Below are 72,089 nucleotides of genomic sequence, written 5' to 3'. Positions count from 1 at the left end.
CTAGTTAGGGATGCGCGCATAGCAAGTACAGTTGTCGGGCCTAAGAAGAAAGTTGATTATTATTTTAAAGTATTATAAGTATAAGTTTTTGAACAAGTAAAATAAGTTTCACATAAGTATAAAAGTATTAAAGGATAAGTTTTAAACAAGTGGAATAAAAGAATAAGTTTAGAACAAATGAAATAAGTTTCATTTTGTTTTAAATCAGTAAGTTTAGTTTTCTTTTATGCTAGCATGTTATTTGGATTAGCTTACTGTTCTTTGCTATTAGAAGAGCATGAGTAACTTTACATGTTTAGCATTTCAGCCTGTTTGATTCCTTTACTATTGGATGAACATGAGTAGTCTTCTGTAAGCATTCAGTTAGTTCATGTTATAGATACATATACATGCATATTGAGATTTTTGTGAGTTAGATAGCGCTTACTAAGTATTTTTCTTATAGATTGCATTTCCTCTTACTGCAGATAAAGGAAGGCGACAAGGAGGTACAGATGGTGTGTGATGTCAGGACTATGGGAGATGCTTGGGCATTTTTAAGTTTCACATTTTAGTGATTAATAAATATTTGAGATTGTATATTACATTTCTTGTCATTGGAGATTATTTTGTTTTAGATTGTATGCTGAGATGAGTTTGACACTTATTTTACTGTGTGGTTGTTTGATATATGTTCCAGCCGCCTGTGGCTGACGTATACTATGTATGTATCTCAATTTATGGTCACCGGTACAGGAGAGATGTTGTCGAAATTTTTCGGTAGAGACTCCTCGTGGTTTTGATCAAACCGGTTAAGTAGAGTTAGTAGTTAAGTAACGGTCATCCTTAGAGAGTAGTATAGTAAGAAGGGTGGTCGTTACAGTTGGTATCATAGCAGTTCCTTGTAACGACCCACCCTTCTTACTACTACTCTCTAAGGGCGACCGTTACTTAACTACTAACTCTACTTAACCGGTATGATTAAAAATCACATGGAAACCCTACCGAAAAATTTCGGCAGAGTCTCCCCTGTACCAGTGACCATATTCGACAATACATGCAATATATACTCAGCCATAAGCGGCTGGAACACATATCAATCAACCACACAATATAATAAATCACAATAAAACCCAGGAAACTACCCTAGCAATAGCAACGACTACAGCACTCCACAAATAATAAAAGAGACTAATTAGACATGCGGAAATAAACTCAACTACAATTCCAAATTTAATATAACATTAAAAGAGAACTAAAAGGAAGTCTTGACAATTTTGCCAGCTACTTCTGGATCTCTCCACAGTCCAGACATCACACACCTTCATCACCACCACCATCCTGTCGCCTCCCTTTCATATCTTAGCTTTTCCTTTATCTGCAGTAGGAGGAAAGAAAACAAAACTATAAGAGAAAACGCTTAGTAAGTACTAATCTATCTCACAAAAACATCGAAGTACATAAAAGTAATGCAATAATACTGAAACTGTAATGCTAAAGCAAAGCCGCATGTACTCATGGTATACAGAAATAAAACTGAATACTAAACATGCTCACTAACTGACAGGAAAGTAATGAAACTACTACTATAGGCTTATAATTAAAGAACTAAACTTTTATTGATTCTAAGCATAGACTTGTTTCATTTTCTTATATCCTTAAACTAGAAATTAATCTTTTAATTTCTCTTTCACTTTCTTCTTCTTGTTCTTCTTACTTTTCTTTGGGCTCAGGCTTAGTACCATCTTTATTTTGTGCGCTCTCTAATAGTGATTGAGGTAGCAGCCTCTAGTTCTATGAGGTAAAGACCTTGGTCTTACCAGGGTCAAGACCTTGGAATTGGTCACCTGGATTTGTTTAACGACAACCTTGGAAGTCGGGTACTAGCCTCTTACTTTAGTTTACTTGTTATCTCTTTTTAACTAGACCTTGGTCTCTTTCTTTTTTCTCAGTTTTCTCATAATCCTTTATTAGAGTTTATTGGAATCCTTTAGATATACCTAACAAGTGTAGGATTACAATTAACTAAGCATGCTATATAAAAACAATACAAGGGAAACAAATCTAAACTCTCTCTAAGCATGTTATAAAACAAAGCAACAGAAAAGCAAATCTGAACCTTCTAAACATGCTGTAAAACAAAGGAAAAGAAAGCACATCTGAACTTACTAATCATACTCTAGAATAGAGCAAAAGAGAGCTAGTTTGAACTTTTAAAACATGTTGTGATAAGAGCAAAGAAAGCTAATCTAATCTTACCAATCATGCTAGTATACTAAGTTATGCATGCTCATTAAGTGGCAAGGAAAACTAAACCGTGCAGGGATGTTCATGTTCATGGAGGTAGCAAGCAAAACCAGCACTGCATACTAATAATTAAGGGCTGTTTATGCCCATTTGCACGGCCAAAAGGAAAGCAAACTTGCCGGAATTTATGGGCAGCAGGTATACATACACGGATACATCATTTAAGTGCTAAAGGCATGCTTAAAACACAACTACAGGCTGGAATTAGGGGCTGTTCAAACATCAAAGAATTCGTAAACAGAAATACTATGGTAAAATGTCTATGCAGCAACTGATAGTAAGAAGGAAAACAAAATTTTCAATTCTGCATTTAATTTTCTTTGCATAAGACCAGATTCAACTCACTGTAAAGCTAAAACAAGCATAAATATCATTTCACAGCTTAACTCTTCTGGTAAGGCAACCCCAAACCCCTATTCTGTTTCATCCGAATGGCACAGAACAAGAAATGGTATGAACTTGTTTAAGATCCCTAACATCCTCCTCTCCTGCAACCCAAAGCCTGCAGCCACCCAACACAGATTCCTCTCGGAACTGAGGCATAGCAAATGGAACCGAACAAGCAATACATGGCAGCAAACCCTAATTCCACTACCTTCACAGAAAAATTCAGAACCAAAATGAATAGGAAATTCCGAAACAATCCTACAGCAGGTGAGTAGTACTTATCGCCGTTTCTGGGACTTACAACCGAAGGGGAGAGGCGGCTAGGGTTCCGGGTGGAGCTTGAAACTCGGCGGCTCCTTTGTGCATCCGAGATCCCTTCGTCGGGATGACCACCCACGGTCGAAGGCCAACCAGAAAAAGGGCTTTGCCGGCGCCGGAGACCAAAACCTAGCTTGCTGCGTTTCCGCCCGAGCCCATAAGCACCGACGCACGCGTGAGGGGAAGAGGAAGAGAGGTTAGGGTTCGGGTAAAATTTCCTCTCCTTAACTTATCCTTTAATACCTAGGCTTATCTCTGTCCTTTACTATATCTTAATTATATTTTGGTTCCCATCTTTTCACGAAATAACCGCAGCCCAGTTGGTTGGTTGGGTCCGGCTGAGGTTCGGCTCGAGTCGAGGTCATGGATTCGAACCTTGGCTTGCACAATTTTTTTTTGAGCTAAACTTCTTTCGTTTAATAAAAATATCAAACAACTTCCAAAAATTGTGCAAAAATACTCTAAAAATCTCTAGAATATTTTAAAAGCATTTCCAAATATTTTTATGGACATTTGGAACTCGAAATAGGGAAAATTGGGTTGTTACATTCCTATTCTCCAGCATCACACATCAACACCAACCTTGGCGTCTTCAAGTAAGAAAGTATTTAAATTCTTTTATTAGTATGTTTTTCCTTATTAATTGTAGCATAGAGAAACCCTTAGAAATATTTGTTTATAAGTGCTAAAGTGAGATAAAAGTTTTTGAGCACTGAGCAAAGTAACAATTAAGGACAAGTACCCTCTTCCCAGAATAGATGATCTATTTGATCAGTTAAAGGGGGCAATAGTGTTCTCTAAAACAGACCTGCGCTTTGGGTACCATCAGTTGGAAGTGAAAGGAAGTGATACCCCCAGAACAGTTTCTAGGACCAGATATGGACACTACGAATTTGGAGGCATTCCATTTGGTGTGACTAATGCACCTATGGTCTCCAGAGACTTTATAACAGGCCTTCCAAGGACCACTAATGGGTATGATGCGATATGAATGATAGAGGACCGAGAAGTTAAGAGACTAAGGAACAAAGAGTACCATTAATGAAAGTCATTTAGAACCAGAAGCACGAGGAAGTTATTTAGGAGCGTGAGGACATTATGAGACAGAAATATCCGGAATTATTCTAAGTTCGAGGATGAACTTTTTATAAGGTATGGGGGATTGTAACGACCCAAATTTCCTCATTTGGAGTTCTAATAGTGGTTAAAAATATTTAGAAATACTTTAGAAATATTCTCGAGATTTTTAGAAATTTTTATAGTATTTTTATGCAATTTTTGGAGGTCTTTTGGTATTTTTACTAAACGAAAGAAGTTTCGACAAAAAAATATCCAAGTTGAAATTCAAACCCGAGACCTCCGGCCGAACCAATCTTTAAGCGAGTTCGGCTGACCAAGTGTGCAAGCAGTCATTGCTGATTAAAATAGGAATGAAATGTATTTATGTAGTAGAAGTTAATAACAGGAAATAATAAGAAGGAAAAAGGGTTGCAGTCGAGATTTGAACCCACGAGCCAAGCCTTAACCTATGCACGGCTGACCAAGTGTTCATGCGGCCGGTTCTGTTTAGAAAAGGGTAGCAAATTTATTTAAAGAAGTTAACAGAATATTGAATTATAAGAGGAGAACAGGGAATTGGACTGTGGTTTCGGGTTGTTTGAAGCATAGCTGATGAATTCTGTTGCTTTATGTTGTGAACATGGTTGCAAGGATTTTAGTTTCAACAGATTTTTAGTTTAATAGAAGCATCCTTTCCTTATGCTTGTTTTGTTGGAAATGTTTTAGAATGTGCAGATTCCTGTCTACTTAGTTTGTTCTAGTGTATCATGTATCAATTTGTGATAGCAGCAGTAACATGTTCTTATGCTTTGTTCGGTTGGTTTCTGAAGTTTGCTGCCATAGGAAACTTAAATAAAAATTTATCAGATTTGGGTATGAACAGGTTTTAGTTTGAGAATTATGTGTAGCACTTTGGTTTGAATAGCTTTGTGTAGCATGAAGTATGGTTATACTTTGGGACTTTTTCCTTACCGTAGCATTGAGCATGAAGAATAGATGCATTGGTTTTGGTTTCCAGTAGCATGTTGTGGTTTGTCTTTTGGCTTCTGGATTTTGTGGTAAAGAATTGTGATTTGTTAGGGATTTCTTTTAGAATAGCCCTAAGTTTTGTTGTTACCTTTGCAATTCCGTTGAAGCATGGTTAAAAGATTATGATTACCTTATAAAAGCTTAGCTGTGAATAAGTTTTGTATAGGTATTGTTTTAGTTTTCCAGTAAGCTTAAATTGGTTGTATAGCCTTGCAAATCTTGGTTCGTGGTTTGAGATAGCATGGATATCTGGAAGTGTTCGGATTGTAGTTTTGAGCCATTGTTTGAGTAGTGTATAGTTTCAATTCTAGAATTTGCTTATGTTAAATCTGAGCATGAGGTTTAGATATGCTTCTTCCATTCAAGTATATGGATTTGAGGTTCTTTATTCTAGCATGAGGTTTAGATATGTTTTCTTGTTACACTCATTCTAGGATACAGATTTGAATTTCTCTATTCTAACATGAGGTTTAGATAGGTTTCCTTGCTACCATTTATTCCAGCAAGCTTCACATAAGTTTAGAGTCATCTAGTTTAGTTCTCTTAATTCGAAGCATGTAGTATAGGTTTTAATTCCAACAAGTTTTAGAAAGAATCACAACTACACTGGATTAAGCTAACTTGAGTCAACTATTAAGCATCATAAACCCAACCCTAACCATTTAACCTCCAATTAGAGTATACTAGAAGCATAATCAACCTAACACTCAGTTACTTCATTATCAATCGATCAACCCATCCACAAAGAATCACAACTACACTGGATTAAGCTAACTTGAGTCAACTATTAAGCATCATAAACCCAACCTACATAGTCCATCCACATGATTAGTTTAGGTTTAATCATATCATCCAACAAATCCAATATTCCTCAATCAACACAATCATTTTCTCCTCCAATTCACATTCATAATTAGTAATCCATACACAACCAAACTTAACAACATCATCAATTAACAAATCAAATCAAAGCAGAATTGAAATTCAACTCTAAAACTCACCCAAATTGGATTTCTCCTCGGTCAACTCATGGCTGGAGGAGTTTCGTGTTAGTAATTAGCCCTAAGAGTGAATCATGAGATGATTATGCCTTTTGGTTACTAATTGAGTTAGAGTCAAATGAACCCACTCATTGGATTGAGTCCAATCTGAATTAGACACATTGGATTAATGGGTTAGACTCAATGGGTTAGACTTATTGGGTTATTGGATTAATAGTTAATCCAATATAATAAATCCAACCCATTAAGAGGAATACAAAGAGACAAAAAAACCCTTGGTATTCATTAGATGAATATAAATAGGTTTTTGGATTTTATTTTTCATTAGATGAAAAAAATGTGACTCTTGAGATTCCATCTTCTTCCTCCTCCTTCCATGGTCGATTCTTGATGTTTGGCCGAACCATGCTTCTTGATATCACAAGTAGATGGTTCTTCTCCGAAGGCTTCGTTCGTGCGACGAATGAAGGATATGTTCGTGTGGATACCGTAGAGGCGTAGACTCTTAAATGCGCTGAGATCTGGATCCAAAGAAAAGGTTGCTATCGGGGATTACGAAGGGCACGCAACAAAGGTATAATCCTATCATGTAGCTTAGCATAGATTATTTCCATGAAAATTGTTTCTTTCCTTCGCATGGATCCACTGGATAAGAGGATCTAGTATTTTTCCGCTCATGATAGAAATGGATCACTAATATGGTTATGATAATTTAAAAAAAATAAATGATAATGTGAAATTTTCTTACATGTTTTTTTGTTGGCATAATAATTTCCAAGACCATTTAGGTAACTTAAAAATATTATAATTATCAATTTATCTTTATACAAAATAAACATTTCTTTACACACTTTAAATAACTTCCTACGTTGAAAGTATAAAATCTTAAGTTATCCTTATCACATAAAAGTAACATATGTTTCTAACCATATAAATAGTAGATCCAATTGGACATAAAAATTATTCAATTAAATTTAAAAGCTAATCAAGTTTGTGTTTCACATCCATCTTAATATTAGAGACATAATAATGGACACAAGGAAAATTAGCTTAGCTATCCTCTTTATCTTATCCATTTTTATTATTCCGACAACATCTAGAGAGCTTGCTCCTACACCATCTTCGACAGGAATTGATTTTTTTGAATTACTATGTAAGTTATTAATATTATTTTCATACATTGTTTGAAAGCATAAATCTCAAGGTATCGAAGTGAAATATGCTATGAAACTAAGTGACATTACATATTTAGATAATCGCCTTATCTTTATTGTTCCTAAATTTAAATCTCAAAGTTTTTATACAAAATATTAATTTTTGTGTGTATGATTATCAAATTACAAATACTAGAGGACTCATTTCTATTTACAAATATGCAGTTAAAGAACTTGCTGAAATTGCAGAAAAAGGACAAGGCATATTTTTTCCAAGGAATCAATTAATTGGAAATCGTGACATAAAATGTTGGCTTTGCTTGGATCCCCCTAGACAGTATGATTAGTCATATCTATAAGAAATAAATATATCTTTAATAAACTACTTTTAAAAATATCTAATTGAGGTATGTGCATGAATCATATTTAAGTGATCTAAGATAATATACTTCAAATTATTTTTTAAAAAATTAATAGAAATATTGAGCCTATCAAAAATGAATATACATTCTATTAAAGCATTTAAATTAAAAATTAATTTATCATTTGAAAAAATGAATGTAATTTTTATTAGTAATCTTAAGAATATACTAAACTATAATATAGTTTATATTAATGTTAACTAAAATAAAGCTATAATAAAAGATGCAATGAACAAGTAAATATGAAACTATTCAATTAACAAATTATAGCAATGCTTATAAGTGTCAAGATTGTTAGGATCGTTCGTACGGCTAGAGAGGGGGGGTGTGAATAGCCGCCCCAAATCGCTCGTTTCTTCCTACAATTCGTTAGCGCAGCGGAAAAATAAACTAGAAACGAAAGGAAGAATATCAAACCTTAACACAGCTATGTACGAGGTTCGGAGATGATGCTCCTACTCCTCGGCGTATCCGTAAGGTGGACGAAGCCTACCAATCCGTCGGTCGATGAGTCCCCGGAAACTCGGCTAATAGATACTCCTTGTGGGTGGAGAAACCTCACCACAATCTTTGCAACAGCAATAGGAGTACAAAAAGGAACAAGAAAACAAGAACAGAAATGTAAACAACACTTGCTTGCCTTCTTGAAGTCAGCAGGAACCCTGGTGAAGCAGCAGCTTCTCGGATCCAAGCCTAGCTAGAAAACCAGCAACAGGAAGAAGCTCACGCGAAGCTTTAGCACCCAACGAGCTCAACAAAGCTCAGCAGGAAGAAGAAGCAGAAGCTTCAGGCAGGAGAGAACTTCCAGAAGGAAGAAGAAGTAGCTGCAGAAGCCCTTGACCCCTTTATACCTGCGAAGAAGACAGCGAAGAAACTAGCCGTTGCGTCGCAACGGCTAGAACCCTGATCGGTCTGTGGACCGATCAGGCAACATCCTGATCGGTCTGCAGACCGATCAGGAAAGAAGCCTCGCTTCTGTTCCGTCCCTGATCGGTCCATGGACCGATCAGGAAACCTCCTGATCGGTCCACAGACCGATCAGGAAACCTTCTGATCGGTCCGTAGACCGATCAGGCTTCTTGCTAGTTTGCCACTGATCTTCTTCTGATCGGTCTCCAGACCGATCAGATAACCATCAGTAGCATACTGATCGGTCACTGATCGGTCACCAGACCGATCAGATGAGCCATGTATCATTGGATCGGTCTGCAGCCCGATCCAAACTTCTCAGCCCTAAACCTAAGGCTTCCACACCAACATCCGGTCAACCTTGACCTGTTGGTACATCATCCCTAGCATCTGGTCACTCCCTTGACCTGCTAGCACTCCCTACTAAGTGTCCGGTCAATCCTTTTGACCCACTTAGACTTTTCCCACCAGATGTCCGATCACCCTTGATCCATCTGGATTTTTGCCTTGCCCGGCTTCACTCACCAGGACTTTCCACACTGCCTAACATCCCAGTTAGGACTTTCCCACTGCCTGGCTTCACTCACCAGGACTTTCCAACTGCCTAACATCCCAGTTAGGACTTTCCCCTGCCTGGCTTTACTCACCAGGACTTTCCACTGCCTGGCTTTACTCACCAGGACTTTCCAACTGCCTAACATCCCAGTTAGGACTTTCCACTGCCTGGCTTCACTCACCAGGACTTTCCAACTGCCTAACATCCCAGTTAGGACTTTCCCTCGTGCCAAGCTCCCTGCTTGGACTTCTCCAGTGCCAAGTCTCCATACTTGGACTTTTCACGAATCAGGTCAACCAGGTCAACCTTGACCTAAGGTTGGACCTACAATCTCCCAAACACCTATTCTTGTCAAACATCAAGAATACAACTCTCTTCTCGTCAAACATCGACATGCAACTCAACTAGGTCAACCTTGACCTAAGATTGCACCGACAATCTTCCCAAGTCAAACATCAAAATACAACTCGAGTCAAGTCACCTCGAGTCGGGTCAACCAGGTCAACCTTGACCTAAGGTTGCACCAACAATCTCCCCCTTTTTGATGTTTGACAAAACCCATAATCAAGTTAGGTTAACCCGATAACCTAACTTAGGTTTTCCAACCATCTTCCAATGTCCAATGTTCTTTCCTTGAACATTCTCTAGACATTCTCCCCTTAGGTTAACCCGATAACCTAACTTGGGTTCTCCAATAATTCTCCCCCTTTTGACACACATCAAAAAGAATTCCAATGTTCTTCCTCGAACATTCCTTGACATTCTTCCCCTAGCTTAGGTTAACCCGATAACCTAACTTGGGTTCTCCAATAATTCTCCAATGAACACTCTCCCCTTTTTGACACACATCAAAAAGGAAAAAAAAAAAGAGAGTATCAAGGTCAAGAGTTTCTTCCTAATGAAAGTCCCATACCTTTCATTGAAACTCTTAATTTCCCCCTTGATACTAAACTCAACAATCAACTTAGTGATAATCCCATATCACTAATCCTCAAAAGTCTTAAGGAGTAAAAACTCCCCCTAAGAGTCAACTCCCCTTGACAATTAGGTAAAACTCCCCCTAAAGGTCAACTCCCCCTTGACCATTGCACCAACAATGTCTTGGAGAGTTTCAAACCTTTAGAAACCCGAAACTCAACTCCCACAGCTGAAATTTCAGACCACAGTCGAAATTCAGCAAATTCAGCATTTGGCACGCCCTGATCGGTCACCGGACCGATCAGGCCTTCCCTGGATCAGTCACAGTGACCGATCCACACAGACCTGGACCGATCAGACTCCCTTCTGATCGGTCCACAACTCTGATATTAGAAGTTTCTGATTTTTCTCCTTCCGAAATTCAGAAACCTCTAGAAAATCACAGAAAATTCGAAAAATTATGAAAATTTGAGGATACATTCCTCATACCACATACTATCATGGAAAAATAGTTTTATCTGAAAATAACTTCCATTTTCAAATCTTGATACAAAGTTCAAAAACTTTGAAATAGTTCAAGTTTACCTCAACTTTGTATCAATTCGCTCAATGATAAATACTATCACTAGAAAAGCTTCATCAAGGTTTTTCAAATCAATTTTGAAATGATTTTAAACCCTTTAATTTGGGACCACAATCTTTGGGCTATATGTACATGACTTGTACATAAGCTTTCCCTATGATCCCCAATTTCTTGAATTAGGCTCATCTAGGTACAAGAACTATGCACCTTGATCCTAACTCATGATCCTAATATCTCACACACATCTAAAGTGTATCAAACACATCCAAGTCAATTTTGATGTGAGATATGGGTTTAGGTCATCTTAGGCTAAGTTCTCATGCATTTTCTAAACACCAATTTGATCTCAATATCAAATTGTGTTTGTCCTCAAATCAATTTCATTGATTATAATGCAAGAGATGATGACATGGCATAAAATGATATCATAAGTAAAAACATGTGCCAATGTCATGATGTCATGGCATAAAGTTTGAAAACTTAAATAAAGCATGACATATAAATAACCTAATCATTATCATGACATTTCAAATGATCATAAATTAAATATGATGTCATGACATGGCATATGGCAAACAATCATGGTAAGTTAGCACAAATGAAATACCTAGATTATCTATCTAAGTATCCTTAATCACTTAGCTAATTTAACATCTAATCCTAGATTGCCCTTATATCCCTAAGAGAAACCAAAATCCCAATTATGGTATTTCTCTAGGTTTTCCTCAAATTGTGCCACTTAAGATTAAAAATGATATTTCCACCATTAGGCACATTTAGCTCTTCAAGGAGTAACTAGTAATTCTATTTCATTTTCAAAGGTTAACAAAACCTTGAAAATGCTCCTTGAGTGTCAATTTCCTTAAAGTTGGGCTAACTACCCTTCTAAGCGGAGTTGACACTCTCTAACCCATCTATGAGGTAGAGAGGATGCTCCTAGGAACCCAATATCTATGTGAGCTCATTGAGTTCACTAAATATTCACTAGGGATGACTTCCCTAGCAACCCTCCTAATGACCCTCTTAGGCTTTGAAGCCTTGGTCATTTGGGACTCATCAAGATCAACTCTAGGGGTGACTCCCCTTGTGACCTTGGTGGTGGTCTTCCTAGCCCTAGGCTTTGTTCCATAATCGAATGGAACACTATGATAAGTGGGCTTGACCACTTGGGACTTAGGTTTGTGACCCAAACCTTTCTTGTCCTTGGACTTGGGTTTTTGACTCTTAAACCCTAGAGATGACTTCTCCATGTTTTTAAGAGCCTTTTCTAAATTATCAAATCTTGACCTCAAGACTTGATTTTCCCTCTCTAATACCTCAAGTGTTAATTTGTCATTTTCTCTTGAGATATTCCTAGGCATGTGTCTAGTCTTCTTGGGATTTCTACCTAGGTTTTCCTTAGCCTTAGATGAGTTAATCCTAGAGTTGGCCTTCCTAGTATTATCCTTATCTAAGTTAACATGTTTAGCACCTAAATACATGTATTGATTTCTAAGGTTAACATGCTTATCATTCTTGACAATTGCAATAAGACTACTAGCATGTATCTTATTAGAAGTGCAAGAATGAACCTTAGAGGATACCTTAGGGTTTGCCTTCGCTCCCCCTTTACACGTGCTTGGTCTTTTGTCCTTGTGAGATTGCCTCCCCCTTGGACATTGACTCCTATAGTGTCCTCGTTGCTTGCATTGGAAGCACACCACATGCTCCTTGCCCTTGCGTTTTGGGACTCCGACTTCCTTGATCTTTGGCGCCGGTGGAGTCTTCTTAGTCTTCTTTGGACATTTACTCTTGTAATGTCCAAATTCCCTACACTCAAAACACATTATATGCAATTTGCTAGAAATTAAATGGCTTGAGTTACCTAGAGGTGAGGATGGATGAACGCTCTCTCCTTCATCCCTTCCGGAGGTAGAAGCTTCTTCTTGCTCCGAACTTGAAGAAGAACACTCCTCCTCTTCTTCTTTAGATGTTGAGTGTCCCTCAACTTCTAAATCCACATCTCCATGAAGTGAGCTACTTGGCTCACTTGACTCCTCTTCATGGCTTGAAGTGGAGTTCCCCTCATGGAACTTAGCCAAGTTGTTCCACAACTCCTTGGCATTGTTGTATCCACCTATCCTACACAAAACATCATTAGGTAAAGAAAATTCAGAAATCTTCAATACCTCATCGTTGACTAGGGATTGGTGGACTTGTTCCTTGGTCCACTCCTTCTTCTCTAGGGTTTCTCCTTTCTTGTCCGTCGGAGGCTTGAAACCTAATTGGACGCAACTTCAATTCTCAAGATTAGTCATAAGAAAATATTTCATTCTTACCTTCCAAAACGCGAAGTCGTCGCGATCGTAGAAGGGTGGAATGGTGATGTCGTCTCCGAGTTGATCCATCTCTAGCTCGTGCTCCCCCGGGTATTGATCCAACGAAGAGCGACCTCGTTCTGATACCACTTGTTAGGATCGTTCGTACGGCTAGAGAGGGGGGGGTGTGAATAGCCGCCCCAAATCGCTCGTTTCTTCCTACAATTCGTTAGCGCAGTGGAAAAATAAACTAGAAACGAAAGGAAGAATATCAAACCTTAACACAGCTATGTACGAGGTTCGGAGATGATGCTCCTACTCCTCGGCGTGTCCGTAAGGTGGACGAAGCCTACCAATCCGTCGGTGGATGAGTCCCCGGAAACCCGGCTAATAGATACTCCTTATGGGTGGAGAAACCTCACCACAATCTTTGCAACAGCAATAGGAGTACAAAAAGGAACAAGAAAACAAGAACAAAAATGTAAACAACACTTGCTTGCCTTCTTGAAGTCAGCAGGAACCCTGGTGAAGCAGCAGCTTCTCGGATCCAAGCCTAGCTAGAAAACCAGCAACAGGAAGAAGCTCACGCGAAGCTTTAGCACCCAACGAGCTCAACAAAGCTCAGCAGGACGAAGAAGCAGAAGCTTCAGGCAGGAGAGAACTTCCAGAAGGAAGAAGAAGTAGCTGCAGAAGCCCTTGACCCCTTTATACCTGCGAAGAAGACAGCGAAGAAACTAGCCGTTGCGTCGCAACGGCTAGAACCCTGATCGGTCTGTGGACCGATCAGGCAACATCCTGATCGGTCTACAGACCGAGAAAAAGCTCAGGACCTCCTGATCGGTCCATGGACCGATCAGGAAACTCTGATCGGTCCACGGACCGATCAGAAACTCCCGATCGGTCCGTAGACCGATCGGGCTTCTGCTAGTTTGCCATCGATCTTCTTGATCGGTCTCGGGCCGATCGAGATAACCATCGATAGCATCTGATCGATCACCGATTGGTCACCGCCGATCGGATGAGCCATGATCATTGGATCGATGCGGCCCGATCCAAACTTTCGACCCTAAACCTAAGGCTTCCACACCAACATCCGGTCAACCTTGACTGTTGGTACATCATCCCTAACATCTGGTCACTCCCTTGACATGCTAGCACTCCCGCTAGTGTCCGGTCAATCCTTTTGACCCACTTATACTTTTCCCACCGGATGTCCGATCACCCTTGATCCATCCGGATTTTCTGCCCGGCTTCACTCACGGGACTTTCCATCGCCTAACATCCAGTTAGGACTTTCCCTGGCTTCACTCACGGGACTTTCCAACCGCCTAACATCCCGTTAGGACTTTCCCAGTCAGCTCCCAGGACTTTCCAACCGCCTAACATCCAGTTAGGACTTTCCCCTGCCTGGCTTTACTCACCAGGACTTTCTAACTGCCTAACATCCCAGTTAGGACTTTCCACTGCCTGGCTTCACTCACCAGGACTTTACAACTGCCTAACATCCCAGTTAGGACTTTCCCTCGTGCCAAGCTCCCTGCTTGGACTTCTCCAGTGCCAAGTCTCCATACTTGGACTTTTCACGAATCAGGTCAACCAGGTAAACCTTGACCTAAGGTTGCACCTACAATCTCCCAAACACCTATTCTTGTCAAACATCAAGAATACAACTCTCTTCTCGTCAAACATCGACATGCAACTCAACTAGGTCAACCTTGACCTAAGGTTGCACCGACAATCTTCCCAAGTCAAACATCAAAATACAACTCGAGTCAAGTCACCTCGAGTCGGGTCAACCAGGTCAACCTTGACCTAAGGTTGCACCAACAAAGATTTGGTAACTATAGTCCCCACGAGGTTCCCATTTGGCTAAAGGGGGGCAGACTAGGTACGGGGCAAAGGACCAGTTCTCCGAGGGTGCATATCCTTTTGAAATAAAAAAATTCCTTCCACACCCAAACCACTTGGCGGTAGGCTATAAATTAACCCGGTAATTTACCTCCCATTATATAACTTAGGGACCGGTTGTAAGGGGCTCATAGGGTAAGCGTAATCACCTTTTATAATAAAAATATTTGTTACATGTAATTTAGTGTAAAAATAGCATCATTTTTTTTACTAAAATTATTAATTTTAATATAAAATATGCTTTAAATTGTAATTATTCAACTTTTTGACTATAAAAATCCTAAAATTTAGTTGATAATTTAAATAATTAGATAAAATGAAAAAAAATATATTGATGATAATAAATAAAAAAATTATCAATACTATGAAATATTTAAATGAAAACATAAGTTTTTTAAAAAAATTACAATAGATCAAAAAAAATATTTTTATTATTATCCATATATATTTAAATGAAAACATAAGTTTAACACTATTTTGCCTATAAAAAATATACAAATCACTAAATATTTTAAAGTTTCAAAGAAAGGTTTTCTCGAAAAATCACAAAGTTACATGAACATCATCAAAATTTTAAAAAATGATACAAAGTTGAAAGATGACTATAAGTTTCATTAAATTCAACATTAAATGCCTTAGTTTTGAATCAATACAAGAAAAACCTTTACTTTTAAATACAAACTAAAAGAAAATTTTAAATTTTGATATTTGATATAAATATAACCTATGAACTTCTCCTGAGCTAATCAATGATTACTATTTTGATACTTTTGATACAATAAAAAAATTATAAATTCTAGTTTATTAGCTTACCATCTCACTTGAAATTTAAGAGTCTCAATACAAATATTAAGTTCAGCCCTGTATTTTGAGTGAGACATAAATAATTTATCAAAACTTTATTATGTGATGATGCAAATCTAACCTTGCAAAGCAAAGCAACAACCATAATATAAAGATATTGGTTGAAATTCAACATGGTCTGCTTTTCTAAAATACTATATGGAAGAGTTAATTATTTTGGAAAAAAAATTAAATTTGAGCTGAATAGATTCACCATTTGCTCCATACGAACCTATATCCTAAAAATAAACTTTTATTTCATAGCTTCTATTAAATACTCCAAGATAGGAATTTTGTTTCTTAGATTCCTTGTAAACAATCCATTTTTAATAGAAATTAACCCTTTATCTCTCAAGATCATGTCCCACATGGATTTCTAGTCCTTTATCCCAATTTTTGATTGCTTGATACTAGTTTCAGAGCCACAGGTTTACGAGGTCTATTACACATATTTCTGATTTTATGGTTTGTTTTTTTCGATGCGACTTTTGAGTTCTAGGACTAGGCAACTGTACGACATCTCCAAGATATAGGAAATGAAATTATATTTCTGGTGATTAACATATCTTTTTGTGTTGACTACATTTTATACGTCATGGATAGACACTCTCCAATTTAGTTGGATTGTGTATCTATTTCTATACCTGTCTAGTAGGTATTCATTAACTTGGTGTAGCATGATGATATTTAGTCAATCAGCTCTATTTTCAATTGTGGTCATTGTTGACTATGGAAGTGACTAGTTGACACGTTGAAGACTCTACCTTGATGAAGAGAATGTTGATTCTCTTGTAGCACCGACTGATATCGAGTTGGAAAGTGAGGGTCGAATCTATCAACAACCTAGTGGAGATTAGAGATTATAGTCACAGAGAATTAATCCTACCCTACCACCGGTGGTACCAACTCTTGCTACAACCATCTAGGTGAAAGATAGAGTTGTATACAATTATTGGCTTGGTTAGTGAAGGATCAATTAATTAATGTTGTCTCGATCAATAGAGGACCAATTTAGCCTATTTCATGGAGTTTCTGACCTTTGAGTAGCTTGTGACTAGTTAGATAACCTAGAAGGAACACTTGAGTACATAACTTGTAGAAAGGACTGAATTATATATATACCATTGTTAGCTTGACTAGTCAATAGAGGATCGAGGTATCTTATTCCATGAGGACTTTTACGATGGACTGTATATACATGGTTTGGATAACTTAGTAGATATATTCAGGTAGATGACCCCCAATGATATGGAAAAGTGTAGAGGTAGTTGCTTAATACTTATGTGATACAAATGTCACGCCTCGAGAGTAAGGTAGTCCGACGAAAATCAGACAACACATCCCCTGTAACAATAACAATCTGAAGTATATATACATACATCCACAAGAATACTCATCAGCTATATACTTTAGCCCACACGGCTGGATATAAACACACTAGTAGTTTATAAGTAGCCCACACGGTTTGAAATAATCACAACCAATGCAGTTAATAGTCAGCCCACATGGCTGAAACATAGCACAGCGGAAATCACAAAATAACGAACATGAAACGAACAAAACAAGTAACTGCGAGCCGGCTCAGCTGGAGACATCATCACCAAACCAAATGCAAGATTCCACAAAATAAAACTTCATATAAAAGAATACAGAAATACAAGAACAAGTGCAAAACCAATAATGCGAATGGAAGCACTAACGGTAGGAGAAGCTCGATGTGACATAGGACTGGCAGACATGATCTCCAGGCGACTCCATAAACCCTTTATCTACTACCTGGCAAAATAAACCAGTTTATGGGGTAGTGAGTGGTGGGACTCAGCGGATAATAGACAGATAGTGTGTGAGCATAATAAAGAACTAGAGATACAAGGTATACAGTCTCGTAAGGAAAATAACAGATACTACAGTGATATCATAATATGTGTCCATAATTGAAACCATATCCTAGGCTAGTAAAAGAAAGTCAGGTGTAGCAAAGACCTACTACAGTTCTGCTCATAACTACATGGGTAACATGTGAGGTATATACATATTAACAATAAGTAAGCCAGTGCCTAAACACATACCATAGGTATATATCTAAACCTATGTAAGCATATCAGCATAAGTAAGCAACAGCATTAGCGGGTATAATAATAAGAACGTACGCACGGATGGTCACTCCCGCCCACCCCTCTACATCATAACCCCTGTATGGTCGAGAGGTCAGGTCAGTGGAAGACTATACACCATTCCATCTACCACTACTCTCGATTGACCGAGGGGACAGTTGCATAGTAGCTAACTTGCTACGTTTGCGACGGGGATCCCTGCTGCTTGCTACTCCAACTATCACTACCCATGAGTAAGTGAGTGGGAGCACGATAGGACAAGCGGCACACTCCAACTACCACTACCCATGAGTGGCCGAGCGTGTGGCCCTGGCCAACGACCCTCTCAACCACAAGGGAGAAATGGTCGCCGCCATGCATGCAATGGCATGATGCGTAAAATGTAGCAGTCGTCATATATATATAAACAGAAATCAGGTATGCTATATGAAGCCAGCATGCTTAGTAAGGTGTGTAAATAAACAACATTCAAGCTAGTAAGCACGGTATCTAGTATCTGCTAATTATCATAGTTGACAAGAGATACTGTATAGATATAGAAACGAGTAGCTCAAAGATCGGGTGGATAAACATCAAGCATAAGAAAAATACGGGTGGAGTTAGGATAAATACAGTAACTATCTGAATATTTAGCTCATGCACTAAGATCAATGTACTAAAGAGATAAAGCGAGAAGCACCTGCCTTTATATGTCGATCATGGTAAAAAATCTCACGTCGATACACTTATCTCGAATCAACGTCCTGCAAATAATATGATCTATGGTTTAGCTAATCACATATACAACAACTAGCTAACCCCCAAAACTCAATCCTAATTCGATTAGGTAACTATGTTTCCATTCCATTTGGTAATCCAATATGTAAAATACCGAAAATAGGCGAATATGAATAAAGGAATTTTCCAGAATTTTTGGTAATTTTTCGGGAATTTTTCAGAGCTCGTACGGACGAGTTAACGGGGATAAAAACGGGACCCGGAAAAGCCTGTTTAGGCTACCCCGTTTAAGCGAGGAAATGTTTATATTTACATTTCCTTTTCTTTTTATTTTCTTTATTTCCTCTTCTTATTCCTCATCTCGCCGAACCCGAGCCATCCCCGCAACTCTTCTCCTTCTTCCCTACCCTAACCGTGGCGGTTCTTCTCTGCTTCGCGATTTAAGCCGCGCCCGACTCCACTTCCTCTTCTCGGTTTCCTCCTCTCCTCTTACATCCTCTCCTCTGCCGACACCGAGCATCAGCCACAAGAACTCCGGCGGTTTAGCTCTTTGCCCTAGCCGACCCCTTCATTTGCCGGCGATCTTCCCTAAGCCGAGCATCACGCCGGCAGCCGACCTATTGCCTTTCCCCTGGAGTCCCAGCGCCGACCACCACAGTGCCGTGGCCCTTTTCCCTCTTCCCATCTTCGTCAGTGTGTCTCTGTTTGATAGTGCCGAAGACAATACCGAGCTGTGTTTTAGCCGGATCTTGGAGGTAAGTATGGTTGGTATTGGGATTATGGTGATTTAATTCTGTACTGTGGTTGAATCCCGAATCTGATTTGTGATCTCCACTATTGACCTCAATTTTGGTCCGAGCAGGGTACTAGAATTCCAGAAGAGGATAAATTGCTGTGGGGTTTTTCTTGGATCCGACAGTCACTGCTTCCAGCAAAATTCTTTGATTTCCAACAGCAAGAACAGCTGTGGAAATTGAGGTAAGATGTAGTGCAGTGGTTTCTTTTGTTGTAGCATGCATTGAATTGAAGGAAAGGTTAAGAAATGGAATTTGATTCGAATTTATTATGTTAGGCTGGATGTATATATATATATATATAGAGAGAGAGAGAGAGACCTTGATCAAATTGTATAGTGGAACGAATTAGGGTTTAGGAAGCTAACCCTAGTTGGTTAAGGTTTATGGATTAAGGTTTTGCCCTAATTTAGTGTTAGAGATTTTTATTTGGCTATTTATATGGGTTGTAGCTAAATAAAAATGTATATATATTGGTGACACAGGACTTTGACGCGAGACGGGTATCTCGGAGTCAGATTTGGACTTTTCTTATCGGAGGCGGGTACTTTTGACTTTTTGTCTTTGATATGCTTAGTAATGAAATTAACATGTTGCATTAATTGTGTTTCTTATCTGTTTCGGTTAATCACTACCCAAATCTTGGTACATGCTTGATTTATTGATTGGTTTGCATCTCATGTATATTTTACCTGTTTATACATGCTTATAGGGGTAGTGATATACCATGCTTTACCATGTTCAGGACCTAGGTTTTATACCTTCTGTGTACCTTTGGATTGTTTTGATTCGTTGACCTATGATGCATTTTTATATACATGTGGATTAGGTCAGGATATTTTGTGGTTAGTGTCATGCACCATTTGCATGATTGCATGCTGTGCGATAGTCCGCTCCATTATTATTGAGCACATCGTCAGTTACATGGATCTGCACACACCACCACTCATGGGTTAGTGGTCGATTCAGGCTGAGTGTGTTACAGCAGGGACTCTGTTAGGCACCGTTGGTCCGCTCATGGGTAGTGTGACACAACGTGTTATCCGGCAGGGATTCCTCCCCGTCATCGTGTACCGGGAGTTGAGAGCATTGTGCTCCCCCATTTATGATTTGGGGTAGGAGGATAGGTGTACTCCGACAGCATCCCGTCCACTCGGTCACTCATCAGGAGTAGTGACGACAGAGTGCACGGTTGTCACAGCCCTACCCACTCGGCCTCACTATTGTGTGTGAGATGATCGACTGGCGTCAGGGGTGACCAGGACGCATCATTGGCATCATATGCATGATGCATTTATTGCTTGAGTTTGTGCTTGCTGCATTTATATGATGCATATTGTTTGGATACCTATGTTTGACATGCATACAGGATTCCTATACCACTCGGACTGTTTGTCCTTATACTCAGGTCCTGGTTAGTACAGTTTCCTCTCCTGTTTACTTCAGATGCATAGTTTTATCTTTCTTATATCAGGAGACTGTACGCATGATTAGTGTTAGGTGTTATTTCTTTACTTTGCATATCAATTGTACCTGCTGAGTGTTGGACTCATCCCGCCTCCATTGTTGTTATTTTCAGGTTGATGCTGTCTGGAGGGAGTTCCAGTCGCTAGTCCTCACTGCACGTAGTGCTAGATCCCTGCAGACCTCGAAGATTTATTTACCATTTGGTTTGGTTTTTATTTGCTTATGTGTGTACTTGGTTATTTGGATACTTGGACATTGTATGTTTTTCTTTTGATATTGATGGATGTTCTATTCGATATGTTTTTACTACATGCCTGTCTGGACGGCAGAAGAGGTGAGTTTCGTCTGATTTGAGCTTTACGAGTGTAGTTGAGTAGGGTGGATTTCGAGTCAGAGTACTATAGTTTGTGAATATCTATATAAACTGCGTGGTGATTGTTTTTATTTATTGTTATTATTCCAGCCGCCTGTGGCTGAGGTATGTGAGGATGTAGAAAAGTTTCAGATTGTCCACCGTACAGGGGAGATGCTGCCGAAATTTTCTCGGACAGGGACTCCTCTGGGGCGTGACACAATACTTCATCGTAGATAAAATCTTGGTGAATTAATTCAACTAGGGAAATCAACTTATAAATGAAGCTCTAATTTCATAACTAAATAGATTAAGCAACCCTAACCATTTAACCTCCAATTAGAGTATACTAGAAACATAATCAATCTAAAACTCAGTTACTTCATTATCAATCGATCAACCCATCCACAAAGAATCACAACTACACTGGATTAAGCTAACTTGAGTCAACTATTAAGCATCATAAACCCAACCTACATAGTCCATCCACATGATTAGTTTAGGTTTAATCATATCATCCAACAAATTCAATAATCCTCAATCAACACAATAATTTTCTCCTCCAATTCACATTTATATTTAGTAATCCATATACAACCAAACTTAACAACATCATCAATTAACAAATCAAATCAAAGAAGAATTGAAATTCAACTCTAAAACTCACCCAAATTGGATTTCTCCTCTGTCAACTCATGGCTGGAGGAGTTTCGTGTTAGTAATTAGTTCTAAGAGCGAATCATGAGATGATTAGGCCTTTTGGTTACTAATTGAGTTAGAGTCAAATGAACCCACTCACTGGATTGAGTCCAATCTGAATTAGACACATTGGATTAATGAGTTAGACTCAATGGGTTAGACTTATTGGGTTATTGGATTAATAGTTAATCCAATATAATAAATCCAACCCATTAAGACGAATACAAAGAGACAAAAAAAACCCTTGGTATTCATTAGATGAATATAAATAGGTTTTTGGATTTTATTTTTCATTAGATTAAAAAAATGTGACTCTTGAGATTCCATCTTCTTCCATGGTCGATTCTTGATGTTTAGCCGAACCATTCTTCTTGCTATCACAAGAAGATGGTTCTTCTCCGAAGGCTTCGTTCGTCCGACGAATGAAGGATATGTTCATGTGGATACCGTAGAGGCGCGGACGCTTTAACGCGCTGAGATCTGGATCCAAAGAAAAGGGTGCTATCAGGGATTGCGAAGGGCACGCAACAAATGTATAATCCTATCATGTAGCTTAGCATAGATTATTTCCATGAAAATTGTTTCTTTCCTTTGCATGGATCCGCTGGATAAGAGGATCTAGTATTTTTCCGCTCATGATAGAAATGGATCACTAATATGGTTATGATAATTTTAAAAATAAATAAATGATAATGTGAAATTTTCTTACATGTTTTTTTGTTGGCATAATAATTTCCAAGACCATTTAGGTAACTTAAAAATATTATAATTATCAATTTATCTTTATACAAAATAAACATTTCTTTACACACTTTAAATAACTTCCTACGTTGAAAGTATAAAATCTTAAGTTATCCTTATCACATAAAAGTAACATATGTTTCTAACCATATAAATAGTAGATCCAATTGGACATAAAAATTATTCAATTAAATTTAAAAGCTAATCAAGTTTGTGTTTCACATCCATCTTAATATTAGAGACATAATAATGGACACAAGGAAAATTAGCTTAGCTATCCTCTTTATCTTATCCATTTTTATTATTCCGACAACATCTAGAGAGCTTGCTCCTACACCATCTTCGACAGGAATTGATTTTTTTGAATTACTATGTAAGTTATTTATATTATTTTCATACATTGTTTGAAAGCATAAATCTCAAGGTATCGAAGTGAAATATGCTATGAAACTAAGTGACATTACATATTTAGATAATCGCCTTATCTTTATTGTTCCTAAATTTAAATCTCAAAGTTTTTATACAAAATATTAATTTTTGTGTGTATGATTATCAAATTACAAATACTAGAGGACTCATTTCTATTTACTAATATGCAGTTAAAGAACTTGCTGAAATTGCAGAAAAAGGACAAGGCATATTTTTTCCAAGGAATCAATTAATTGGAAATCGTGACATAAAATGTTGGCTTTGCTTGGATCCCCCTAGACAGTATGATTAGTCATATCTATAAGAAATAAATATATCTTTAATAAACTACTTTTAAAAATATCTAATTGAGGTATGTGCATGAATCATATTTAAGTGATCTAAGATAATATACTTCAAATTATTTTTTAAAAAATTAATAGAAATATTGAGCCTATCAAAAATGAATATACATTCTATTAAAGCATTTAAATTAAAAATTAATTTATCATTTGAAAAAATGAATGTAATTTTTATTAGTAATCTTAAGAATATACTAAACTATAATATAGTTTATATTAATATTAACTAAAATAAAGCTATAATAAAAGATGCAATGAACAAGTAAATATGAAACTATTCAATTAACAAATTATAGCAATGCTTATAAGTGTCAAGATTTGGTAACTATAGTCCCCACGAGGTTCCCATTTGGCTAAAGGGGGGCAGACTAGGTACGGGGCAAAGGAGCAATTCTCCGAGGATGCATATACTTTTGAAAAAAAAAAAACCCCCTTCCACCCCCAAACCACTTGGCGGTAGGCTATAAATTAACCCGGTGATTTACCTCCCATTATATAACTTAGCGACCGGTTGTAAGGGGCTCATAGGGTAAGCGTAATCACCTTTTATAATAAAAATATTTGTTACATGTAATTTAGTGTAAAAATAGCATCATTTTTTTTTAATAAAATTATTAATTTTAATATAAAATATGCATTAAATTGTAATTATTCAACTTTTTTACTATAAAAATCCTAAAATTTAGTTGATAATTTAAATAATTAGATATAATGAAAAAAATATATTGATGATAATAAATAAAAATATTATCAATACTATGAAATATTTAAATGAAAACATAAGTTTTTTTTATAAAATTACAATTGATCAAAAAAATGTTTTTATTATTATCCATATATATTTAAATGAAAACATAAGTTTAACCCTATGTTGCTTGAAAAAAATATACAAATCACTAAATATTTTAAAGTTTCAAAGAAAGGTTTTCTGGAAAAATCACAAAGTTAGATGAACATCATCAAAATTTTAAAAAATGATACAAAGTTGAAAGATGACTATAAGTTTCATTAAATTCAACATTAAATGCCTTAGTTTTGAATCAATACAAGAAAAAACTTTACTTTTAAATACAAACTAAAAGAAAATTTTAAATTTTGATATTTGATATAAATATAACCTATCAATACATTGAACTTCTCCTAAGCTAATCAATGATTACTATTTTGATACTTTTGATTCAATAAAAAAATTATAAATTCTAGTTTATTAGCTTACCATCTCACTTGAAATTTAAGAGTCTCAATACAAATATTAAGTTCAGCCATGTATTTTGAGTGAAACATAAATAATGTATCAAAACTTTGTTATGTGATGATGCAAATCTAACCTTGCAAAGCAAAGCAACAACCATAATATAAAGATATTGGTTGAAATTCAACATGGCTTGCTTTTCTAAAATACTATATGGAAGAGTTAATTATTTGGGGAAAAAAATTAAATTTGACCTGAATAGATTCACCATTTACTCCATACAAACCCATATCCTAAAAATAAACTTTTATTTCATAGCTTCTATTAAATACTCCGAGATAGGAATTTTGCTTCTTAGATTCCTTGTAAACAATCCATTTTTAATAGAAATTAACCCTTTATCTCTCAAGATCATGTCCCACATGGATTTCTAGTCCTTTATCCCAATTTTTGATTGCGTGATACTAGTTTCAGAGCCACAGGTTTACGAGGTCTATTACACATGTTTCTGATTTTATGGTTTGTTTTTTTCGATGCGACTTTTGAGTTCTAGGACTAGGCAACTGTAGGACATCTCCAAGATATAGGAAATGAAATTATATTTCAGGTGATTATCTTATCTTTTTGTGTTGACTATCTTTTATACGTCATGGATAGACACTCTCCAATTTAGTTGGATTGTGTATCTATTTCTATACCTATCTAGTAGGTATTCATTAACTTGGTGTAGCATGATGATACTTAGTCAATCAGCTCTATTTTCAATTGTGGTCATTGTTGACTATGGAAGTGACTAGTTGACACGTTGAAGACTTTACCTTGATGAAGAGAATGTTGATTCTCTAATAGCACCGACTGATATCGAGTTGGAAAGTGAGGGTCGAATCTATCAACAACCTAGTGGAGATTAGAGATTATAGTCTCAGAGAATTAATCCTACCCTACCACCGGTGGTACCAACTCTTGCTACAACCATCAAGGTGAAAGCTAGAGTTGTATACAATTATTGGCTTTGTTAGTAAAGGATCAATTGATTCATGTTGTCTCAATCAATAGAGGACCAATTTAGCCTATTTCATGGAGTTTCTGACCTTTGAGTAGCTTGTGACTAGTTAGATAACCTAGAAAGAACACTTGAGTACATAACTTGTACAGACGTAGAAAGGACTGAATTATATATATACCATTGTTAGCTTGACTAGTCAATAGAGGATCGAGGTATCGTATTCCATGAGGACTTTTACGATGGACTGTATATACATGGTTTGGATAACTTAGTAGATATATTCAGGTAGATGACCCCCAATGAGGGACCGGTTGTAAGGGGCTCATAGGGTAAGCGTAATCACCTTTTATAATAAAAATATTTGTTACATGTAATTTAGTGTAAAAATAGCATCATTTTTTTTTACTAAAATTATTAATTTTAATATAAAATATGCTTTAAATTGTAATTATTCAACTTTTTTACTATAAAAATCCTAAAATTTAGTTGATAATTTAAATAATTAGATATAATGAAAAAATATATTGATGATAATAAATAAAAAAAATTATGAAATATTTAAATGAAAACATAAGTTTTTTAAAAAAATTACAATTGATCAAAAAAATGTTTTTATTATTATCCATATATATTTAAATGAAAACATAAGTTTAACCCTATGTTGCTTGAAAAAAATATACAAACCACTAAATATTTTAAAGTTTCAAAGAAACGTTTTCTCGAAAAATCACAAAGTTATATGAACATCATAAAAATTTTAAAAAAATGATGCAAAGTTGAAAGATGACTATAAGTTTCATTAAATTCAACATTAAATGCCTTAGTTTTGAATCAATACAAGAAAAAACTTTACTTTTAAATATAAACTAAAAGAAAATTTTAAATTTTGATATTTGATCTAAATATAACCTATCAATACATTGAACTTCTCCTGAGCTAATCAATGATTACAGTTTTGATACTTTTGATTCAATAAAAAAATTATAAATTCTAGTTTATTAGCTTACCATCTCACTTGAAATTTAAGAGTCTCAATACAAATATTAAGTTCGGCCATGTATTTTGAGTGAGACATAAATAATGTATCAAAACTTTGTTATGTGATGATGCAAATCTAACCTTGCAAAGCAATGCAACAACCATAATATAAAGATATAGGTTGAAATTCAACATGGTCTGCTTTTCTAAAATACTATATGGAAGGTTTAATTATTTGGGGAAAAAATTAAATTTGACCTGAATAGATTCACCATTTACTCCATACGAACCCATATCCTAAAAATAAACTTTTATTTCATAGCTTCTTTTAAATACTCCAAGATAGGAATTTTGTTTCTTAGATTCCTTGTAAACAATCCATTTTTAATAGAAATTAACCCTTTATCTCTCAAGATCATGTCCCACATGGATTTCTAGTCCTTTATCCCAATTTTTGATTGCATGATACTAGTTTTAGAGCCACAGGTTTACGAGGTCTATTGCACATGTTTCTGATTTTATGGTTTGTTTTTTTCGATGCGACTTTTGAGTTCTAGGACTAGGCAACTGTGGGGCATCCCCCAAGATATAGGAAATGAAATTATATTTCTGGTGATTATCTTATCTTTTTGTGTTGACTACCTTTTATATGTCATGGATAGACACTCTCCAATTTAGTTGGATTATGTATCTATTTCTATGCCTGTCTAGTAGGTATTCATTAACTTGGTGTAGCATGATGATACTTAGTCAATCAGCCCTATTTTCAATTGTGGTCATTGTTGACTATGGAAGTGACTAGTTGACACGTTGAAGACTCTACCTTGATGAAGAGAATGTTGATTCTCTAGTAGCACCGACTGATATCGAGTTGGAAAGTGAGGGTCGAATCTATCAACAACCTAGTGGAGATTAGAGATTATAGTCTCAGAGAATTAATCCTACCCTACCACCGGTGGTACCAACTCTTGCTACAACCATCTAGGTGAAAGATAGAGTTGTATACAATTATTGGCTTGGTTAGTAAAGGATCAATTGATTCATGTTGTCTCGATCAATTGAGGACCAATTTAGCCTATTTCATGGAGTTTATGAACTTTGAGTAGCTTGTGTCTAGTTAGATAACCTAGAAGGAACACTTGAGTACATAACTTGTACAGACGTAGAAAGGACTAAATTATATATATACCATTGTTAGCTTGACTAGTCAATAGAGGATCGAGATATCTTATTCCATGAGGACTTTTACGATGGACTGTATATACATGGTTTGGATAACTTAGTAGATATATTCAGGTAGATGACCCCCAATGATATGGAAAAGTGTAGAGGTAGTTGCTTAATACTTATGTGATACAAATGTCACGCCTCGAGAGTATGGTAGTCCGACGAAAATCAGACAGCACATCCCCTGTAACAATAACAATCTGAAGTATATATACATACATCCACAAGCATACTCATCAGCTATATACTTTAGCCCACACGGCTGGATATAAACACACTAGCAGTTTATAAGTAGCCCACACGGCTTGAAATAATCACAACCGATGCAGTTAATAGTTAGCCCACATGGATGAAACATAGCACAGCGGAAATCACAAAATAACGAACATGAAACGAACAAAACAAGTAACTGCGAGCCGGCTCGGCTGGACACATCATCACCAAACCAAATGCAAGATTCCACAAAACAAAACTCCATATAAAATAATACAGAAATACAAGAACAAGTGCAAAACCAATAATGTGAAAGGAAGAACTAACGGTAGGAGAAGCTCGATGTGACATAGGACTGGCAGACATGATCTCCAGGCGACTCCATAAACCCTTTATCTACTACCTGGTGAAATAAACCAGTTTATGGGGTAGTGAGTGGTGGGACTCAGCGGGTAATAGACAGATAGTTTATGAACATAATAAAGAACTAGAGATACAAGGTGTACAGTCAAGTAAGGAAATGTAACGATCCGCCTTCCACTAACTAGGCTATAAGGCCGGACAATCACATTATGCTGTGCTAAACTATTCCCTGACCATCATTCAATCTAGGTGCGGAAGCTGTACTAAATAAAATTTTGCTAAACTATTGTCATTTCTTTATTCCATATGTGCTAAGGGGTGTAATCTAAAGTATACCTATCATATACTACATCCCCTATGGTCAAGGAACTGAATTAAACATTTTCCAACCGTTATCAGACCTCCCAATTGATCCACCGATCGATTGGAATGGTCGAATCGATCCGGTGATCGATCCAGCATGCTACTGTATGCGGAACTTGGGTTGGATCGATCCAGTGATCGATTCAGCACACTATTGTGCTCGGGCAATATTCTGGATCGATCGGCTGATCAATCCAGGCTTACCAATCGATCCAGTGATCGATTCCGGAGCTCTCTGTTGGTGATGAAACTAGGCTGGATCGATCGGCTGATCGATCCAGACCCGGTCTGTTCGCGATTCAAGCTGCCAATCGATCCATTGATCAATTGAGGACCCCCAATCGATCCTCCGATCGATTGGGGTTTCTGATTTTGCAGCTAAGCTCTGATTTCAGCACTTGTTCGTGCCAAAATTTCTTATATCAATTCTAAACTACATGCAAAACATTCTAACATCACACAAATAGTGTTCTAAGCATGATAGGGTGCATGATTAACTAATTCATAGCAATTAACATACTAAGATGCAAAATAATAAAATGCTAAAAGGTTTTTGTGCTTAAAACAAGCTTGCTGAAATTCCCTAAGATCTTTATTCCAAGTTCCATCCACACACATCTTCATCACATTGCCCTCCAGCCTCCGCTAGTCCATCTTTCCTTTACCTTTATCTGCAGTATAAGGAAAAAGTATCTGTAAGCTTTCGCTTAGTAAGAAACCATCTACCTCACAAAACATGCAATCGATGCAATATGCTTTTCAAACATGCTATTTGAATATGTACTGATTAAACTAAAACATGGCATGCTATCATACAATACATGGAAACCAAAAGCTAGTCATGGCATACTATCATCTAAAGCATGCGCAACAAAAGCTGAACATAGAGCTATCATACGTAATCATAAGAGTGAGCTGATCTAAAGCATAAACTGAGCTAATTCTAGCAAATGCTAAAGCTGTACTGATTTCACCTAACTATTTTGTGAGAGTTTAAAACTACATATATAATAGATGAAAATACTAATCATGCTGCTGTTTGGGCCCGGCAACTGTATATGCTATGCGCGCATCCCTAACTAGACCCGGGTTTACAAATCCCGAATTTAGTAGGGCTACTAGGTTATCTGAACCTAGGGACGACTGTGGGAGCCCAACCCAATGGATATATAATCCAGTACAGTGTCATTGAGAAAGTAAAATACTGAACATAAGCTAATAAATTCTTGTCTTGCTTTTACTAGGTTGTCTAAACCCAGAACTAGGTTATCTAAACCTAGAGGCGACTGTGGGAGCCCTCCCATTGGACATCTAGTCCTGTAAAAGCTGTAGCAAGACTATATGAGCTATGAAATGCTTCTATTGCATTTAACTAAGCTATTAAAATGTCTAAGTTGCATTTTAACTGTGCTAGTAATTTAATCGAACACTTGGTATGCGCTAATTCGCATCCTTTGTGCCGAAAAGCTATATACTACTAACTAAAACATGGAATTCACTCGGAAGCTACTTATACTGCAGGTGAGGGGTTTCTTACCTCCTGTTAGGATTTTCTTACGATTCTTGTCGCTAGATTTCCGGAGGAGACGATCTACTTGACGATCTTCTCTCGTCTATGCGTTCTTCTCGCGAAGAGGAGCGTCCTCGTATCCTTCGTGTTGCCGGGTGGTGCTCCTAGAACCCTTGGCTTGGTGCGCCGAGAGAAGGAGAGGAGAAGGGGGAGGGGTCGGCGGAAACTAGGGTGAGGAGGAGGAAAGCTACGAAAAAAAAAACTCTTCACTTAATTCCTCCCTATTTATATTAAGTGGTAGATTCACCCAACTCAAATATAAATCTAATTGATTCCCTTTTCTTTCAGCACGACCCTGCTGGGTTCACTTGGTTACTAAGGTTCACCATAAGTCATAGGACCCATAGGTCTCGGGTTCAATTCCCGCGTAAGCTATTTTCGTTTCCTATTTATTTTTACTACTTCCGCTATTCTAAAAATTCCATAAAAATATCCTAAAATACTAGGATATTTCTAATAATTATTTTGAAAATTTTCGGGCGTTACAGGAAAATAGCATATACTACAGTGATATCATAATATATGTCCATAATTGAAACCATATCCTAGGCTAATAAAAGAAAGTCAGGAGTAGCAAAGACCTGCTACAGTTCTGATCATAACTACATGGGTAACATGTGAGGTATATACATATTAACAATAAGTAAGCTAGTGCCTAAACACATACCATAGGTAATATATCTAAACCTATGTAAGCATATCAGCATAAGTAAGCAACAACATTAGCGGGTATAATAATAACAGCGTACGCACGGATGGTCACTCCCGCCCACCCCTCTGCACCATGACCCCTGCATGGTCGAAAGGTCAGGTCAGTGGCAGACTATACACCACTCCATCTACCACTACTCTCGATTGACCGAGGGGATAGTTGTATAGTAGCTAACTAGCTACGTCTGGGGGGGGGGGGGGTTCCTGCTGCTCGTAACTCCAGCTATCACTACCCATGAGTACATGAGTAAGCAAGTGGGAGAGGAGCACGACAGGACAAGCGGCACGCTCCAGCTACCACTTGTTGGTTGCTATGCAGAATATCATATCGGTTCCCCGGTAAAAAAATTATGTACAAGTCCTGAACCTTTACTAATGATATGGGTTAGGATTTATGGGTCTTCAGATGAGGAAAGAAAAGGAAGAAAGAGTCAAAGGAGGTAGGCCAATAACGGTCGAAACATACTTTCAGAACAAAGGTAGGCCAATATCGGTCGATACATGCCTGCCGTATGAAGGTAAGCCAATATTGGTCGGGACATACCTCCAGAACAAAGATAGACCAATATCGGGCGATACATGCCTGCCGAACGAAGGTAGGCCAATATCGGTCGATACATGCCTGCTGTATGAAGGCAGGCCAATAACGGCCGAGACATACTTTCGGAACAAAGGTAGGCCAATATCGGTCGATACATGCCTGCCGAACGAAGGTAGGCCAATATTGGTCGATACATGCCTGCCGTATGAAGGTAAGCCAATAACGACCGAAACATACTCCAGAGCAAAGATAGACCAATATCGGCCGATACATGCCTGCCGAACGAAGGTAGGCCAATATCGGTCGATACATGCCTGCCGTATGAAGGTAGGCCAATAACGACCGAGACATACTCCAGAGCAAAGATAGGCCAATATCGGTCAAGAGGGTTCTTTCGAGCAAAGAACCCACACAGTTCCTTCAATGAATACCTTAGAAACATGTTGAATAAAATATTATTTTTTGACACAACAAAGATACAAATAGAAGTCACATGAAGAAGAATCATACATGAATATATCGAATAGAATAATTCATGATAGAGAATATATATTTTGGCAGGAAATATGCTTTCAGCTTGTCTTGCAGGCGCTAAACGACAAAGAAGGTACATCTGGGGTACAAAAAAGATTCCTTAAAAATTATCTTCCGCAAGTGCGTAGCTGACGTCATCTCATAACGAACTCTAACAAACCGGGGTCCACTTCATGGCTACAGAGGTTACATGAAGTGGTATAAAAGGGGGAATCCTCTCCGTTGGCTAGGTAAGTTCACATCATTGTGTACTTTCACAACCCTAATTTTCTGGCTACTGTTCATCTTCTTTCTTCTTCCTTCCTTGACATCAAGAGAGATCACTAACTTGAGCGTCGGAGGGCCTAGCCAGGGATTCCCACCCCGGTCTTAGGTCACTGACGATAGCCTTGGTTGGTCTCTTGTGCGCAGGGAGCCTCGGGAGCTTGGGAGTTCGACTTTCTCCTATCTGGACGGGGATTTCTTCCAACTTATCAGATTTCCTTCGGTGACTATGGTTTTCTTCCGATCCGCTTTGGGTTTCTCGGGTTGAGGTTCTACCGGCATTATTCTTCATCAGTACGGTGGGTTTCCTTCTTCCGGATCTCCTTCACGGTCAGCTTCTCAGACAGGATCAAATTTGGCGCCGTCTGTGGGAACTTCACCTGAATCTGAGACTACGTGATGGAAGAAGCTGGGAAGTCGAACCTACTTACTATCAGTCGCGAGGATTTGGATCTCCTCATTAATTCTCATGTTCAGAAAGTCCTACAACAACAGCAACAACAACTGCAAGCTCATACTGGGGCCACTCTACCGACGGCTCATCATCCGGCGATATCAACTACTGAACCTCGGAAAGGAAAGGAGATAGAAGAAGAAGAACATTTATATTTTCCTCCAGCTACTGTTTCTCCAACCAGGCGTCCACGAGCCTTCCTTCACACTCCCTTAGATCCAGGGGGTAAGAAACCTGTGTTCCAAGAGTCCTCTGGCGAGGTACCGGACAGAGAAAAGCGTAAGATCAAGATGATAACTAGTGATAGTTCACCAGAGAAGGTCATCTCCCCATTCTCACAAAGTGTATTAGATGACCCACTCCCTAAACGATATCAAAATCTTCAAATTGGAGAATATACCGGGACTACAGATCCAGAAGATCACTTGTTGAAATTTGAGAATGTAGCCTTGTTGCAACAATTCTCCGACGGAGTGAAGTATCGGATGTTTCTCACTACTCTGGGGGGAGCAGCACAACGCTGGTTCAAAAGGTTACCTGAGAAGTTTATCTGAAAATTCAAGGATTTCAAGAAAGTCTTTCTACATCATTTCTCCAGCAACAAAAGGTATCATAAGACCCCATGGAGTCTATTTTCAATTAAGCAAACGTCTAAAGAATCCATCCGGGCATATATCAAAAGGTTCAATCAGGTAGCTATAGATGTACCTAATGCTACTACTGAAATATTAGTAAGTTCTTTCTCTCAGGGTTTAAATGATAATGATTTCTTTAAAGATTTGGTAAGAAATCCTCCTGTTAATTTTGATTCCTTAATTAAACGGGCTACTGAGTTCATCAATGTAGAAGAAGCCCAAGCTGCTCGTAGGAAAGAAGGTGTTCCCTCTTCCCCTACTCATACTAAGGAGAAGGCTTCGACCCCCGTGCCCCCACCAAGAGGGCCTAGAATGACTCATCCACCTCATCGACAACCGGATTATCGTCCGCAAGCTGTACAACATGTAGAGGTGCAGCCAGAGGCACTAAGAAGATGGTGCACTTATCATAAAACTAGCAGTCATCATACTGACGACTATTTTGTTTTGAGGAATAGACGAGTTAATAAAGAGCGATATCAGAGGTAGAACTATTACCGACAGCAGTACCCCAGGCAGCAGAGTCCGCCCAAACCGGAGTACCACCCGGAGGGAAACCGTCAAGAAGCAATACCAGTCCCGGCGGGTACCAGCCAAGTATCAGAAAAAGCACCTTCGGAAATCACAATGACCCGTCAGGAAGAGAATAGAAACAATGCGGCTCAGGGCAATATTAACATGATTACGGGCGGACCCACTGATGGGGATTCTAACAGAGCCAGGAAAGCACATGCCCGAAGATTGGAGATTAATGCAGTAGGGTGCAGCATGGAAAGAGCGGCCGGTCCTGAAATAAGCTTCGGGCCCAAAGATCTGGAGGGGGTAGAGATACCTCATGACGACGCATTGATCATCAAAGCTGTGATAGCTAACTACGCCATCGCTCGTACCTTCATAGACACGGGCAGCTCTGTCAACATTATATTCAAGAAGGCTTTTGATCAGCTGCAAATTGATCCAAGCGAGCTTCAACCGATTGCTACTCCTCTGTATGGATTCATAGGCAATGAGGTACAACCTTTAGGTCAAATGAAGTTGGCCATTTCTCTAGGGGAGGAACCTTTGATGAGAACCAGGAGATCCTATTTTATGGTGGTAGATGCTCCATCTTCTTATAATGTGATATTGGGTCGGCCTGCCCTGAATGAGTTCAGGGCGGTCGTTTCTACTTTCTGTCAGAAGATTAAGTTTCCTGGAGGATTAGGTCGGAGAAGTACGGGGCGATCAAAAGACAACCCGGAAATGTTATGTAGAAATCATTCGGACTAAGGCTAACACCGCCCGGAAGATTCAAAGAATGGAAGTTAATGCCATTCGGGAAAAGCAACCCGTCCTGGTTTATGAAGAAAAGGAAGAAGTTCAGATCCAGACCGAGCGGCCAGAAGCTACCACCTATGTTGCAGCCGACCTTGATCCTGATCTTAAAGCTGAGTTGGTGCAATGTTTGAAGAAGAATAATGATGTGTTTGCCTGGACTCCCAAAGAAGTTTCGGGCATTTCTCCTGCTGTCATGGAACATTCCTTGCATGTCTTCCCGGATGCCCGCCCAGTCATGCAAAGAAAGAGGAGTTTTAGTGCATAACAGAATCAGATTATCAAGGAAGAAATAGCCAAGTTTATGGAGGCCGGATACATCAAGGAAGTTCAATTCCCAAGCTGGCTGGCCAATGTGGTATTAGTCTCTAAACCCGGGAATAAATGGCGAGTGTGCATTGACTTTCGGGATCTCAACAAAGCTTGCCCAAAGGACTATTATCCACTACCCAGAATCGATTAGCTGGTTGACTCCACTGCCGGATGCGAATATATCTCTATGTGGATGCGTATCAAGGTTATCATCAAGTCCCCTTGGCCAAAGAAGATCAAGAAAAGGTTAGTTTTATAACATCTGAAGCCACTTATTGTTATAATGTTATGCCCTTTGGACTAAAAAATGCAGGAGCAACCTATCAGAGGCTTATGAATAAGGTCTTTCAGAAGCAGATTGCTACTAATCTGTGCAGGGATGTGGAAGAAACTTGCAAGACATTAAGACAGTATGGGCTCAAGATAAATCCAAACAAATGCTTGTTCGGTGCGAAAGGAGGAAAATTCTTGGGATATATGGTGTCCGAGAGGGGGATAGAAGCCAACCCGAGCAAAGTCAAGGCACTACAGAACATGGAGTCACCTCGCAACATGAGGGAAGCTCAGAGATTGACAGGCCGAATCACAGCCTTGTCTAGATTTATTTCTAGATCAGCCGATCGTAATTTCCATTTCTTTAAAATACTCAGAAAGGCTAATAAGTTTCAATGGAATGAAGAATGTGATAAGGCTTTCCAAGAATTGAAAGAGTATTTGGCTACCCTCCCTGTATTGGCTAAACCTATAGCAGGAGAAACTCTGTGGGTGTATTTGTCGGCTAATGAAAACGCCGTGGGTTCTGTATTAGTCAGGCAGGAAGGAAAAGAGCAACAACCTGTATATTTTTCTAGTCATTTATTAAAGGGAGCCGAGTGTAGATACACTACACTAGAAAAATTAGCTTATACTCTAATATTGACCGCTCGAAGGTTGCGCCCATATTTCTTAGCACATGAGATTATTGTCTTAACCAATAGCACTCTTGGACGGGTATTACTCAACCCCGAGGCATCAGGACGCTTAATTAAATGGACAACCGAGCTTGGGGAATATGACATTCAATATCAACCCCGCTCAGCCATCAAGGCGCAAGCTCTAGCAGATTTCATCATAGAGGTTCAAGGCCCAGAAGAAGAAGATACCTGGAAGGTTTATGTGGATGGCTCTGCAACTAGACAGGGCAGTGGAATTGGTATTCTCCTTATATCCCCGAAAGAAGATAGACTTCAAATTTCCATCAGGTTGAACTATAGAGCTACCAACAATGAGGCAGAATATGAAGCTTTAATAGCTTGCTTATAAGCTGCTCGGCATGTAGGGGCAGCTCGAGTCCTTATATATTCTAATTCTCAGCTAGCAGCTCAACAATTATCAAGTAATTTTGAAATCAATAATGACAGGCTTAAGTTATATGCTGAAGCATTCGATAAGTTGAAGTCTCAATTCTAAGACGTAAACATACAAAAAATTCCTCGATCTGAGAATCAGGTGGCAGATGAATTAGCTAAATTAGCCTCTGCTGTAGTGCCATGGAGTTTTGACCGACCAGTGGAACAGACTCTGTTAATTTCCTGTATTGAGAGACAAACCGATATAGAAATTCAGGGTGATTGGCGAACTCAAATCATATTATATTTCAGCATGGTCTTCTTCCGAAAGATACAGAACAAGCCAGGGTATTCAAGAAACGAGCTGCTCAATATACTATGGTGGGGGAGCAGTTATATAAAAGGGCTTTTTCCAGACCCTTTCTCAAGTGTGTGGGCACAGAAGATACACAATTTATTTTACAAGAGGTGCATCAAGGTTCTTGTGGTAGTCATATAGGAGGAAGATCTTTGGCTCGTAAAATCCTCTTAGCGGGATATTTCTGGCCTACTCTACATGAAGATGCCGCTAAACTGGTAAGAACTTGTATTTCTTGTCAAAAGCATCAGAATATATTACATCACCCTACCCAGTTATTGAGAACCTCTATAGTCTCGTGTCCCTTTGATCAGTGGGGTATGGACATACTGGGTCCATTTCCTATGGCTGCTGCACAGAGGAAGTTCTTGTTAGTGGCTGTGGATTATTTCTCTAAATGGGTGGAGGCAGAACCACTTGCTAGGATTACAGAAGACGCGGTCATTAAATTCTTATGGAAAAATATAATCTGCAGGTTTGGCATTCCTCATAAGTTGGTCTCTGATAATGGAAGACAGTTTCAAGGCGATAGAATCCTAGACTGGTGTCAAAGTTATGGGATTACCCAGGCCTTCACCTCTGTAGCTTACCCGTAGAGCAATGGTCAAGCAGAAGTAACTAATAGGGAGATTATTATAGGACTGAAAACTAAGCTAGATCATGTCGGAGGTAGCTGGGTAGACGAGTTACCCAGTGTTCTCTGGGCATATCGTACTACACCTCGTGAAGCTACAGGAATCACTCCTTCCCAGTTAGTTTATGGAGGAGAAGCAGTAATCCCCATTGAGGTAGGAGTAGAGTATGACAGAAGACAATTGTATGATGAGGATAATAGAGATCGACGACTTATGGAGCTGGACCTGATCGAGGAAATAAGAGATAAAGCTGCTACTCGTCTTATATCTTATCGACAGCGGATGAGACAGAATTATAACAAAAGAGTCATCCCCAGATTCTTCCAAGTAGGGGATTTGGTTTGGAAACGAGTTAAGCCTGTGGGAGATGTCAGTAAGTTGGCACCACAATGGGGAGGGCCTTATAAAGTGATAGAAAATCTCGCGTCAGGCTCGTACTATCTCCAAGATGCCGAAGGAAGAATGTTGGAACGCCCTTGGAGTGCTAATCATTTGCAACCCTATCGAGCCTGATTTGATCCTACTACTTTAAATATGTTCACAGTGGCGAATTGAGATACTTGCAGTTTATGTACTTTGTTTCTTTTGATGAAAGCCAAGCAAGATAAATATTGACACAGGAAATAAATGTGGTTCATACAAATTGATAAGCATCAGGAGAAGCCTCCTTTCTATTTTTCAAGCAGTAAAATAAGGGGAAATCTTAAAGGCCTATTCAGCTCCCCTCAAGGAATTACAAGCCAACATGAGGTTAGCCCAAATATTATACTTTCGTATAAACCAAAGTCTATCAGGAAATTCTATGAAGTAACCCGAACGGGTCTTCATAGGAGGAACCGGAGACTCTAAACTATTTCAGAGAAAAAGTCGATCGGGAAATTCTATGAAGTAATTCGGTCGGGTCTTCATAGGAGGAACCGGAGACTCTAAACTATTTCAGAGCAAAGTCGATCGGGAAATTCTATGAAGTAATTCGGTCGGGTCTTCATAGGAGGAACCGGAGACTCTAAACTATTCCAGAGAAAAAGTCGATCGGGAAATTCTATGAAGTAACCCGGACGGGCCTTCATAGGAAGAACCGGAGACTCTAAACTATTCCAGAGAAAAAGTCGATCGGAAAAATTCTATGAAGTAACCCGGACGGAACTTCATAGGAGAAACCGGAGACTATAAACCAGTATAAACCAAAGTCGATCGGGAAATTCTATGAAGTAACCCGGACGTGTCTTCATAGGAAGAACCGGAGACTCTAAACTATTCCAGAGAAAAAGTCGATCGGGAACATTCTATGAAGTAACCCGGAAGGAACTTCATAGGAGAAACCGGAGACTATAAACCAGTATAAACCAAACTCGATCGGGAAATTCTATGAAGTAACCCGGATGGGCCTTTATAGGAAGAAACGAAGACTCTAAACTATTCCAGAGAAAAAGTCGATCGGGAACATTCTATGAAGTAACCCGGACGGAACTTCATAGGAGAAACAGAAGACTATAAACCAGTATAAACCAAAGTCAATCGGGAAATTCTATGAAGTAACCCGGACGGGCCTTCATAGGAAGAACCGGAGACTCTAAACTATTCCAGAGAAAAAGTCGATTGGGAAATTCTATGAAGTAATTCGGTCGGGTCTTCATAGGAGGAACCGGAGACTCTAAACTATTTCAGAGCAAAGTCGATCGGGAAATTCTATGAAGTAATTCGATTGGGTCTTCATAGGAGGAACCGGAGACTATAAACTAGAGCCGATCGGGAAATTCTATGAAATACATCAGGCAGGTTTTCACAGAAGAAATCAGAGATTTCAAACTAGCGCAAGGCATAATTAATCAGGGAATCTCCTGGCTTCGAAGCCTAATTAAGCAGGAATTGAGAAGGGATTCTATACGGGAGCCCAGATATATGAAAGTCTTTATTCAAAATTCGGCTGGGATATTATACTCAGCCTGAAGATCAATAATTTTATACAATTCCGTATCCAGTCTTAACTAAGATCATTCATCCTCGGGGAGATACAAAGCATACCGGATGTTACTTAAGGAAGAATCCATCAAGACAAGGCTTAACTCTAAAAGATGAACAAGGGATTTTTTAATAAAGTTTATATTTAGCAATCAAAAGCATTTCAGGAAGGGGTATGCTTAAATTGTGTTATTTAGAAATTAAATTAGGAATCACAAACGGAACTTAACATTATTTATTCCAAATTTAACTTATCTGTTCTTAGAGGTTTAGACTTGGATCGCAAACGATACTTAACATTATTGATCCAAATCCACCCATGTTACAAATTCAATTAAATATTAATTTCAAAAATCGGCTTTCAAGTTAAACATGGCAAGGCACTAGACCTTCTTGGGTATGGGAGCATCCACCACTGTCTAGACAAAGGCTTTCAATGAAATCTAATATTTAATTTCATTATATAACCCTAGGTTTAACCAAAAGGAACAATCAAAACACAAATTCGAAAAAAAAAACACAAACTCGAATCACAAATTTGAAACCTAGAATCATATGCCTCTTGTGTTTGGTATTTCAAAAACTATACAAAGAAAACTAATATGATGAGGAATAGAATTACTAGTTATGGGGTTTAGGGTTTAGGGTTTAGGGTTTAGGGTCTAGGGTCTAGGGTCTAGGGTCTAGGGTTTACGGTTAACTGTTATCGGTTAACTGTTAACTATTATCTGTTAAGAGTTATCGGTTTGGTGTTAACGGTTTCGTGTTAAAGGTTACTGGTTAACGGTTAACTGTTATCGGTTAAGAGTTATCGACTTCGTGCTAATGGTTACCGGTTAACGGTTATCGATTAACGGTTATCGGTTATGTTTAACGGTTAATTATTAACGGTTAACGATTATCGGTTACCGTTTAACGATTATCGGTTATGTTTTAAGGGTTACTTATTAACGGTTAACGATTATAGGTTACCGTTTACCGGTTATCGGTTACAGGTTATCGGTTAACTGGTAATGGTTATCGGTTAAGGGTTGTCGGTTAAGTGTTTCCGGTTAACGATTATCGGTTAACATTTGTCAGTTAAGTGTTACCGGTTAACGGTTAACGGTTATCACTTATCTGTTATCAGTAAATAGTAAACGGTTAACGGTTAGTGGTTAACGTTTACGTATTTAGGAGTAAGGGTTTAGGGTTTCCATTTAAGGCTTAACGGTTAATAGTTATGTGTTAACGGTTAACATTTAACCTTAAACGTTTAATGATTACGTGTTAACGGTTAACAGTTAGCAGTTAACGTTTATCTTTTAAGGAGGGTTAAGGGTTACAGGTTAAGGGTTAACGGTTAAGTGTTAACAGTTTTAAGTTACCAGTTAATGTTTACCTTTTAACGGTTTAGTGTTAATGATTAACGGTTATCAGTTAACATTTACCTGTTAACAGTTAAGGGTTACGATTTAACGGTTAACGGTTAATGGTTTACGGTTAACTGTTTACGGTTATCAGTTATGTGTTAAGGGTTATGGGTTAGGGGTTATGGGTTATGGGTTTAGGTTTTAGGGTTAATGGGTTTTTGTTTACGATTACCGGTTAAGGGTTTAGGGTTAAAGGTTAAGGCTTAATAGTTAAGGTTTATAGGTTAAGGGTTTAAGGGTTAACGGGTTTTTCTTTACAATTACCAATTAACAAATATTGTTTCCGGGTTACCGGTTAAGGGTTTAGTGTTAAAGGGTTAAGGCTTAACAGTTAAGGTTTATAAGTTAAGGGTTTAAGGGTTACGGATTAAGGGTTGTAGGGTCTAAGGTTTTAAGGGTTTAAAGGTGTAACAACTAAGGGCTAAGGGCAAAGAGCTAAGGGCTAAGACCAAAGAGCTAAGGGCAAATAGATAAGGGCAAATAGCTAAGGGCTAATGCCTTTAGGGCTTATGGCTAAATGGACTAAATGTGCTTAATGGCCTCAATGGGTATAATTAGCTAAAGTGCCTAAATGTCCTTAATGATCTAATTGTGTTAAGCGGGTTAAATTTGGTAAATGGTCTCTTTGGCCTAAATGGGTTAACTGTCCTGAATTGGCTTTGGCCTACATTGACTTTGTGCTCACTGAGCTTTGTGCTAAATTGCATGCTATCCAAAATCAGCTTTGTCCAAATTGGACTCGTTAGGGGTAAAGGATAAAACATTGTAACAAATAATTGAACATAATCCGAGGAAAAAGATAAAGGACATTAATCGTGAACTTATCATATAGGAACGTATCGTATCATTTTGCATAGGAACGTAACATATCATATTATATCATCACACTTTGTAGTATTATAGATCGTCTCGTCAAGTATTATAGATCATATAGGAATGTATTGTATCGTAGAGGAACGTATCGTATTGTTTTTCATAGGAACGTATCATATCATATTACATCGTCACGCTTCGTAGTATCGTACCATTTCATATCGTATTGTATGGAGTTTATGACAACCACTTGTTTTATATTTTTTTTAAACCATAACCTAACATACCACTACACCATGTCACATAAAATAACATAATAACATATGACATAACACAAAACAACACAGCACTTCATAACATAACGGCACATCACATAACAAAACATAACATAACATGAACTAACCAGATTACGATAGCATCAACAAACAAACCATAACACAGAAAAACCTACCACAGTACAATACTACGGATCATATATGGTAGCATATCATACGATTGAAGAGCGAGAGCCGACATTTAGGGACGTGCTGCATGATCATAACAACTCTTCGCCAAGCGGATGCAATCCATCCAGTACAGTGTCTCCATATTGGGATCGCGTTCGACCAACACATCCCTCACCGTAAGCTGTAATCGAACCCCCGCCCCCAATGTGATCATGCCTCGGAGTCGCACTAACTTCCCCAGCTCAACAGTCGCAGCCTCCCTGAGAGCAATCTCTGTCTCCACTTCAGCAGCGAGGCCCAAATCGGAATGGCCAATGATGTCGAGGATGCAATGAATGCATCCGGTCCCATCATCGACAACGAACCTTAGATAGTCCTCGGTGCGCTCCTTGCTTACCACGACACCAACCGTCTCTACTCGCCAAACTTGCATACCTCTCCTAAAAAAGGTAGGAGCATAGTTGTAACAACCCACCTTTCTTACTACTACTCTCTAAGGGCGATCATTACCTAACTACTACTCTACTTACTGATGTCACTAACGCTATTATTAACATTAGTTAGATTTATCACGGCCCAGAGGAATTCCTACAGAACAATTTCGGCAGAGTCTCCCCTGTACCGGTGACCAAATCTATAATACAAACAATATATACGCAACCACAGGCGGCTGGAACACATTTTTCACCACCACGCAGTAATAAAATCACACTATAATCAACGAAAACTAGTCTAGCAATAAGAACTAAACATAACTCCAAGAGTAGGACATGATAAGCTACAAATACGAATCAAACTCAATCACAATCTCACAAAACTTCATAACAGTATTTAAGAAGAGAACTAAAACATAAACTCTAAAAAGATAGGTCCTGAAGGTTTGCTAGCAAACTCTGGATCTCTCCATAGTCCAGTCATCACACACCTTCATCACCACCACCACCCTGTCGCCTCCCTTTCATATCTTTTATCTGCAGTAGGAGGAAAGAAAATAAAATTATAAGCGAAACGCTTAGTTAGTACTAATCTATCTCACAAAAACTCGAAGTGCATAAAAGTAATGCAACAATACTAAATCTGAAATGTTAAAAGGAAAGTTGCATGTACTCATGGTATACAGAAATAAAGCTGAATACTAAACATGCTCACTAACTGACAGGAAAATAATGAAACTACTACTGTAGGCTTAGAATTAAAGAACTAAACCTCTATTGATTCTAAGCCTAATACTCGTTTCATTTTTCTTACATCTTTATACTAGAAATTAATCTTTTAATTTCTCTTTCACTTTCTTCTTCTTTTTCTTCTTACTTTTCTTTTCTATGGGCCCAGGCTTAGTACCATCTTTGTTTTGCGCGCTCTCTAATAGTGACTGAGGTAGCGAGCCTCTAGTCCTATGAGGTAAAGACTTTGGTCTTACCAGGGCCAAGACCTCGGAATTAGTCACCTGGATTTGTTTAACGACAACCTCGGAAGTCGAGTACTAGCCTCTTACTTTAATTTACTTGTTATCTCTTTTTAACTAGACTTTAGTCTTTTTCTTTACTCATGCTTCTTATAATCCTTTATTGGAGCATATTAGAATCCTATAGATATATCTAACAAGTATAGGATTACAACTAACCAAGCATGCTATATAAAAATAACATAAGGGAAGCAGATCTGAACTCTCTAAGCATGTTATAAAACAAAGCAAAGGAAAGCAAATCTGAACTTACTAATCATGCTATAAAATAAAGCAAAAGAAAGCAACTTTGAACTTACCAATCATGTTATAAAATAGAGCAAAATCAATCACTAAAATACTGGATAGGGTAGCAAAATAAGCTAACTCTGAATTGTTATAACAAGGTTGTTCTTGCCTTTAAAACAGCAATAAACAATCTATCCAAACATACTAGTATACTAAGTTGTGCATGCTCATAATTTGAGTTCACATGCTTCAATTAAGGGATTAACAAAGAGAAACCAAACTAAAATGCCGAAACTACAACAGGAAAAGCCTAATCTGCTGCTTTAATTCATTGAAGAACAAATCTGAAATGTTATAAATGCATGCTGTCCATGCTTGTAAGAATAGCAGGAAATAGATACTGATATGATAAAAGGCAAGGCTGCTCACGCTACTATATCAACGACAAGGACTAAATCTGAAATGCTACAAGGTGTAGTTCGTACTTGTAAAATGCTCAGAACTAACAAGGTAAATCTGAAATGGCACGCTAAACACCAAGTTGTACATACAAGTTTAAGCAAGATCATAACTCAGAAAACAGCCGATCATGCTTGCTGGATAGCAAGAGTTTCACAAAAAAACTGCAATGCAAGGGGGTTGTTCGACCATGGTAAGGCAGTAACAAGAAAGACTAATTTGATATGCTAACTTTAGGGGCTGCTCTTCTCATTGTAGCAAGGAAAAAGAAAAAAAACATGAACAAATCTAAAACCAAGATTCATGGCAGCATGCTCCGAACCTAGAGAAGGAAAACAGGAATTCAGAATTGAAATGCTGGAAATTAGGGTTGATCAGGCTTATTGAGTTAGCACAGGAAAGTCTAAATAGTAAGCTCAAGGATTTGCTACTAGCAACCAAAATACTACACATACCCATTCATTGCAGTGACAAAAAACAATCCTACATGCTTAACCTAAATCATTCATCTTCTTCCTTTAAGACTCACGGCAGAGAGCCCAAAAGGACCAAAAATCTCTACAACATGCTTTGAATTCAAAATGAACAAAGAACCCGAAACCAGCAAGGTCCGCCGGAAGAAAGCCTTCGCCGGCTGCCGGAGGGAGGAAACCTAACTCGGCTTTGATTTCGCCCAAGCACAAAAACGCCGCTCGCGTCGGGAGGAAGAGGAGAAAGGAACGAGAGTTTTCGGCGAGAAAGGGAAAACCTAATCCCTTTATAACTAGGGTTTTTTTTCATCTAACTACTGGTTAAGTATTATTCACTCTTTCCTTAATTAACACCGACCGCTAGCCCAGTTGGTCAGCCTGCTTTTAACCAAATCGAAGGATCTCGGCTTCAATCCCTTAGCCGCGCATTCTTTTTTTTCCATTTATTTTAAGTGTTCCAACTATAACTTAAATAAATTCACTTCCCTTCTTAATTACAAAACAACCGCAGACCAGGTGGTTGGCTGGGTTTGGCTGAGGTTCAGCTCGGGTCGAGGTTGTGGGTTCGAACCTTGGCTTGGACAATTTTTTTGAGCTAAACTTCTTTCGTTTTGTAAAAATAGCAAACGACCTCCAAAAATTGCGTAAAAATACTCCAAAAATTTCTAAAAATCTCTAGAATATTTTAAAAGCATTTCTAAATATTTTTAAGGATATTTAGAACTCGAAATAGGGAAAATTGTGTCATTACAATTCCCCATACCTTATAAAAAGTTCGTCCTCGAACTTAGAATAACTTTGGACATTTCAGTCTCATACTGTCCTCACGTTCCCAAGTGACTTCCTCGTGCTTCTGGTTCTACCAGATGACCTTCACTAGTGGCACTTCCTTGTTTCTTAATCTCTTGACTGCTCTGTCCACTATCTATGTAGGTCTGCTCTGTAGCTAAGATCCTCTTGGATCTGCACTATCTGAGGCTGAATCACTTGGCCAGGATCGTGGAGACACTTCTTTAACATGGAGACATGGAATACATTATGTATTGCTGACATGTCTTGTGGTAAGTCCAGCTTGTAAGCTACTTTCCAAATCCTCTCTATGATCAGGTAAGGTCCTACATAGCGAGGACTTAATTTGCCCTTCTTGCCAAATCTCATCACTCCCTTCATAGGAGCGACCTTGAGGAAGACTGAATCCCCTACTTGGAACTCCAATGGCCTATGGCATGTGTCAGCATAACTCTTCTGTCTGCTGTGGGCAGTCTCAATTCTTTGTCTGATTTTCTGGATCACCTGAGTAGTCTCATCTATCAGCTCTATCTGAACGCCCAGCTCTACTTCCATTTCTTTTCTCTCACCTACTTCTTGCAAGCAAAGGGGTGATCTGCACTTCCTGCCATACAGTGCCTCATATGGTGCCATCTTGATGGTCACCTGATAACTATTGTTGTAGGCAAACTCAGCTAAGCATAGATACTTGCACCAACTTCCCTTGAAATCCAGCGCACAAGCTCTGAGCATATCTTCTAAAATCTGATTTACTCGCTCTGTCTGTCCATCAGTCTGAGGATGGAAAGCTGTGCTGAACTTGAGTTTGGTGCCTAGTGCATTCTGAACGCATTCCCAAAAGTGTGAGGTGAAGCGCCCATCTCTATCAGAAACGATAGATTTAGGAACTCCATGAAGTCTGATCACCTCCTTAACGTATAGTTGTGTCAACTACTCTATAGAGGGGGACACCTTGATGGCTAGGAAATGGGCAGACTTAGTCAATCTGTCCACTACTACCCATAATACGTCATATCCATTTGTAGTTCTTGGAAGACCTGTTATGAAGTCCATGGATATATCTTCCCACTTCCACTCTAGTATTGGAAGGGGTTGCAGAACTCCTCCTGGTCTCTGGTGTTCTGCTTTGACTCTCTGGCATGTCAGGCAGGTACTGACATATTTAGCAACGTCTCTTTTGAGTCCTGACCACCAGAACCTCTGTTTCACATCTTGGTACATCTTGGTAGAACCAGGATGCATGGAGTATGGTGTGCTATGAGCTTCTTCTAAAATCTTCTTTCTCAGTTCTTCATCATTGGGCACACAAATGCGACTTCCCTGATAAAGAATCACGCCATCTCACTCAAACTCGATTTGTCTTCTTCCGTATCCCTCGCTTGATCTTCCGAATGTCCGGATCTTCACTTTGCTTTCTCAGTATGTCCTCAAGCAAGGTAGACTCTAAGGTCAATGCAGAGCTATCCATAAATAATTTCAAGTCAATCGACAACTCATCTGCAGGTGCAAGGCTAATGATGACGAGATATCGGGATGCGGACTTTACTTAGTCGTTGCCACTTTGTTAGCTTTGCTGGGTGGTAGAGGATTTCATAGTCGTAATCTTTGACCAACTCGACCCATCTACTGTCTCATGTTTAAGTCCTTTTGAATGAAGAAGTACTTAAGACTCTGATGATCTGTGAAGATTCTACACTGAACTCCATACAAATAATGTCGTCAGAGTTTCAGTGCAAAAACCACAGCTGCCAGCTCAAGATCGTGAGTGGGATAGTTCTTCTCGTAGTCTTTGAGTTGTCTGGAAGCATAGGCTATGACTTTTCCTTCTTGCATGAGTACAGCTCCTAAGCCCATCTTGGAAGCATCACTGTAGATGTCAAAACTCTTGTCACTAGCTGGAACAGTCAGAATGAGAGCACTGGTCAGTCTCTTCTTCAGCTCTTGGAAACTCTGCTCACATTTGTCTAACCACTCAAGCTTCTTATTCTTTCTGGTTAAGGCCGTTAGTGGAGAAGCTATCCTGGAAAAGTCCTCCACGAATTTCCTGTAGTACCCAGCTAAACCAAGAAAGCTTCTGATCTCCCTAGCGTTCTTGGGTCTACTCCAGTTGTTGACCGCTTCTATTTTGGCTGGATCTACTTGAATACCTTCTTTAGAAATAATGTGACCTCAAAACGCCACCTGATTTAACCAGAACTCGCACTTTGAGAATTTAGCATAAAGCTGTCTTTTGCTAAAGGGTCTGCAGGACCATTCTCAAGTGCGTGTCATGCTCCTCTGGGGTTCTTGAATAGACTAGAATGTCGTCGATGAATACTATGACAAATTTGTCAAGATATTCTCTGAACACTCTATTCATTAAGTCCATGAAAACTGCTGGTGCATTAGTCACACCAAAAGGCATGACTACAAATTTGTAGTGTCCAGATCTGGTCCTGGAAACTATTCTGGGTGTGTCTCTTTCTTTCACCTTCAGCTGATGGTACCCAGAGCGCAGGTCTATCTTTGAGAATACTGTTGCCCCTCTCAGCTGATCAAATAAGTCGTCGATCCTGGGAAGGGGGTACTTGTTCTTGATCGTCACTTAATTCAGAGCTCTGTAATCTATGCACATCCGCATAGATCCATCTTTCCTCTTGACAAACAACACAGGAGCTCCCCAAGGTGAGTGACTAGGGCGAATGGAGCCTTTGTCAAGTAACTCCTGTAGTTGTGCTTGTAACTCTTTCAACTCTGCTGGAGACATGCGATACGGAGCTTTTGAAATTTGGGCTGGCGTCAGGAACCAATTCAATTTCAAACTCCACTTCTCTGTTGGGAGGTAGTCCAGGTAGCCCTTCTGGAAATACCTTTGGATACTCACAGACTACCCGAACATCTTCCTGCTTGGGTCTTTCTTGTTATCTTTGTCCTTCCAGTTCTGATTACTTGACTGGGGTCTCTGTTTCCCCACTGTCTTGTCTTCTATCTTGACTGGCTTGTGTTGCGCTCGTTGTGCTGTGATGTTGTTCAGATAGTGCTCACTAATACCCTGCTAACCAGCTCTTCACCAATCTGTGGTCGGTGAATTCCATTACTCATATTAAGTGCTATTTCTGGTCTCAACCTTCGGAGCATCAGTCTGACTCGTTCTTTCATTGTACTTACTAACTCTAGGCAAAGGCGAGCTAGCCTGTTGAATCTTTTGACCGCTTCTTCTACTGGTAGGTCACCTTGTCTGAATTCTATAAGCTCTTCATAATGTTTATAGGTGATCTGTTGACGGAAGAATTCTTTGTAAAACTCTATCTCGAAGTCAACATAGCTCATCTGGTTGACTGCTCTCTTACTCTTAACTCGCTCCCACTACATACAAGCATCTCCAGATAGGCAGAAAGAGGCACACTTAACCTTCTCGACTTCTGGCCAGTCAAGAAGCTCCATTGTGCTCTCTAGTGTCTTGAACCAAGCCTGGGCATCCCAAGGCTCAGTCGTGCCTGAGAAGCTTTCTGGTTTCAGCTTTAGCCACTGGATGAGGTACGCTTCTTGTCTTTTAGATGCTGTGGCGACTTCCAGGGCAGCTGATGGGACTTCAGTCACCACTGGGGTCTCCACATTAATGGCTGGGGGAGTGGGAGGAGCTGGCTTCTGATTGGTCATTAGATTGGCAATCACTTGCTGTTGAACGCTACTTGTCTCTGAAGTTGGGTAACAACTTCAGAGAGATTGGGCTCAGTTGATCTAAGCTCTTCGTTCTCCTGATCTTGGTTCTCAGTATGAACGGTACGGGGACGTCCTCTTCTTGACATCTAATTATGCAGAGGAAAAGGCTTGATAGCTTCTCTAACCCTTCTAATCATACTTATATATGAATATAGAAAAGGGAAACAAAATCTTCTATCTTACTTAAGCATTCAAAAACAAATACTCTATACTGCAGTTAATACTAAGAAAAGCATAATAAAGAAAGAATTTAAATACTTTCTTACTTGGAGACGGCAAGGCTGATGCTGATGTGTGTGTGATGCTGGAGAATGGAACACTGCTCTGATACCAACTGTAACAACCCACCCATCTTACTACTACTCTCTAAGAGCGACCGTTACCTAACTACTACTCTACTTACTGATGTCACTAACGCTATTATTAACATCAGTTAGATTTATCACGGCCCAGAGGAATTCCTACCGAAAAATTTCGGCAGAGTCTCCCCTGTACCGGTGACCAAATCCATAATACAAACAATATATACGCAGCCACAGGCGGCTGGAACACATTTTTCACAACCACGCAGTAATAAAATCACACTATAATCAACGAAAACTAGTCTAGCAATAAGAACTAAACATAACTCCAAGAGTAGGACATGATAAGCTACAAATACGAATCAAACTCAATCACAATCTCACAAAACTTCATAACAGTATTTAAGAAGAGAACTAAAACACAAACTCTAAACATATAGGTCCTGAAGGTTTGCTAGCAAACTCTGGATCTCTCCATAGTCCAGTCATCACACACCTTCATCGCCACCACCACCCTGTCGCCTCCCTTTCATATCTTTTATCTGCAGTAGGAGGAAAGAAAATAAAACTATAAGCGAAACGCTTAGTAAGTACTAATCTATCTCACAAAAACTCAAAGTGCATAAAAGTAATGCAACAATACTAAATCTGAAATGCTAAAAGGAAAGCTGCATGTACTCATGGTATACAGAAATAAAGCTGAATACTAAACATGCTCACTAACTGATAGGAAAATAATGAAACTACTACTGTAGGCTTAGAATTAAAGAACTAAACCTCTATTGATTCTAAGCCTAATACCCGTTTCATTTTTCTTACATCTTTATACTAGAAATTAATCTTTTAATTTCTCTTTCACTTTCTTCTTCTTTTTCTTCTTTCTTTTCTTTTCTTTGGGCCCAGACTTAGTACCATCTTTGTTTTGCGCGCTCTCTAATAGTGACTGAGGTAGCGAGCCTCTAGTCCTATGAGGTAAAGACCTTGGTCTTACCAGGGCCAAGACCTCAGAATTGGTCACCTGGATTTGTTTAATGACAACCTCGTAAGACGGGTACTAGCCTCTTACTTTAATTTACTTGTTATCTCTTTTTAACTAGACTTTAGTCTTTTTCTTTACTCATGCTTCTTATAATCCTTTATTGGAGCCTATTAGAATCCTATAGATATATCTAACAAGTATAGGATTACAACTAACCAAGCATGCTATATAAAAATAACATAAGGGAAGCAGATCTGAACTCTCTAAGCATGTTATAAAACAAAGCAAAGGAAAGCAAATCTGAACTTACTAATCATGCTATAAAATAAAGCAAAAGAAAGCAACTTTGAACTTACCAATCATGCTATAAAATAGAGCAAAATCAATCACTAAAATGCTGGATAGGGTAGCAAAATAAGCTAACTCTGAATTGTTATAACAAGGTTGTTCTTGCCTTTAAAACAACAATAAACAATCTATCCAAACATACTAGTATACTAAGTTGTGCATGCTCATAATTTGAGTTCACATGCTTCAATTAAGGGATTAACAAAGAGAAACCAAACTAAAATGCCGAAACTACAACAGGAAAAGCCAAATCTGCTGCTTTAATTCATTGAAGAACAAATTTGAAATGCTTTAAATGCATGCTGACCATGCTTGTAAGAATAGCAAGAAATAGATACTGATATGATAAAAGGCAAGGTTGCTCACGCTACTAAATCAACGACAAGGACTAAATCTGAAATGCTACAAGGTGTAGTTCGTACTTGTAAAATGCTCAGAACTAACAAGGTAAATCTGAAATGGCACGCTAAACACCAAGTTGTACATACAAGTTTAAGCAAGATCATAACTCAGAAAACAGCCGATCATGCTTGCTAGATAGCAAGAGTTTCACAAAAAGACTGCAATGCAAGGGGGTTGTTCGACCATGGTAAGGCAGTAACAAGAAAGACTAATTTGATTTGCTAACTTTAGGGGTTGCTCTTCTCATTGCAGCAAGGAAAAAGAAAAAAAACATGAACAAATCTAAAACCAAGATTCATGGCAGCATGCTCCGAACCTAGAGAAGGAAAACAGGAATTCAGAATTGAAATGCTGGAAATTAGGGTTGATCAGGCTTATTGAGTTAGCACAGGAAATTCTAAACAGTAAGCTCAAGGATTTGCTACTGGCAACCAAAATACTACACATACCCATTCATTGCAGTGACCAAAAACAATCCTACATGCTTAACCTAAATCATTCATCTTCTTCCTTTAAGACTCACGGCAGAGAGCCCAAAAGGACCCAAAATCTCTACAACATGCTTTGAATTCAAAATGAACAAAGAATCCGATTTCTCAATCTTAACATACTGTGCTCGTATAAAGGAGAGGTCGAACTTGCTGTGCAGCCAAATACTAAAAGTCTAGGGTTCATGCTAGGCCTCGGAATCAAAGGGAGAATCAAAAAGAAAACCCGAAACAACTCCTACCGCAGGTGAGTAGTACTTACTCCTTGTTCTTGCACTTACAACCGAAGAAAGGCAGCTAGGGATCGGGTAAAGCTTGAGATTTCGGCGTTCTCCTTGTGTCCACGCATTCTCTTCGACGGGAGGTTCGAAACCAGCAAGGTCCGCCGAAAGAAAGCCTTCACCGGCTACCAGAGGGAGGAAACCTAACTCGGCTTCGATTTCGCCCAAGCACAGAAACGCCGCTCGCGTCGGGAGGAAGAGGAGAAAGGAACGAAAGTTTTCGGCGAGAAAGGGAAAACCTAATCCCTTTATAACTAGGGTTTTTTTTCATCTAACTACTGCTTAAGTATTATTCACTCTTTCCTTAATTTACACCGGCCGCTAGCCCAGTTGGTCAGCCGGCTTTTAACCGAATCGAACGATCTCGGCTTCAATCCCTCAGCCGCGCATTCTTTTTTTCCTTTTATTTTAAGTGTTCCAACTATAGCTTAAATAAATTCACTTCCCTTCTTAATTACAAAACAACCGCAGACTAGTTGGTTGGTTGGGTTCGGCTGAGGTTCGGGTCGGGTCGAGGTTGTGGGTTCAAACCTTGGCTTGGATAATTTTTTTGAGCTAAACTTCTTTCATTTTGTAAAAATATCAAACGACCTCCAAAAATTACGTAAAAATACTCCAAAAATTTCTAAAAATCTCTAGAATATTTTAAAAGCATTTCTAAATATTTTTAAGGATATTTAGATCTCGAAATAGGGAAAATTGGGTCATTACAATAGTTTGGGGGGTTGTGGACAGTGAGGGAGAGGAAGTCTCTTGCTATAAGCTTGACATGTACGGCTCAAAAAACATTCATCTTGTTGAAGATGAGATTGACGGTGGACAAGGGGAATTTTTGGGTGGAGAAGGCAGGTTGAGGTTGAGGGTGAGAAATTAAGAAGAGAGAGAGAGAGAGCAAAGGGTGAAGGTACAAGATGAGACATGACAAGACGAGACAGGACAGGACAATACAAGACATGACATGACGAGGCAATACAACAATGGCTGCGACACGACGGGACATGATGAGACACTGCACCCGACACGAGATGACGGTGCACTGTATGCGACATAACGGGACCCTACATATATGCAACCCTACACAACGAGACACTCCAGGCGACATGATGGGACAATGCACGTGGGGCGACACGACACAACGGGACACTGCATGCAACAAGACACGACGCGACATAGCCAGATGACACGACGGGATAACAAGACGAGATGACCCTGCACACACCAATATTGCAATTGATCGGACGATAATGACATGATATGACGACACGAAGAGGTTAGGTTAAATTTAAATAAATAATTTTATTTTATATATGTTAAGATTGATTAATAATTGAATCAATAATTAATTAATCATTCTTTTTATACTGTCGGGTCCGTCGTAAACTATTTCCGACATCTCCCTTCGCCATCTCCGTCTCCGTCAAAAATCATCGTCTAGAGCCCTTCCGAAGAGGCCGAACAATAACAATATTATATAGTTAAACTTTATATATAAAAATTTATATATATTATCATATATATATAACTATAAATTAATAAAGAGAATAAAAAAATAAAGAAAAAAAATGAGCGGGAAGGAAGAGAAGGGGTCAAAAAAAAAAAAATTAATTCTTCTCCTCCCTCCCTCCTCCCTCCTACACTCACCAGCGAGCGTACGCCCATGCATGCATGAATGCATGAGCGGAAAAAGATAATATATAAATATATATATATATATATATATATATATATATATATATATATATATATATATATATTCTATTGTCTTCCCACTCTCTCCTATTTAATTTGACCCTTTGTCATAACCCTAGCCTTAATCAATCATAACACTATCTATATATGCCCTACCCACTCCACGATACGATACGAGACGATAATAGACGAGACGATACTTAACGAGTTGAGATGAGACAAAGTGAGATGAGAAGAGGTGAGATGAGACGAGAATATACGAGAGTATACTCTCTACTGTCTATACTCTCTACTGCCTATTCTATTTTTTTGCCTCATCACATATATTAACAATGTCTCAGATAAGATAAAATAATATTTAATAACCCACCATAACATTACATAACCTTATAAATTGACATAAGATCACACGAGATGTCTTCCCAACACATAACATGAAATTAAATACCATACCGTACGATACAAGCATCGGCCAAACGCCGGACATAGCATCACTTAGCATAATATAGGCATAACACATGCTTTGTTTAGCGTCTATATTTGTCTCATGCATCCCAGGATATGGAGGGGTTCGACATTCGGACCTTCTTCGACCATAACTGAACAACTAATAAGCTGTAGTGTCCCATCCGGACTCAATCCGATCTTCCCTAAGAATCTGACCTGCTTCCGCACCTCTACTAATTCGGCCTGCCATATTGCAATTTCGCACCTCACGACTGATTCGGGATGTTGATGGAGGAAATGGATGCAATTGAAGTTGTCGCTGCCATCGTAGAGACGGAAGATCAGAGTCTCATCGGTCCGCTGCATACTTACCACTCTCCCCACAATCTCAATCAGTGTCACCGGAATACCTGTCCGGGTGGTGAACGACGGAGGAGAGTTTGGTTCGGTGTGTATGGAAAGGGCCAGAAAATCATTTGCCCGAATTTTCCTAAATGCGGGTACGTTTCAGTTCCTGTTGGCCATGTTTAGGGTTAGTTAGCACTGGTGGGGGTTGTGGGAAATTAACACAGTGATGAATAAGATGAAGATTAAGAAGAAGAACAAGAAGAAGAAGACGAAGATTAAGTCGAAGAGAAGAAATGAGAGGCTAGGGTGAAGAAGAAGTAGAAGAAGAGGAAGAGGAAGCAGGGGAGCGACACGAGGGTGAAGGTCGCAATGGGAATGGAGGGATCTTTATAATTGTGCATGAATGAATGAGGAGTGGAAATCACCGAAGAGAAAAAAAAAATTTAAAATCAAAGTTCATTATGCCTGCTGCAGACGAGGTAACACAACGGGAAGAAGCACGCAAGGAGACACGACGTGACTGGCCAAGCACCGAAAGGTGACGCGATGGCACAAGGACGGGAGGGGACACGATGTGACGCCTCCTGTCTGCATCAAACAGTTGACGTGACGCGACGAGCATGCACCACGACTCGACCGTTCAGCAAACAAAGGACATGTTACATGTGACGCCACGAGCACACTAACATGGGACACGACGCAACGGCACCAGCACGGGCACCGAAAGGTGACGCGACGACACAATCACGCGAGGGGACACGACGTGACATGACCTGTCATAAGCATACACGTGACGTGACGGTACAAGCAAGCAACGCGACTAGACGCGACGCGACGCGACCGTTCAGCATCGGGCAGGTGACACGTGACGGCACACGAATAGGGGACACGACTCGACGCAGCCTGTATACAGCCAGCCGACGGGTAAAGAACCAAATATACCAGAGGTGAACTTCAGAAAGTGTACCAGAGGTGAACTGTGCTTTTCGTAATACAAACTATAGTTCCGTCTATAATAACTGCTATTAAAATCTTGGATCGGCATATTTTAAAATGGTAGGGGCTGTTGCATTGCTACAGTCATTGAAGAGTTGGAGTAAACAAATATTGTTAAATAGTGCTAATTATCTTTTGACAGTTTGCTTTGCTGACAGTGTATTGGTGGTTTTAGGGTTTGAATTCAACTTTGACATTCCATGGCAGAATAGAATTTCTTGAACATCATGAATCGTTGCTTGCAATCACTGTCACATTTGTGGGTGGGTGGGTTAAAGAGGGTGTGCCCATTGATCCGATGCACGAGGCAAGAAGCTTATGGGAGAACCTAACCTAACCTAACCTAACCTACACAATATAGTATAGTTGGAGATGTTCATTTATCAATTTGAGATAATAAGAAGCTGAGTGGATTGATGGATGTGGCTTTTGTTTGCAAAGAAAGAAGCTCGAGTGCCGTTTTTTTAGCTTCGATATAGCTCCTACCTACTTTTCCACCGTTGACTGCATTGCTCATCATGAACCTAGCAGCAGTTTTGGGTGGCAAAAAGGTTCAGAGTCAAAAGGTTTGGAGTCCTTCCACAAGCTTATACTGGTACTGTATGATCACCATTCGATTAAGAACATTGTTGTATTGAATGGTTTTTTTTTTGGACAGACCTTCAATAAAATCAAGCTTCTGGGTTTAGGGTGCCATCGACTGGACTCTCAGAATCTGGTAAATTATCTGCTACTTGTATCACAAAAGCGAGAAGGAATATGTCATAGTAGAATGAGTTTAAATGAAAATGAGTTTAAATTGTAACCTACCTACCTACGATGAATGCAACATTAATTAATGAATGTGTCATAGTACAATGAATTTAAAATTTTTTCAAAAAACCCTAAACAATACATTCTTTATGAATTCTGAATTATTAATGTGTCCGCTGCAAAGTTCACGAATTATAGTCCCGTTGTAAATTTAACCGACTTCTGCTACTACAATAATGCAAACTAACGTCGACCGTTTAGGTTAAATGAAATTAAATGAATATATATATATATATATATATATATATATATATATATATATATATATATATATATATATATATATATTAAGAATTTAATAAATAAATAATTAAAATTTAATTTTTTTCAAAAAAAAACAAACAAACGTTTAGGTTTGTTTTTAAAGAAAAAAAAATTAAAAACATGAGGTAAAAATGGAATAAGAAAAGAATAAAAAATTATTAAAAATGTGTGAGTGGCAGAGAGAAAGGGAGGAGAGAGGGTGTACGTTTAATTGCGTATATTTTTGCCGGGGCATCGGAATTAGGATCCGTCAGCGGCGACGCGTAGAGGGGGCCGAGGGCCACAGGGTGGTTGTTTGGGTGTCGGGGTGATTCGGGCGTCCGTCATGCCGTAACGGATAAAAACGCCTTGTGGCAACTTCAAACGGCCATAACTTGGCCGTTTAAAGTCGAAATAGAGCGTATGAGTACTCGAAACGTCCGGAATTCAGAGACCTACATTTCATCGCACAGCCCAAAGGGCTATCCAATGCACCCAAGCTTTGACGCCAAAAATAACCGTTTGGTCCTCCGAAAAGGGCCTCAAAGTAAAATATGGCCCTCGTTTTTCTCCCGGACCCCTCCTCCGACATGCAGGCCCACCGTCATATCCTCCTCTCCGTGACGACCCGCCACGTCTTTTTTCATCCCCAAACGGCTATCGATCGCAATCAAACTTCGTACCCCATATTTACCGTTAGGCACTACATAAAGGACCCGGATGTAACTTTAATTTTAAATTTTCAACCGGACTTCACCTCCAACATGCAGTCCCACCGTCGTGTCCTCCTCTTCGCCACCTACCACCACATCCTATTTTCGTCTCCTTCCGACCTCTTTTCTCCGATCACGCAAAACGGACTCGTGTTATTTTTATACCGTCGGGTTCGTCGTAAAAATTTTCCGACATCTCCCTTCGCCGTCTCCGTCAAAATCCGTCGTCTCGACTACTTCCGAAGCGCCAGAAGATTAATCCTATTATATATATATATATATATATATATAATATAATTATAAATAAAGAATGAAAAAAAAATAGTAAGAACGAGCGGGAAAGCGAACGGACGGACGGCCGGTAAAAAATTTTTTTTTTCCCTTTTCTTTTATTTCCTTTCTACTCGCCTTATAACTTTGGACCCGGAACTCATAATGTAAATCCGTCTGCGCCAACGCGTAGAGGAGATGGAGGGCTACGAAATCCACCTCGCGGGCATTCTCAAAAGGGGGAGGATCCCCAGTCCAAAGTAGAATAAACACTCTCCTATTATATATATATATATATATATATATGGCATTATATATAGTGAATCAAATAAATGAAAAATAAAAAAAAAAGAGCGGGAATCCTGTACACGGCAGAGAGTGGGTGAGAGAAAGAGAGAGGGAGGGGGAGAGAGAGAGGAGGAGGAGGAGGAGGAGAGGGGAGGAAGGGAGAGAGAGAGAGAGGGGATTAAATTTTTTTCCCCAGTTTTTTTCCTTTCCTTTTCTTTTCTTTCCCATACCAAGTATCCGAAAAAATTACTACCAACTACTACTTACTGCATACTACCTCCTACTACTACATGTTTTAAAAAAAAAAAAACTAGCGGGAAAGCGCACAGACAGGACGACGGTAAAAAAAAAAATTATTAAATACTTTTTTCCCCTTTTCTTTTATTTCCTTTCTACTCGCCTTATAACTTTTGACCCGGAACTCATAATGTAGATCCGTCTTCGCCAACGCGTAGAGGAGATGGAGGGCTACGAAAGCCACATCGGGGGAATTCTCCATCTCAAAATAGGGATGGTCCCCGGTCCAAAGCAAAATAAACACCCTCTGGGTCTCCAGTCCAGGCCGACTACAAAAATTCATCTCTCGCCGCCGGTTTAACCTCAGTCATTATTTGATATGTTCTAACATGCAAGCAAAAGTTAGAGACGTAAATTAGCGGGAAATTATTTATTGGCCCTATTGATTTTTTGGCAATGATCGGAAGATAAAGATAAAGAGTGTTATATTATACTGAGTTAGAAATTAATGAATTATTGGACCTAATGACTGATTGATTGATTGATTGATTGATTGATTGAGAAAGAGGATGGATGATTGAAAATTTAGTCAATCATTGAGGGAGAGGAGGAGGAGGAGAGGAGAGGAGAGCGGGAAATTATAAGGCAATCATTGACTGGCTGACAATAATCGAGAGACAGAGACATGTGAGCGGGAAACAATCATTTACTGAGAATAATTGATAATCATTGAGATATGAAGGTGTTAGCGGGAAGTAATCATTGGCAATAATTGAGAGACAGAGACTTGTGATCGGAAACAATCATTGATAATAATTGAGATAAGGGTAAATAAACAAACTTCGGGCAACTTCAAACGGTCATTGCCAATGATTGAGAGAGAGTGAGAGAAGTGTGAGAGAGAGGTGTGAGCGGGAAATAATCATTGCCAATGATTGAGAGAGTGTGAGGGAAAGAGATATAAAGAGATGTGAGTGGAAAAAAATCATTGCCAATGATTACCAATGATTGAGATATATAGTGAGAGAGAGAGAGAGTTATTAGCGGGAAACTATCATTGCCAATGATTGAGAGACAGAGAGAGAGAGAGAGAGATAAGTTTATGATGCAAACAATCTTTACTGCTTACTTCCTACTGCCTACTGCTTACTTCCTACTGCCTACTACCTAACGCATACTACTACCTACCTACTACTTCATACTACCTACTACTGCCTACTGCTTCGTGCTGCCTACTGTCTGCTGCTACTGCCTACTGCCTAATGCTTACTGATTGCTACTTCCTACCACTTGTTGTTGCTTACTTACTGCCTATTTATATGCCTGCCTGCCTACCTGCCTATTTATCTGCCTGCTTGTTTATCTGCCTGCCTATTTATCTGCCTGCCTGTTTATATGCTAGCTTATTTATCTGCATGCCTGCCTCCCTGTTTATCTCTCTGCCTATTTATCTGCCTTTCTGCCTACCTATTTATCTGTCTGCCTATTTATCTGCCTTTCTGCTTGCCTATTTATCTGTCTGCCTATTTATCTGCCTACCTGTTTATTTTCCTACTTGTTTATCTGCCTGCCTATTTATCTGCCTGCCTGCCTACCTGACTGCCTCCCTGTTTATCTGTCTGCCTATTTATCTGCCTTTCTGCCTGCCTATTTTTCTGCCTATCTGCCTGCCTATTTATCTACATGTCTGTTTACTTGCATGTATGTTTACTTGTATGTCTGTTTACTTGCATGTCTGTTTATCTGCATGTCTGCTTATCTGCTTGCCTGTTTATCTGTTTGCCTGTTTATCTGCCTGCCTATTTATCTGCCTACCTATTTATCTGCCTGCATGTCTGCCTATTTATCTATTTATCTACCTGCCTATTTATCTATTTATCTGCTTGCCTATATATCTGCCTGCCTGCCTATTTATCTGTCTGCATGCCTATCTATCTTCCTGCTTGCCTATCTATCTTCATGCCTAAGTTCCGTCTATAGTTCCGTCTATAAGAACTGCTATTAAAATCTAGGATCGGCATATATTTAAATGGTAGGGGTTGTTGCATTGCTACAGTCGTTGAAGATTTGGATGTAAACAAATATTGTTAAATAGTGCCAAATAAATATCTTTTGACATTTTGCTTTGCTGACAGAGTATTGGTGGCATTACGATGAATTCAACTTCGACATTCCATGGCAGAATGGAATTTCTTTCTTGAACATCATCAAGCGTTGCAATCACTATCACATTTGTGGGTGGGTGGGTGGGTTAAAGAGGTTGTGCCCATTGATGCGATGCACGAGGCAAGAATCTTATGGGAGAACCTAACCTACACGATATAGTATAGTCTAGTGTAGTCTAGTCTAGTTGGAGATGTTCATTTATCCATTTGAGATCATAAGAAGCTGAGTGGATGGATGGATGTGGCTTTTGTTTGCAAAGAAAGAAGCTCGAGTGGTATTTTTTTAGCTTCGATATAGCTCCTACCTACTTTTGCACCGTTGACTGCATTGCTCATCATGCACCTAGCAATAGGTTTGGGTGGCAAAAAGGTTCGGAGTCAAAAGCTTTGGAGTCCTTTCACAAGCTTGTACTGGTATTGTATGATCACCATTTGGTTAAGAACATTGTTGGATTGGATTGGATTGGATTGGATGTTTTTTTTTTTACAGAACTTTAATCAAAACAAGCTTTTGGGTTTAGGGTGCCATCGGCTGGACTCTCAGAATGCTTGGGTAAATTATCTGCTACTTGTATCACAAAAGAAAAGGTATATGAAAGTACTTAAATTATTTTAAGAGAAAATGAGTTTAAAATGTAACCTACCTACCTACCTACCTATCTACCTACGATGAATGAATGCAACATTAATGAATGAATGTGTCATAGTTTAAAATGAGTTTAAAATTTTTTCAAAAAACCCTAAACCCTAATAAAATAAAATACATTCTTTATAAATTCTTAATTATTAATTAATGTGTCTGTCCGTCCGTTGCAAAGTTCAAGAATTCTAGTCCCGTTGTAAATTCGACCGACTACTTCTGCTACTAAAATAATGTAAACTAACGTCCAACGTTTAGGTTAAATGAAATTAAATGAATATAATTTATATATATTAAGAATTTAATAAATAAATAATTCAAATATAATTTTTTTATGGAAAAAAAACAAACGTTTAGGTTATTACGTTTTTAAAGAAAAAAAAACAAACGAAAACAGAGGTAAAATTGGAATAAGAAAAAAAATAAAAAAAAAAGAATAAAAAAGTATTAAAAGGGTGTGAGTGGGAGAGAGAAAGGGAGGAGAGAGGGTGTGCATTTAATTGCGTATATTTTTGCCGGGGCGTCGGAATCAGGATCCGTCAGCGGCGGCGCGTAGAGGAGGCCGAGGGCCACAGGACGGTAGTTCGGGGGTCGGGGCGATTCGGGCGTCCGGCATGCCCTAACGGATAAAAACGCCTGTGTGACAACTTCAAACGACCATAACTTGGCCGTTTGAAGTCGGAATGGAGCGTATGAGTACTCGAAACATCCAGAATTCAGAGATCTACATTTCATTGCATAGCCCAAAGGGCTATCCGATGCACCCAAACTTCGACGCCAAAAATAACCGTTTGGTCCTCCGAAAAGGGCCTCAAAGTAAAATATGGCCCTCGTTTTTCGCCCGGACCCCGACCAAACCCCGCCTCCGACATGCAGGCCCACCGTCATATCCTCCTCTCCGCGATGACCCGCCACATCTTTTTTCATCCCCAAACGGCTATCGGTCGCAATCAAACTTCGTACCCCATATTTACCATTTGGCACTATATAAAGGACCCCGATGTAACTTTAATTTTGAATTTTCAACCGGACTCCACCTCCGGCATGCAGACCCACCGTCGGGTCCTCCTCTTTGCCACCTACCACCACGTCCTGTTTTCATCTCCTTCCGACCTCTTTTCTCCGATCATGCAAAACGGACTCGTGTTATTTTCATACCGTCGGGTCCGTGGTAAAAAATTTCCGACATCTCCCTTCGCCATCTCCGTCAAAATCCGTCGTCTCGACTGCTTCCGAAGCGCCGGAAGATTATTCCTATTATATATATATATATATATATATATAGGTATGATATCCTGCGCGCCCGCACAATGCGTGATTGTGCGCGCGCGTAGGATATCAGTTGTTTTTATTATAATTTTTTAAATTAAAAATAATTAAAATATTTTTAATTAAAAATAATTAAAATATTTTTTAATTAAAACAAGTTTTTAGGGTTCAGGCTTTGGGTTATAGTATCAAAGTTATTTTTTTTAGATTTTACCTCTAGGGTTCAGACTTTGGGTTATAGTATCAAAGCTATTTAGGGTTAAGGCTTTGGGTTATAGTATCAAAGCTATTTTTTTTTAGATTTTACCTCTAGGGTTCAGGCTTTGGGTTATAGTATTAAAGCTATTTAGGGTTAAGACTTTGGGTTATAGTGTCAAGGTTATTTTTTTTTTTTTAGATTTTACCTCTAGGGTTCAGACTTTGGGTTATAGTATAAAAGCTATTTAGGGTTAAGGCTTTGGGTTATAGTATCAAAGCTTTTTTTTTTAGATTTTACCTCTAGAGGTCAGGCTTTGGGTTATAGTATCAAAGCTTTTTTTTTTTTTAAGATTTTACCTCTATGGTCTAGGCTTTGGGTTATATTATCAAAGCTATTTTTTTTTAGATTTTACCTCTAGGGTTCAGGCTTTCCAATTAAATTATAGTGTTTGGTTTTAAAATAAAATAAAATAAAATTAATTTAAGTATTTATTGAGTATTGTAATATGTTGAGGGGATATATTAATGTATTAGAAATTTATATAAGGAAATGTTAATTTTTTTTAATTGATTTTTTAATTTAAAATATTAAAAAAAACAAATATTAATTGATATATATATATATAATATAATATAATATAATTATAAATAAAGAATGAAAAAAAAATAGCAGGAACGAGCGGGAAAGCGCACGGGCAAACAGTAAAAAAAAATTTATTAAATATTTTTTTTCTTTTTCTTTTATTTTCTTTCTACTTGCCTAACTTTTGACCCTGAACTCATAATGTAGATCCATCTGCGCCAATGCGTAGAGGAGACGGAGGGCTATGAAACCCATGTCGGGGGAATTCTCAATCTCAAAAGGGGGAGGGTCGCCGGTCCAAAGCAGAATAAACACCCTCTGGGTCTTCGGTCCTGGCCGACTACAAAAATATCATCTCATGATTAAATTAGCGGGGAAATTTAGAGATGTAAATTAGCGGGAAATTATTTATTGGACCACCTAATGATTGATTGGCAATGATCGGAAGATAAAAAGAAAGAGTGTTATAGTGAGCGGGAAATTAATTTCGTATATCTTGATCGTTTGAAGAATCATTGGGAAAATGAGAAGATGAGTGAGAAAATAATTGATGAGAAACAAGGTAAGCTGATGAAAGATAAATTATTGCATGTAATCATTTCAACAATCTTTTAGATAGAGGATGATAGAATTGAAGAGCTAGTGAGAGACTAGGTGAGCGGGAAATTATTTTAAGCAATCATTACCACTAATTGACATAGAGTGTGAGAGAAGTGTGAGAGAGAGGTGTGAGCGGGAAACAATCATTGCCAATGATTGAGAGAGAGTGAGAGAAAGATATATAGAGAGATGTGAGCGGGAAAGATTCATTGCCAATGATTGCCAATGATTGAGATATATAGTGAGAGCTTAATCATGGACAATGATTGAGAGAGAGAGAGAGAGAGAGAGTTATTAGCGGGAAACTATCATTGCCAATGATAGAGAGAGAAGTGTATGTATGATGCAAACAATCTTTGTTATTGATTGCTTATCGCCTACTGCTGCTTAATGCTGCTTACTGCTTACTTCCTACTCCCTACTCCCTACTACCTAACGCATACTACTGCCTTGCCTACTACTTCGTACTACCTACTATTGCCTACTACTTTGTGCTGCCTACTGTCTGCTGCTACTTGCTGCCTACTGCTTACTGTATGCTGCTACTTGCTGACTACTGCCTACTGCCTAATGCTTACTGTATGCTACTTCCCACCGCTTGCTGCTGCTTACTTATTGCCTATTTATCTGTCTGCCTTCCTGCCTATCTATCTGTCTGCCTCTATCTATCTATCTGCCTATCTAACTTCCTGCCTGCCTGTCTATCTATCTACTTGCCTACCTGCCTGCCTGCCTGCCTACCTGCCTACCTGCCTGCCTATTTATCTATCTGTCTGCCTGCATATTTATCTGCCTGTTTATCTGCCTGCATGACTATTTATCTGCCTGTCTGCCTGCCTATTTATCTGCCTGTCTGCCTGTTTATCTGCCTGTATGCCTGCCTATTTTTCCGCCTGCTTGCATGCCTATTTATCTGTCTGCCTGCCTATTTATCTGCATGCCTACCTATCTATCTTCCTGCATGCCAATCTATCTATCTGCCTGACTGCCTATCTATCTGCTTTCCCCTATCTATCTGCCTGCCTATCTATCTGCATGCTTATCTATCTAACTGGCTGCCTGCTTATCTATCTACCTGCCTGCCTATCTATCTATATATCTACCTGCCTACCTTCCTGTCTATCTATCTATCTATCTGCCTGCCTGCCTGCCTACCTGCTGTTGGGTTTTTCGGGCCGCGAAAACCGCTTTTCGCGTAGCGAAAACCCCGAATCACCCAAAGCCGTAGGATCCGTGCAAGGAAAAATTTCGAAAACACAGGTACGAGTTATAAACAACGATCTACAGTAGATCTACAAAGGAAAACACTTTATACCTTTGGTGCGTGCCCTCGTAAATCCCGCTCGTCCAAGGTACGTGTCGGATCTCCAAAGTATCAAGGTAGATACTTCTCTAGTGATATCCACACGAACAAGGAGTGTCTCTCACACTCAAAGGATAGAGAAGAGAGCCCCAAGTGTGCTTGCACTTTCTAAGGCTCTCGGGTAGGATTTAAAAGGAAGAAAAGAAAGGATGCAAAAGGAATGTCTTACACTCAAGAAGTAGTATCCCTCCTTTGTGATCTTCACTCTTCCTTTGGTCTTGGAACTCACTCAACCACCTTCATCATCCCTTGGAACCCACGGCAACAACAAGAGAAGAGGAGGAAGAAGCTAGGAAGAAGATGGAATAATTACCACACATCAATCCACACTAAATGAAAACCATTCCCTCTTTAGTGTGGCCGGCCACACACATAACTCCCTCATTTAATGTGGCTGGCCACATTAAATGGAATGGGAAGTGTTGTAACCTCCATGAGGTGGCATGTGATGTGGCAAGGATGAGTCATCCTTATGATGTGGCAACACATCAAGTCAAACTTGATGTTTCAACTTCTACTTGGTCAAGTCAAACTTGACCAATTGTCTTCCTTGTTGAGTTAAATCCAACCTTTAACTCAAGTCAATTTTAATTTAATGAATCTCAATTCATTAATATAAATTGACTCAATGAATCAAATCTAAATTAGACTCATTCAACAATTGAATCTAATTGAGTCTAACTCAATAAGTCTAATTTGAATCCAATTGGTTCATCATATGAACCCAATCCAATTGGTTCATCATATGAACTCAATCTCCATCCACTTGTTCTTTGTGTGTGACCCAATAGGTTCTTGTAACGTTGGCAATGTTTCTAAACTCCTTTAGAAACATAAGCAATGAGCGGCATCTAGCAATACATCATTGCTACCCAAGTTACAAGAATGTTGAGATCCAACATCACCTTGTGACTATTAATTGTGACTCCTCACAATATATGACAAGTGCCCTTCTATCCTAGACATCTAGATTGATCAATGTGAGGCATAGACCATGTCATCCTCTGACCAATCTAAATCTTGAACTCCAAGTAGACTCACTCAATCAAATGAGCTCAATATCTCATATTGACTCATTTGGGTATGGCCATACACTTCGTGGTCTTACTCTATCAAGAATATTGATGTCGCTCCCGTCATATGGGAGGGATAGATCCCATCTACATCACTCACATCCCTCTGCATAATTCGTTACATACCCAGTAATCGTCTTTATAGTCCACCCAGTTACGGGTGACGTTTGACGAAACCAAAGTACATAACTCCTTATGTAGGGATCCATGGTGACTTCAGGTCTAAGGACTAATAGTCATACTAATAGCCATATGAGAAAGTATATGACACTCATATAACGATCCATGATACTTTCTCATGGCGGGTCATTCAGTATACATTCTCTAATGCATACCCATGTGTCAGCTTGATATCTCTATATCCATGACTTGTGAGATCAAGTCATCGAGCTGACCTACATGCTAGTCTTATTGTATTAACATTGTCCCTGAATGTTAATACTCGACTAGGAATGATTTAGAGTAGTGTTCCCTATAACATCTCACTATCGATTCAATTAATCGATTGATATAGGTATGAACCTTCTACTCAAGGACGCTATTATACTTAGTCTATTTGGCACTAATACAAATAAGTATAATAACCAAACAAATGCCTTTATTAATATACAAGAATATGATACAATGAGTCCATACAATCATCAAATGATTGGCTCTAGGGCTCTAACTAACACCTGCCTGCCTGACTGCCTGCCTCCCTGCCTGCCTATCTATCCGCCTATCTATCTGCCTACCTATCTATTTGCCTATGTATCTGCCCGCCTATCTTACCTGCCTGCCTATCTATCTGCCTGCCTTCATGCCTATCTATCTGTCTGCCTTCATGTCAATCTTTCTGCCTACCTGCATGCCTATCTATCTGCCTGCCTTCATGCCTATCTATCTGTTTGCCTTTATGACTATCTATCTGTCTGCCTGCCTATCTATCTGTCTGCCTTCATGCCTATCTTTCTGCTTACCTGCCTGCCTATCTATCTGCCTGCCTTCCTGCCTGCCTACCTATCTATCTGCCTACCTGCCTACATATCTATCTGCTTGCCTATCTATCTCCCTATCTATCTATCTATCTATCTATCTATCTATCTATCTGTCTGCCTGCCTATCTATCTGTCTGCCTTCATGCCTATCTTTCTGCTTACCTGCCTGCCTATCTATCTGCCTACTGCTGCTTACTGCTTACTTCGGCCCATATAACCATAATTCCATGGAAATATATTTTTTTAAAATTTAATTATTTATTGGATGCACTACTCTAATTGGGAGCCATAGGGAGTAACTAAGCGGCACAGTATATACAACATGTCATTGGGAGAACCCGATCCTAGCGGAAGATTTATTGGATGCATTTATTGTAAGAGAGATATGGTCAGTGATCATGTATTTTAATGAATAAAACAATTTGGAAGATGTGGGGTGTGACTGAGTGACAATTTTATTGTATTCAAAGATTACAGGAGAGAGGTTTCAGTGAGCATGAAAGTTATTTCATGCAATGATTCGGAGATATTCATTCGATATATGATTAGGAGAGAGACTTTGTGGGTCAAACGAAATTTATTGCGTGCAATAATTTTAAGATTGAAAGGGTTAGTGGGTAAGCGACCATGATTTTTAACCCATGCAATAATTGGAAGAGAGAGCGATAGAGTGAATGAGTGGAAAATTTATTGCATCCATTGATTCGATTTGAGGAGATAGGGGTGAGTAAGCACTCAATTTAATTCATGCAATCATTTAGAAAAAGTTTGTGAGCGAGCAAGACATTACATGCATGCAATGCTTGGAGGATAGACATATGGGATGAGTGGCCTTGAACACCTTTAATGCGAGGAGAGACGGGGTGACTGAGCGATCGTGAATTTTAATTCATGTGTTAATTTGAGGAGACTAGGTGAGCGGGAACTTAATTCATTTCAACAATCATTGAGAGAGATGAGGAGGAGATCGGGAACTTAATTGAGCCAGTTAGAGACTGGGTTACCTGAAAATTCTTTGAAGCAATCATTAACAATTAATTATTGAGAGTGAGAGAGAGAGAGAGATAGAAAGAGATATGTGTGAGTGTGAATCAATCATTGCCAATTAATTATTGAGAGTGAGAGAGAGATAGAGAGAGAGGTGTGAGCGGGCACCAATCATTTCAAATTATTTATTGAGAGAGAGAGAGAGAGAGAAAGAGAGAGGTGTGAGCGGGCACCAATCATTTCAAATTATTTATTGAGAGTGAGAGAGAGAGAGAGAAAGAGAGAGGTGTGAGCGAGAACCTGTAACGCCCGAAAATTCTCAAAATTATTTTAGAAATATTCTACGATTTTTTTCTAGAATTTTAGAGTATTTTTATGGAATTTTTAGAGTAGCAGGAGTAGCAAAAATAAATAAGAACGTAAAATAGCTTAAGCGAGAATCGAACCCGAGACCTATTGGGTCCTACGACTTATAGTGGACTCTAGTAACCAAGTGAACCCAGCAGGGCCGTGCTGAAAGGAAAGGGAAATAATTTTATTTAAGTTAGAGTTGGGTGAATTAATTCCTTAAAATAAATAGGGAATTAAGTGAGGAGTTTTAATTTTTACCGTGACTTACCTCTTCTCCTCACCCTAGTCACTCCGCCCCTTTTCCTCTCCCTTCTCTCGGCGCACCAAGCCCCAAGGGCTAGGGTTCTGTCCCAAGGGTTCCAAGAGCACCTTCCGGCGACAACTTCGGTTACGAGGACGTTTCTCTCCGCGAGAAGAACGCGTGGACGCGAGAGAATCGTCGAGAAGGTCGTCTCCATCAGAAACCTAGCGATCAGATCGTAAGGAAATCTAGCGCAGGATGTAAGAAACCCCTCACCTGCAGTATAAGTAGCTTCCGTATGAATTTTATGCTTCAGTTTAGTAATATGTAGATTTTCGGCACAAAGGATGCGAATTAGTGCATACTAAGTGTTCGATTAAATTATTAGCACGGTTAAAATGCAACTTAAGCATTTTAATAGCTTAGTAAATGCAATAGAAGCATTCATTCAGTATGTTTAGCTTTAGTACAGCTTATATGGGACTACGGACTAATGGGTGGGCTCCCACAGTCGCCTCTAGGTTCAGATAACCTAGCTCTAGGTTTAGATAACCTAGAAATAGCAATATAAGAAGAACTCAGCTATAATCAGTATTTTATTTTAGCAGTGGCATTGTACTGAATTAGATATCCATTGGGTTGGGCTCCCATAGTCGTCTCTAGGTTCAGCTAACCTAGTAACCCTACTAAATTCGGGACTTGCAAACTCGGGTCTAATATGGGATGCGCGCATAGCACGTACAGTTGTCGGGCCCATCAGCAGCATGATTATTATTTTAATCTATTTATGAAAATAGTTTTCAAAACCTCACAAATAGTTATGTGAATTCAGTACAGCTTTAGCATTAGTTTAGAATTAGCACAGTTCAGTTTTTTGTATCAGTTCAGTTTTCTATTGTTACAATATGATAGCTTAGGTTAGTATTTGTTGCCATGACTAGTTTGTTTTGCATGCCATGCTATGCTCTTACATGTTCAATATTCATATGTTTCAAACAGCATGTTTTAAAAACATAAATTGCATCGTATGCATGTTTTAGTGAGGTAGATGGTTTCTTACTAAGCGAAAGCTTACAGATACTCTTTTCCTTATACTGCAGATAAAGGTAAAGGAAAGATGGACTAGCGGAGGCTGGAGGGCAATGCGATGAAGATGTGTGTGGAAGGAACCTAGAATAATGATCTTGGAGAAATAGCAAACTAAGACTTTAGTTTTATATAGAGTTATTTTCCGCAATTCTAGTTATTTCAATGCCTTGAATCGTGAACAACTTGCTTAGATTGTTAGTACTTATGCTCATAATCTTAGTTATGTGTTATTGGTATGTTTCCAGCTATTATAGAATTCTTGTAGGTGAGTTTGGCACGAAGAAGTGCTGAAATCAGAAACCCCAATCGATCAATGGATCGATTGGGAGCCCTCAATCGATCAGCGGATCGATTGGGAGCCTGGTTCCGCGAACAGTAAACTTCTGGATCGATCAGCCGATCGATCCAGTCGTATTCTGTCGCAAACATAGAGTTCAGGGATCAATTGTTCGATCGATCGGGAAATCACTCCCATGAACAGAGAGTTCTGGAATCGATCACTGGATCGATTAGCCAGTCTGGATCGATCAGCCGATCGATCCAGAATATTACCCGAGCACAGTAGCAACCTGAATCGATCCATGGATCGATTCAACAGCTTGAAATCGATTGAGTTCAATCTGGATCGATTGGGAAGCAAGGTTTCAACCAGGAAACCTTGTAACTCAGTTCCTTGACCATAGGGGATGTAGGATATGCCATGTATACCTTAGATTGCATTCCCCAGCACATGTAGGACCAAGTATTTGTATTAGCTTGGCAAAGTTTTAAATTGGTACAGCTTTCCGCACCTAGACTTAGTAATGGTCATGGATATAGCTTAGCACAACATAATGTGACGGTCCGTCCTCACAGCCTAGCCAGTAGAAGGCGGGTCGTTACAGAACCAATCATTGCCAATTAATTATTGAGAGTGAGTGAGTGAGAGAGAGAGAGCGAGAGAGAGAGATGTGAGCGGGCCCCAATCATTGTCAATTAATTATTGAGATTGGGATAGAGAGAGATTAAAAGAGAGGTGTGAGCGGGAACCAATCACTGCCAATAAATTCTTGAGAGTCAGTGATAGAAAGAGAGAGAGAGGTGTGAGTGGAAATCAATCATTGTCAATTAATTATTGAGAGTAACGGAGAGAGAGATAAAGAGAGACGTGTGAGTTGGAACCAATCATTGTCAATTAATTATTTAGACTCAGAGAGAGAAAGAGAGTTTTGAGCAGAACCAATCATTGCCAATTAATTATTGAGGGAGGGTGTGAGAGAGAGAGATAGAGAGAAAGAGATAGGTGTGAGCGGGAACCAATCATTGCTAATTAATTATTGAGAGTGAGTGTGAGAGAGAGAGAGAGAATGAGAGAGGTGTGCGCGGACCCCAATCATTGTCAATTACTTATTGAGAGTGAAAGAGAGAGAGATAAAGAGAGTGGTGTGAGCGGGAACCAATCATTGTCAATTACTTATTGAGAATGAGAGAGAGATATATAAAGATAGAGGTGTGAGCAGGAACTAATCATTGCCAATTAATTATTGAGAGTGAGTGAGTTAGTGAGAGAGAGTGAGAGAGAGAAAGAGGTGTGAGCAGGAACCAATCATTGTCAATTAATTATTGAGAGTGAGAGAGAGAGAGAGAGATGTGTGGGCAGGAACCAATCATTGCCAATTAATTATTGACGGTGAGAGGGAGAGAGAGATATTGAGCGGGAACCAATCATTGCCAATTAATTATGGAGAGTGATAGAGAGAGAAAGATAGAGGTGTGAGCGGGAACCAATCATTACCAATTAATTATTGGGTGTGAGAGAGAGAGAGAAAGAAAGAGAGAGGTGTGAGCAGGAACCAATTATTGCCAATTAATTATTGAGAGTGAGAGAGAGAAAGCGAGAGAGAGAGAGAGAAAGAGAGAGTTGTGAGTGGGAACCAATCATTGCCATTTACTTATTTAGAGTGAGAGAGAGATATAGAGAGAAAGAGAGAGGTGTGCGCAGAAACCAATCATTGCAAATTAATTATTGAGAGAGAGGTGTGAGCGGATAGGTGTGAGCGGTAACCACTCATTGCCAATGATTGTTTCAAGAGAGAGAAGTTTGAGCAGGAAATCATCATTGCCAATGATTGTTTCAAGAGAGATAAGTTTGAGCGGAAACTAATCATTGATAATCATTGCTAATAATTGAGACAAAAAATTGTGAGCAGCCAACCTGCCTGCCTATCTGCCGGCCTGTCTGTCTATCTGCCTCCTTGTCTGTCTATCTGCCTGCATGTCTGTCTATCTACCTGCCTACCTGCTTGCCTACCTACCTGCCTACTTGCCTATCTACCTACCTACCTTCCTGCCTGCCTATATATCTGCCTACTTAGCTGCCTGCCTGCCTATCTATCTGCCTAATTATCTGCCTGCCTACCTATCTATCTGCCTAATTATCTGCCTGCCTGCCTATCTATCTGCCTAATTATCTATTTATCTGCTTGCCTGCTTGCCTGCCTATTTATCTACCTGCTTATTTATCTACCTGCCTGTTTATCTCCCTGCCAATTTATTTGCCTGCCTGCCTGCCTATTTTTCTGCCTGCCTGCCTATTTATCTGCCTGTCTGCCTATCTATCTGCCTGTCTGCCTATCTATCTGCCTGCCAGCCTATCTATCTG

At 39.1% G+C, this 72,089-nt stretch overlaps 1 protein-coding gene and 1 long non-coding RNA gene across 3 annotated transcripts; both read right to left on the bottom strand.

Moving 5' to 3' along the window:
* Positions 1–42,025: 42,025 nt before the first annotated feature.
* On the bottom strand, positions 42,026–42,388 carry LOC122032785 (CST complex subunit STN1-like). The gene has a single exon (XM_042592094.1). It carries the CDS (start codon positions 42,386–42,388, stop codon positions 42,026–42,028), a length of 363 nt encoding a protein of 120 aa, XP_042448028.1.
* A 509-nt stretch (positions 42,389–42,897) lies between these two features.
* On the bottom strand, positions 42,898–52,118 carry LOC122032771. Of its 2 annotated transcripts, XR_006126223.1 has the most exons (3): positions 51,850–52,108; positions 49,798–49,912; positions 42,898–42,926 (listed from the first exon to the last, which is right to left on the bottom strand). It is a non-coding gene; the product is annotated as an uncharacterized LOC122032771 (long non-coding RNA). The 2 variants fall into 2 exon arrangements; XR_006126222.1 differs by lacking the exon at positions 42,898–42,926 and having other exon boundaries at positions 51,850–52,118.
* Between the last annotated feature and the right edge of the window lie 19,971 nt (positions 52,119–72,089).

This window comes from Zingiber officinale, chromosome 11A (assembly GCF_018446385.1).
Source record: "Zingiber officinale cultivar Zhangliang chromosome 11A, Zo_v1.1, whole genome shotgun sequence".
NCBI classification, from domain to species: domain Eukaryota; kingdom Viridiplantae; phylum Streptophyta; class Magnoliopsida; order Zingiberales; family Zingiberaceae; genus Zingiber; species Zingiber officinale.
This window is presented reverse-complemented; position numbering and strand designations above follow the sequence as displayed.

What these genes read in the sequence shown, in the direction of transcription:
- LOC122032785 (XM_042592094.1), bottom strand. Translation starts at nt 42,388, where the DNA reads ATGCAAGTTTGGCGAGTAGAGACGGTTGGTGTCGTGGTAAGCAAGGAG.